Source organism: Dryobates pubescens, chromosome Z (assembly GCF_014839835.1).
Source record: "Dryobates pubescens isolate bDryPub1 chromosome Z, bDryPub1.pri, whole genome shotgun sequence".
Taxonomy (NCBI): Eukaryota; Metazoa; Chordata; class Aves; order Piciformes; family Picidae; genus Dryobates; species Dryobates pubescens.
This window is the reverse complement of record NC_071657.1, coordinates 29,351,340-29,418,573: the sequence shown is the minus strand read 5'-3', so window position 1 is coordinate 29,418,573 and position 67,234 is coordinate 29,351,340. Positions and strand designations below refer to the sequence as shown.

Sequence of the window (67,234 nt, the reverse complement as noted above, 5' to 3'; positions counted from 1 at the left end):
CCTACTCCACTGTTTCAGTAGTGTGTTACTACAGCATCCCGTGGTCTGTGTTCAGGCAATGTTCTGCTTTTTCTTAAAAAAAAAAAAAAAAAAAAAAAAAAAAATTAAAAAAAAAAAAAGTCATATTTTGTTGAGTTAGAAAACGTTTTGCATACATCATATGTGCTTTCTGCTGGTGTTTCTGGAAGCTGGTTGTTGTCATGTACAGCATGACATGCGACTTTACAGCTCACCCTTCTCTAAGGAAATTTGGGTATTTTTTTGGCGCTGATATTTTGGGAGGATTTCTTCTGCTGTGGCCTCATAGAATAGAATAGAATAGAATTAACCAGGTTGGAAGAGACCTTCGAGATCATCATGTCCAACCTATCATCCAACACCACCTAATCAACTAAACCATACAACCAAGCATCCTGTCAAGCCTCGCCCTGAACACCCCCAGCGTCGGCGACCCCACCACCTCCTCAGGCAGCCCATTCCAGTGGGCAGTCACTCTCTCTGTGTAAAACTTCCTCCTAACCTCCAGCCTAAACCTCCCCTGACGCAGCCTGAGACTGTGTCCTCTTGTTTTGGTACTGGTTGCCTGGGAGAAGAGACCAACCTCTGCCTGTCTACAACCCCCCTTCAGGTAGTTGTAGAGAGCAATAAGGTCACCCCTGAGTCTCCTCTTCTCCAGACTAAGCAACCCCAGCTCCCTCAATCTCTCCTCATAGGGCTTGTGCTCCAAGCCCCTCACCAACCTTGTTGCCCTTTTCTGGACACGCTCCAGCAAGTCAACATCCTTCCTAAACTGAGGAGCCCAGAACTGGACACAGTACTCAAGGTGCGGCCTAACCAGTGCAGTGTACAGGGGCAGAATGACCTCCCTGCTCCTGCTGGCCACACTGTTCCTGATGCAGGCCAGGATGCCACTGGCCCTCCTGGCTGCCTGGGCGCACTGCAGGCTCATGTTCAGTCTACCATCAACCAGCACCCCCAGGTCTCTCTCAGCCTGACTGCTCTCCAGCCACTCTGACCCCAGCTTGTAACTCTGCATGGGGTTGCTGCGGCCAATGTGCAGAACCCGGCACTTGGATGTGTTCAATCTCATGCCCTTGGACTCTGCCCATCTGCCCAGCCTCTCGAGGTCCCTCTGCAGAGCCTCTCTACCCTCCAGCAGATCAACTCCTGCCCCCAGCTTGGTGTCATCAGCAAATTTACTGATGATGGACTCGATGCCCTCATCCAGATCATCAATAAAGATGTTAAAGAGCATGGGGCCCAGCACTGATCCTTGAGGCACACCACTGGTGACTGGCTGCCAGCTGGATGTGGCACCATTCACCACCACTCTCTGGGCTCGGCCCTCCAGCCAGTTCCTAACCCATCGCAGTGTGCTCCCATCCAAGCCATGGGCTGACAGCTTGGCCAGGAGTTTGCTGTGGGGGACGGTGTCAAAGGCCTTGCTGAGGTCCAGGTAGACTACATCCACAGCCTGCCCTGCATCCACCAGACGGGTCACCTGATCATAGAAGGAGATCAGGTTGGTCAGGCAGGACCTGCCCTTCCTAAACCCATGCTGGCTGGGCCTGATCCCTTGGCCATCCTGTAAGTGCTGTGTGACTGCACTCAAGATGACCTGTTCCATAATCTTGCCTGGCACTGAGGTCAGGCTGACAGGTCTATAATTCCCTGGCTCATCCAACCGGCCCTTCTTGTGGATGGGCACCACGTTGGCCAGCTTCCAGTCGTCTGGGATGTCTCCAGTGAGCCAGGACTGCTGAAAAATGATGGAGAGCGGCTTGACCAGCACATCTGCCAGCTCTCTCAGCACCCTGGGATGGATCCCATCTGGTCCCATGGACTTGTGGGGATCCAAATGGCTAAGCAGATCACCAACTACCCCATTCTGGAACAGAGGAAGACTATGCTGCTCCCTAACTCCTTCTGCCAGCTCTGCAGGCCAGCTGTCTGGAAGACATTCTGTCCTGCTAGAAAAAATTGAGGCAAAGAAGTTATTAAGTAACTCTGCCTTCTCCTCATCCTTTGTTACAACATTCCCCTCCGTGTCCACCAAGGAGTGGAGGTTGTCCCTGCCCTTCTTCTTGCTATTAATGTATTTATAGAAGGACTTTTTGTTGTCCTTCACAGCAGAGGCCAGTCTAAGCTCCAATTGTGCTTTTGCCTCCCTAATTTTCTTCCTACAAGACCTAGCAACATCCTTAAACTTTTCATGGGTTGCCTCCCCTTTCTTCCAAAGATGATACACCCTCTTTTTTTCCCTTAGTTTTTTTAGAAGCTCATCACCCATCCAGGCTGGCCATCTGCCCCAGCGGCTCCTCTTCCGGCGCATTGGCACAGCCTGATCCTGTGCCTTCAAGAGTTCCTCCTTGAAGTAGTCCCAACTCTCCTGGACCCCTTTGTTTCTAAGGGCTGTCTCCCAAGGAACCTTCTGAGTTAGTTCCTTGAGCAACCTGAATTCCGCCCCCCGGAAGTCCAGAGTGGAGGTCTTCTTGCTGCCCCTTTTAACTTGACCAAATACTGAAAATTCAATTATCTCGTGGTCGCTGGCCCCTAAACAGCCTCCGACCACCACATCACCCACCAGCCCTTCCCTGTTGGTGAAGAGGAGGTCTAGCATAGCCTTACCCCTGGTAGGCTCACTCAGCACCTGGGATAAGAAGCTGTCCTCCATGCATTCCAAGAACCTCCTGGACTGTCTCCTCTCTGCTCTGTTGAGTTCCCAGCAGATGTCAGGCAGGTTGAAGTTGCCCATGAGAACAAGGTCAGGCGATCTTGAGACAGCCTTAAGTTGCCTAAAAAATGCTTCATCAACTTTTTCTTCCTGGTTGGGTGGTCTATAACAGACTCCAACCAGGATGTCAGCCCTATTAGCCTTCCCTCTAATTCTCACCCATAGGCACTCAACCTGATGATCCCTAATCTCCATCTCAATGGCATCTAGTGCCTACATCAACAATTAAACCTGTCTATCAAACTTCTTATAAAGTGAGGCTGCTAGTCTAATTTTGTTAAATCAGAATCCCATACACTAAATAGTTTCTTATCTTTCCTTTAACAAGTATGCAGAAGCATTCTAATAAATCTCTGATAGCACTGTTACTGCTCCTAAGCTGGCAGTTGTCAGGCCTGAAGAGGGCTCTTGATGTTTATTTTTAACACCATACCAGGCAGTGGTGTAAAGAGGACCATATCTGTTTTCCTTGAGGTGCTGTTAGCCTTGAAAGTCTGGAATTGTGGTCTGATTTAGACATGTCTGTTTGTTCATTCAGCAAATGTTTTGTTCATGGAGATTTCGATAAATCTTTATTCTGGGGTAGCTGTGTGAATTTTTTACTGAGATGTAAAAATGACTGACAAGCAAATGATATTAAAATTCTACCATGCTCACAGCTGGCTCTGAACTGAACCCTTTAACCAGTTCCTTGTCTCTCTACCCCTTAGTAAATGCAACAGTCTTAAGAGGATGGTGGTGTGACTGGTTTGGGTTTGAAGTGCAGTTATATATGGTGACTATTTTTGTAAGTCCCATTTGGAGGTAGAACATCTTCCTTTGTTTTGAGAAGGTAAAATTAAATTCTGTGGGAAGTAAGGACTTACCTATTATATGTTGAAAATAACAGAATTGTCAGGGTTGGAAGGGACCTCAAAGATTACACCATTCCAATCCCCCTGCCATGGGCAGGGGCACCTCACACTACATCAGGTTGCTCAGAGCTCCATCCAGCCTGGCCGTAAAGCTTCCAGGGATGGGGCTTCCACCACCTGCCTGGGCAACAAAATACTAATATTTAAGTGTTTGTGCAAGATGGTACCATAATAGTTCATAACATTTTAGTTCATATTATGGAAGTGACAGGTTTCAGCCATGTATACTGATCTGTTTTCTGCACTTCTAGTGTCTGGAAACAATGGACACCTATAAGGGAAAGATTATAACTGTTGAATCATGTTTCAATAACTTCCGCTTTCTTTTGTGTGAACATTATATGCATTTTATATACAGAGACACACTATATATAAAATTAACGTTCTATATTTCCATCTTCCCAAGCACTAGTAAACCAGCCTGTGCCATGATTTGATCATGCTTATATTTCAGTGACTGAATGTTACGGGGTTAAGCCAGGTTTTTACCTTTCTGTTCAGTCCTGGGAAGTTCCTAGTGGCACAGGTAACGAGTACAATGCAAGTCTTTTCACTACTGATACCACTTTTAAAGCTTAGTTGAACATGCAGTAGCACAAATTTGTTCACGCTGTTGATACCTGTGGCACTGAGAAGAATTCTTAGTACTAGAACTTGTTAGAACAGGATTACAGGTACAATAGGGATTGTGAAGTGAACTGCCAGGTTTTTAACCTTTTCACCTTGGACATGCAAGAAAAACAGACTGAAAACATTGTGTTGTCTATAGGAGCATAATATAATGTTAAATGTATCTGGGTTTTGTTTTCAGCCTCTCACATTGCCAATTCTTCCAACTTTGAGTGTGTTGTGTTTACAGTTGAATTTGCTTTGCATTTTACGCTACTTGCCATTGCAATCTTGTATCTTATATTAGGGAAAGAGAAGACTGATTTGGTCTTTTGCAAATCAAGTGACAAGTTTAAAATACTGAGATAGTTGTTCAAGTAGAAATGTAAAACACTTGAACTTTGTGGGTTTGTAGCCACCTACTTTCTAAACAGTCTAGAAGTATGTGACAAATAAGGTTACTTCTCAGTTTTACTTCTGTTAAGTATTTATTTTGGTTGAAATTCTGATCTACAGATATCAGCCATTATTAAGCAATCAGACTGCACTTTATACAGCTTAATGGTAGTTTTGATTTCCAGTCTAATATAATATGCTGACACACATGGACTCAGTGAAGCCACTGAAAGGGAAGCCTAATAAGAACATGGGGAAAAAAGCAGTAATAGCTAAGTTACTTTCAGCTCTGCATCTTCAAAATGATGCAGTTTTATAGTTGGAACTTTGCACAGACGGAATGACTAGGGAATAGACATATAAAATAATGTCCTAAATAGACACATGTGGACTGCACTGACCAGTTATTGTATCACAATTTCACTATAAGCATTTGGTAACAGAGAAGACATGATTTCCCTATGAACCAGTTGGCTGGTGGCCAAAACCAGTTGTTTGCAATTCACAATATGGGCTGCTTTTCTCATTGATGTAAGCAACACTAGCATTTCTCTGCCTGTTTAAGAAATAGTTAATATGTTGCTCTAGAGTGTTGCAAAGAAGCAGCTGAGCATAACCAGCGTGTAAAGCTGTTCTGAGTATGGTGTAGTAATTCTCCGTAAGAACAAAATGCCAGCATATGCAATGATTTTCTTAGTCCATGTATTTGAAGGGAATGTATCTTTGTTAATTCTGGGAGATTTAGACTTTTGATTTCCACAAGTTGAATTACTTGGGATTTTTTTCTGAATTGTTTTCTGGGTCAGTCTGGAAAACAATGTTTGTTGAGTACTGCGGATTTTACCTTTTTGTTTGTTACGGTTACTCAAAATACAATTACTTAGCTTTTTGTCTTCCAAAAACCTAACTTGTTAATTACCTTGTCATCTGAGAGGGCTAACTGGGTGCTGGTCCCTCTAAAGGTATTTTGCTATGACTATACAATTTCAGAAACTTAGAACGCACTACCTTTTAGTTAATCTTGTTAGGTGTCCTGTAATTTTTCCTGGGCCATTTGGCAAAACCTTACTAATGTTCTTTTTTTTACTCTCTTTAAAGCTTGTTTTAATTTCATGAGGGTTGTGCAGTTTGCCTTACCTCATAGTGCTCAAATTGACTGACCTGTTCCAGATCAAGTGGATTACATGGTAGAGGAGAACATTTGTTATTACAGTATTTAGACCATGCATGCCATAACCAACATCTGTCTTTGTTAAGAGCTTGTTGCCATCTCTTAACTTCCAACATTCCTTATTCTTTAGCTTTCTTGTCTGCTGTGTTCCAGTGAAAACATCTTGCAGGTTTTTCACATTAATCTCATTTGTTGATGCCTTAGGTCATTTTAGTCAATTCTTATTGTAGATAAATCACATTTGTGACCCATCCCAGTGCAATATAATCTGCAGATCTGGGTAATTCATTTGCAGTTTCATCCTTCAGGCTGTTGGGACACTATCATAGAATGCCTCCAGAATGAATTCTCAGCCAAAACAGCCATTTACATATAAAGCTCTGTTCTAGCTTCACTGCATTTTCTTTGCAGAACATCTTTAGCTGCCATCTACAAAAAAACAATACTGATGGACACAAAATGTTATATCTTGTGGTTAAAGTAACACTGTTGTTGAAATGCAAGAAATTGCATTATGAAAGCATTTTTATTCACAGCCTTTTCCTGCAGATGCCCTTGTTTCTTCAGCTTTCTTGTAAATTTGTCTGTTACTGAGAAGTTCATATTTGTACTAAATTACAGCTGAAAGTCCTTTTCTGTGTTTCCAAACATAGCAAAATTAGGATTATGGGTATAGTAAATAGTTCACAGTATCACAGTATAACTAAGGTTGGAAGAGATCCCAAGGATCATCAAGTCCAACCTGTCTCAACGGACCTCACGACTAGACCATGGCACCAAGTGCCACGTCCAATCTCCCCTTGAACACCTCCAGGGACAGCGACTCTACCACCTCCCTGGGCAGCCCATTCCAATGACAAATGACTTGCTCAGTGAAGAACTTTTTCCTCACCTCGAGTCTAAACCTCCCCTGGCACAGCTTGAGACTGTGTCCCCTTGTTCTGGTGCTGGTTGCCTGGGAGAAGAGACCAACCCCTTCCTGTCTACAACCACCTTTCAGGTAGTTGTAGAGGGCAATGAGGTCACCCCTGATCCTTCTCTTCTCCAGGCTAAACAATCCCAGCTCCTTCAGCCTCTCCTCATAGGGCTTGTGCTCAAGGCCTCTCACCAGCCTCATTGCCCTTCTCTGGACACGTTCAAGTGTTTCAATGTCCTTCTTAAACTGAGGGGCCCAGAACTGATGAGACACAAAATCTTGAGCGGTGAAGGAATTATGGTTGGTAGCATCATAGAATTGTTTTGGTTGGAAAAGAGCTTTAAGATTATCAAATGCAGCCATTATCCATTAGCACCACATCTATGTGGCTTTTGGAAAAAAAAAAAACACCTCCAGGGATGGGGATTCAAACATTCACCTGGGGAGCCTGTTCCAGTGTTCGGTAACTCTTTCAAGGAAGAAACTTCTTCTGATATCCAATCTGAACCTCCCTGCTGCAACTTGAGGCTGTTTCCTGTTATCCTATCACTTGTTAATAGGGAAGAGAGACCAGCTGTAGAGAGCAGTGTTGCTCCCTGCATCCTACAAAGGACATACTCCCCTTAGTCCTCCTTTTGTTGGTAATATATTTAGAGAAGGATTTCCTCTTCTCTTTCACAGATGAAGCCAGATTAGCTTCCAGTTGGGCTTTGGCCTTTCTAGTTTTCTCCCTGCATAGCCTCACAACAATCTCTTCGTCTTCCCAGTGTCCTTCCCCTCCTTTTCTCCTTAAGAAGCAACCAAATCTCTTTATGCAGCCAGGCCAGCCTTATTGTCCACCAATACATCTTTCAGCTCATGGGGATGGCCTGTGCCTGTGCCTTTAAATAATTCCCTCATCCACAAGTCCTGTCCTTCTCTGTTCACAAACAGCAGGTCCAGCAGAGTACCATTCCTAGTTAGTTCCATCACCAGCTGCATCAGGAAGTTGTCCTTCACACACTCTAGGAACCTCCAGTAGTTGCTCCATCTCTGCTTTGTTATAGTTCAAGCAGACATCAGGGAAATTGATGTCCCCAACAAGAACAAGGACAAGCAATCATGAAACTTTTCCCAGATGCCTGAAAAACACTTTACCTGCCTCTTCTTCCTGATTGGTGGTCTGTGGCAGACTCTGACCGGTATGTCTGCCTTATTGACCTTCCTCCTTATCCTTATCCATAAACACTCAACCTTATTGTCATCATCATTAACCTCAACACAATCAAAACCCACCCTCACATACAGGGCCACCACACCACCTCTCCCAACGTCCTGCTGGTGACACCAGGCTTAGAGCCAGATGTTGATCTGCCAGCCCCTTCCTATTTATTCCCTCATCACTCCCCACAACTCAGGGGATAGAGAATAAGAATCACTGTGCTCCCAGTCCCTTAACCAGTCATCCCAAAGCTCTGCAGTCTCTCTTCAGTGGTCTTGGACTTGTTATTTCATACTGCCTACCTGACAGATCAGCAGTGGGTAGTAGTCTGAGGGCTACTTCCTCCTTTCATCACTAAGGAAGCTTTCTCCTTTCATCATTAGCCCAGGCCCCACCCAGGCAGCACACTTCTCTAAGAAACAGGTCCAGTCTGCATATCAATCCTTCCACTCCCTTCAGAAGTGAGTCACCTGTGACAGTGACCCATCTTCAGTTTCTCGCTGAAGAGGTTTTGATGTACAAGTAGGCCAACTAAACCTCAGCATCACCTCCATTCTTGTAATTGTTCACTTACCCTTTCAGAGCACTGTACCTGTTCTACAAGGGCACCTGGGAAGCTGGGGTAGTTGCCAGGGAGACAAACCTAAGTTGTGTTTTGTGGTGGGCAGGGACTTGTTGCCATCTTCTATCTTCTAAGTCACCACATTTAGTCAGACAGGGAATTGTCTGTATCATGGGTGCTGTCTGCCTGTTTGGTTTGTTTCAGGGAGGGCAGGATATGACTCCCAAGAGTTTCTCTCACATTCCCTGGTGGTTCTCAACCTCTTGGACCTTCATCACTAAGCAGAGGAGCACCTCTGCTTGAGCACAGCTTTGACAGGCTTGCTCCCTGCTGCCATCTGATATTTGCATTAAGAATGGGGCACATTCTGTGGCTAACACCTGGGTGCTTAAGGGAATGCAGGTCAAGCTACTACCAAAAAATCATTGGTAGTCTGATGGAAAATACATGAAAAGTGTATTGCATGGATTGCTTCTTGATCAGAGAGGAACATCACAAAGAGGAATGCGCTATAAGAATCTCATACCCTCTTGCTTTGTTACGAACTGTAAGGAAGCCTTCTGCACCAGTGTTCAAACACTGAAAACCAGCTGCAGCAATGAAGAGCTTGTCTGTATGTAATCTAAATCTGCTTTTTAAAAAATGATTATTTCTTTACTACTCCTTCTATTTTTCCTACAGTATGGTACCTCAGAGGGAGAGAAAGCAAAGGAGTGCTTTACAGCAAAAGCGCTTAATGAATTTGTGGTACTTTGAGTCCTCTGTTGCTTTTGTGTATGGAATGGAACCTTTCTTCATATTGTCTGTGATCAGATCAGGCCATGCTTTCTTTACAACCAATATTGAATTGTTTTTAGATGCAGTGATTTTTATCTTCTGTTTCTTTCTTTGAATGTTGTTTGCTCACTTTACCTTGCCGAAAATGTTTGCTTGAAATACATGTTGAGTACATATGTAACTTTTTTCTTCAAATATGTTTTATTTCAGCAGCCAATCCATCCCAAGGACTAGAACAGTATTGCGTTAAATTTCAAACAAGCAACCAGTGTTGAAGAGGATATTCAGGAATGAAGGGGATATGACCAGAGGAGACTTGATGCAATTCAAGGAAGATTACTTTGGTTCCATTTTTCATCAAAAGAGAAATTCTTGTAGAATAAAACAAACTATCACCATGCTTGGTAGACATTTTCCTAATGTGCTAACACTTGCTCAGACAAAACCAACAAAATCTGTGTACATTCAGACTCAGGTGTACATGCTTAAACTCTCTATTATACAGAGGGCTTGATAGTATGTGTCATGCATGTGTACAAACGGTGATGGCAATCAACGTAGATGCTGACAACAAGAACTGAAAAGGCACTGAGAGGTTTTAAATGTATAAATCTCCGTTGTCTATTTGGACTAGGCTTAAGTCTCCACTTAAGACTGTGAATGAACCACAAAAGGTTTTCTTACAATATTGGTATTCTCCTGTGTTAATGGGCTATTCTTTCTTATTTTGTATGAGGTTTTATATGAAGCTACAGCATCGAGTACCCAAATCAACTATTGTCCACCGAAGAGCAATGTATTTTCAAATGTTTTGTGGTTTGTTTATTTTGAAAAAAAAAAAAAATATATAAGCAATTAACTTCATAGACTAGAATCATAGAATGGTTTGGGCTGGAAAGAACTTTAAAGGTCATCTAGTTCCAATCCGCCTGACATGGGCAGGGACACATTCTTCTAGACCAGGTTGCTCAAAGCTTCAAAGTCTTGAACACTTCCAGGGATGGGGAATCCACAGCTTCTCTAAGCAGCCTGTTTCAGGGTCTCAGCTCCCTCACAGTGAAGACTTTTTTACTGACATCTACCTTTTTTTTCAGTTTGAAACCATAACTCCTCTTCCTATCACTACACTCCCTCCCCATCTTTCTTGTAGTCCCCATTTAAGTACTGAAAGGCTGCTATAAGGCCTCCCCAGAGGCTATGCTTCTCCCTTTCCCTCTTCCTTTCCCTCTGTTCCAGGCATTATGCCCCCAGCTCTCTCAGCCTGTCCTCACAGAGGAGATGCTCCAGTCTTTTGACCATCTCTTTGGGCCCCCTCTTGACCTGTTGGAGCAGGTCCATGTCTTTCTTACACTGAAGACCCCAGAGCTGAACACAATACTCCACAGGAGTTCTCATGAGAGTGGAGCAGAGGCAGAATCACAGGTACTACTTCTGAGTCAACACTCACAAATGTCTATTTGTTTTTAATAGTAATAGATTTTTAGTTGATCACAACCAATGACTCTTTATGGTGGTTTGGTGGTTGCTGGGGCCAAATGCCCACCAAAGCTGCTCTATCACTCCCCTTCTTAGATGGACAGGGGAGAGGAGAAAATACAACAAAAGGCTGGTAATAAGGTAGAAGCAAATTAATAATGCAAAGCACAAGCAAAGGCACGGAAGCAAAAGCAAACAGATGTTTTCTCCGCTTCCCATCAACAAACGGTGGTCAGTCTTGGGAAGCAGGGCTCAAAGTGTAGCAATTCCTCTGGAGGACAGACGCCATGGAAGAATGTCCCCCACTTCCTTCTTCCACTTTGTTCTTGTATCTGAGCTGATGTCATGTGGCATGGAATATCCATTTGGCCAGTTTGGGTCAGCTGTCCCTGATGTGTCCCTTCCCAAGCTCTTGCCCACCCTTCAGCATACTCTTGGGGCCGGGAGGCAGGACGATGTTGGAAAAGCACAGCCTGGGTGCTTGTTCAGCAGTAGCCAAAACACTGATGTGTTATCAACACCCAGCTACAGCACTGCGAAACAGCACTGGAAAGATGCTCTGAGGAGGATTAATTTCAGCTCAGCCAAACCAAATACAATCTCCACCCATTATTCCATACCATTTGCATCATGCTTAAGTTTCACATGGTTCAGTACGTTTTACTATCTTGTTTGATTCTCATACTTAAATCCCTTCTTGCTTAAAGTCATTATTTAAACTGCATATTTAAACCATCTCAATAACCAGCGCACAGATTTATACATTTTGATTAGTATCCCAGTCTTTTTATAGAAAGATGTTCTTCATTCCTCCAGATGTTACTTGGGACTGTTCAGGACAGGAGAAGCAGGATATTCCACTATTGGGTACCAACACCATCTTGATTTCAGCCACTGTGTTTCTGTTTTTTCTTGGGAAACTCCATCTGTCTGGGTCCTTATCGCATCACTTCCTGCAACACATAACTCACATTCAAAGGTATTTTTCCCCCAGTGTTAAATCTTGAGGCACACACCCAAAACTCCCCATCCCTTCTCATTATCCACCAAGTACATGCAGGCCCCTGAGCAAAGACAATCCCATGAATGGGTTTGCCTTTCCCCATGGGAAGAGCAACCCACACTGCCTTTCCCAGCCACTTTCTGATGTGCACTACAGGGAGCTTATCTCTTTCCACAGTGTGTAAAGGTTCTATTTGGGCAGAATCAGGACAGTTAGCAGGTCTTCTGGAATTAACCAACCAAGTGTCTTCTGCTAAACTTGCATCCCAGTGCTTCCATGTCCCATTACTCAGTGCTCTCAACATAGTCTTTAACAGTCCGTTGTATCCTTCAGTCTCCCCAGAGGCTTGCAGGTGATAGGGAATGTGATACACCCATTTGATGCCATGTTTCTTGGCCCAGGAACTGATGGCATTATTTCTGAAATGAGTCCCATCATCAGATTTAGTTCTTTCAGGGGTGCCATGTTGCCACAGGATTTGCCTTTCAAGGCCTAAGATGGTTTTCCAGGCAGTGGCAAGGCTTACAGGGTATGTTTTCAACCAACCTGTAGCTGCCTCTACCATGGTGAGGATGTAGTGCTTGTCCTGGCATGTTCATGGCAGTAGTCCAATATAGTCAATCTGCCAGGCCTCACCATAGCGAAAACCCAGCCACTGCCCTTTGTTCCAGGAAGACTTAACTCTGGTGGTTCTCTTGATTGCAGCACAGGTTTCACAATCATGCACAACCTGTGTGGTAGCTTCAATGGCCAAGCCTACCCCTCTTACCCCTCTGTATATTGCATCTCTTCCTAGATGTCCTCATGTTTCATGGGCCCATGGAGCTACAAACAGTTCACTTTTATGGTCCCAGTCCAGATCCACCTGAGCGACATCAATTCTGGCAGCCTTGTCTACTTCCTCATTGTTTAGGTGTTCTTCATGAGCATGGTTCTTAGGTACATGAGCATCACCATCCAAGCACCAATGTCCTGCCACAATGAAGCAGTCCAGATGGGCTTATCCCTGCATTGCCAATTGATCTTGTCCACTGCTTCTTTTTTGCTACTGGGGCAATCACTGGTTGCTGTTTGGGTTTCCATCTCAACCATGGTATCCTCAGATGATGTTTGGGTGCCTGCCTCAGCCATAGTCCTCTTAAGAGTACTGAAGAGGCACTCCATAAACATGGGCCAGGACCCAATACAATGCTAGAAGTTGCTGGTTTTCATTGGGGTTGGCGAGGCACCCTTCTATCATGTGGGGTGACAGTTTACCAGGTTTACTCACCTATTCTGGGATAAAGTCCCAGGTTATGGGAGGTGATAAACATCCTAGGAATCTGCCAAAATCCTTCCACACACCCTGCTGCTGCTAGCAAGCTCTGTGACCTGCCCAGGGGCTTGCATCCTAACCTAAGGCAGGCTTAAAGCAAAACTGCAGTTATGTCATATTTCCCAGCCAACACACCAAAAAGGACTGTGGTGGTTTGGCCCTGGCTGGGGGCCAAATGCCCACCAAAGCCACTCCATCACTCCCCTTCTTAGATGGACAAGAGAGTGAGGGAAAAGTGTAACAAAAGGCCAGAGATAAGATATAAGCAGATTAATAAGGCAAAGCACAAGCAAAGGCCCTGCATGGGAGCAAAAGCAAACAGATGTTTTCTCTACTTCCCAGCAGCAGACACTGGTCTTACTTGTGGGAAGCAGGGTTCTACATACAGCAGTTGCTGTGGAGGACCGACACCAGGGATGAATATCCCCTCACTTCCTTCTTTTACTTAGCCTATATATCTGAGCTGATGTTGTATGACTTGGAATACCCCTTGGGTCAGCTAGCTCAGCTGTGTCCCCTCCCAAGATCTTGCAGAGAAATGTTGGAAAAGCACAGCCTGGGTGCTCATTCAGCAGTAGCCAAAGCACTAGTGTGTTATCAATACCCAGCTACAGCACTGCAAAACACAGCACTGGAAGGATATTCTGAGGAGAACTAACTCCAGCTCAGCCAAACTAATGCAGTCTTTTAATTAGTTGTAATTGCTGTAAGTCTGGTATTATTTTAAGGGAGAGGTAAACCAGCTTACCATTTAAAGCAGTGCACTCGTATTGAAATGTCATTACAGTTTCTTTTGCTGTCTTCAAGTCTTTTAGGTGAAATGGTAGATTACACTATCTCAGATACAAGAATTTTTCCTAGGTTTTACTGGTACACTTGACAAAGTGTGGCTTTCAGCTTTTGAGATGCTTAATGAGTGTAGCATACCAAAAAAAAGGGGGAAATAAGCTTGCTGGTAATGGAACTCAGGGGCAGGTATAGATTTTAACATTAACACTTCAAAAATGAGATCTTACCTCTGTTAACAGCAGTATCGTTTTCAGGGGAATCTATCTGAGACTGAAATTTTCATCCACTACAAGAGTGTCTTCAAACACAGATGGCATTTTTTCCCTACCAATTTTTGTATTACGAAATCTCAAAGCTGGCTTTGCAGTGATTTACTCTTGTCTGTCAGCTGAAGTTTATAGCTGCATATCCCTCAGATAAGGACTGTTACCACATAGCCTTAAATATGCTACAGCTGATTTAGTGACTCTTATAACCGAAAGTAAAAGAAACTGAGAGATCCAAAATGTTAGCAATGAATTAACTGAAATTTTTAAAGATACAGGGATAATTTTCTGAATGTAAATGAGCAGGTTCAGTGACTAGTGTCAAAATATATTCATTTAATTAAATTAAAATTAAGCTTCCTGTTAGGCTGGTTGAATGCAAAGATGAATAATCAGATTTTGGCTTGAGAACATTTTGTGGCAAGAGCATTATGAACTGGAGAAGAAGCAAGATGTGAAAGGTTACATCCCTGTTTACGTCCCTGAATTTGGAAATATAAATGCAAATAAAACATAAGAGGTCAGTATGGTGTAAGAACATTGAGGCTCAGAACCTGGATTTTTTTTTTTTTTCCTCTGAATCTTCACCCTTCCACAATTTTCTTGGTGAAAAGCACCTAAAAGAGAGGGATGGAATTCACCCTGATACAATTAAAATTTCTTGTAGGTGGTTGGTTTGGGTTTCTTTTAACATAGGCCACTTGCCCAAGAGCTGAAATACAGGTAACCACACACAATAGTAGGTATATTGTGAAAATATTAATCCCTCTTTATTTATTAACACAATTTTTGTCCTAGAGAAGGCACAACAGATGAAACCAGTGAGGTGAGAGGGTATGACTCAAAACAGGAAAGATTTAGTAATATTTATTGTGTTTGGCTCTCAGCTGATCTTCCTCTTCACCCTCTTTGTTTATAACCTAAAATAATAAAGCCTATTTCATACCCTTCCTAAATTCCAAATTGGAATTTGCCTTTTGAAATGCTACTTTTTAACGTAGCCATCAGAGCCATTCCAGGTTCATCAGAAGTAAATCCCCGTAAAACAAGTGCCCCACACAGAGAACAGCTTTAGCTAAACCAAAACTGCATGTTTGGCATGAATGTGTTTTAGGATACCCCATTCATCCCCCAGTATCTTGGTGAGGAACACAGACATGTGAAAGGGATTGTACATCTGAAGTCCAAGCAGCCTTTTATGGAATATTAACTCCTTACCTCATTGTGTCCCATTTGACTGTATTGTTTAGTTTGTTCTTCTTAACTTCTTAGTACTTTTTCTAGCATTTTTATTATATCATACCAAAGCTGTCCTAAGGACAAGAATGAGGAGTGGGCATGGGTGAAGGAGTCCTTGGTTTCTAAATCTTCTTTGAATTGTGAAGTATTATGTGCCAAAACGGAATGTGTGGTGGCAGCTGCAACACCATTGTACTGCAGAGCAGCTGAAGGAAGTTATTTCTGCTGTTACCAGTTACAGTTTTTTCCTTAGAAATCTTTTCAAGTACATGACAGATGGGTTCTCCCTTGATCTCTATTGAAAAGTATTCAACATAAGTCAAAAGCTGTAATATCTTGGGTCAAATTGCTACCTTCCTTTACAGCATCAATAACTTGTCAGATGTTAACCCATTCCTTTTCTTTGCACCTGTGTGACCACACAAAAGTGCTGATGATTAAAACAGGCAAAAACCTGCCAAGATTTGGTGAGGCTCATGCATTAAAATGGGGGAGAAAAACCCAAGGCAAACAAACAAAAAACCCCAAAACAAACAAACAAAAAAGTGATGCTGACCAGTTTGTTGCACTGCAGTTTTTATATTAATGGTTTGCAGATTGTCTTGCCTAAACTCATGTAAAGGCTATCAAGATCTAGAATTCCTTGACTAATCAGTACTGTTCATCCTGATTATTTTAAAACTGTATATTTCTATTCATATTTTTTTAACTTGGATTGACAGAATGGGAATTTATTTTGCTGAAGGTATTTTTAAGATAAAGCTTCGTATTATATTATAATACTGAGTAGTTCAAAACGTGTTTGTGTCTCATTTGAAAATACTGCCTATTGTATTTAATTTTATACAAAATATTGACTAGTGACAATTGTAAACATGAATTGTGTAAAATTAAAAATGATAACCCAAATCTCTTTCCTCGCTTTTATGTCCAGCATTCTTTAAAAAAAAAAAAATCAGCACAAACCCATCACATCTGTGCCACAGTGGCTCATACTCTCTGAAAGACAGTGCAAGAATCTCAGCTGCCCCAAAAGCTTTAGTTAAAGTACAATCCTTAAAACATACACGTTTCTCATTTCAAAAAGAGAGAACTTGTGAACTCCGCATTTCAGGGGACTTGCACTGGAAAATTATGGCAATTGCATTTTAATTGTTGGAATACTGAAACCCAGTGAAAATTATGGATAGGACAGAACAACGGGGTTCTAGGTTTGTTTCCTTCCTCTATGATAGACTAGAATAGAATAGAATTAACCAGGTTGGAAGACACCTTCAAGATCATTATGTCCAACCTATCATCCAACACTACCCAATCAACTAAACCATACAACCAAGCATCCTGTCAAGCCTCGCCCTGAACACCCCCAGCGATGGCGACCCCACCAGCTCCTCAGGCAGCCCATTCCAGTGGGCAATCACTCTCTCTGTGTAAAACTTCCTCCTAACCTCCAGCCTAAACCTCCCCTGACGCAGCCTGAGACTGTGTCCTCTTGTTCTGGTACTGGTTGCCTGGGAGAAGAGACCAACCTCTGCCTCACTACAACCCCCCTTCAGGTAGTTGTAGAGAGCAATAAGGTCACCCCTGAGTCTCCTCCAGGCTAAGCAACCCCAGCTCCCTCAGTCTCTCCTCATAGGGCTTGTGCTCCAAGCCCCTCACCAACCTTGTTGCCCTTCTCTGGACACGCTCCAGCAAGTCAACATCCTTCCTAAACTGAGGGGCCCAGAACTGGACACAGGACTCATGATCATGCAGTACTCATTTTTTTTAAAAAAAAACAGACAATACCATATAATTTGATTCTTACTATGAAAGTGAAGGTTTCTCAAAAGTGAAAAAACCCAGATTTTCAGAAATACTTCTTTTTCCAAAGAGTTGATGATGAAGAGTTCAGTCTTTATTTAAAAAAAAAACCAAAACACAAAAAATCCAAATACAATGGTACCTACTGAACAAGTCAATTAGTTCTAATCATTCTTACCTCACCTACATCAAAAAGCAGAATTTGCACACACTAAACAGCCTGTTTGACAGGCAAGTAAAGTTTCACTTGCTCCAAAGATACTTCCTTGTGGTTGGAAAAATCAGCAAGAAAGGAGATACTTTCAAAACCTACATGTATGTTTAAGCAGTCTTTTCCTGACAAACTAGTTGAATACAGAAGAGTAAATGGATCTTGCCTGAGAAAACACAGGCTTATGCATGTGATGTCCAGAGGAAAACACAGTTAAGTTCTATTGTATCATCAGTTTAAGGAGTACTGGCACTGGGTAGGGGAGGGCAGAGGACTAAACAATCCAGCAGAGAATAACTGAACACAAATCCTGTCAATTCTATTCGACAAGTGCAATGCAAGAATAATCTGCGCACAGTATTTCTGAATAAGTTTTTTGTGGCTCAATGTAGCTTCCTTGGCATTACAATTTCGATATAACCTATGTAAGAGTAGATTAAAATACAACATAGCAGAACTGTGCTGTGTAGAAATACTCAGGGCTGGTGTTAAAACTATGCTTTAACTCACTATGAATTTGTTGAGGAGGAGATACTTGCTTTCCCTTGCATTAGTTTTTTGGGGGTTAGTTTTACACAGGTGTGACTAACAGGAAGCCCCTAAAAATGACTAAGGCTGAGAGGGTAAGAGTGATGTTTGTGAAGCTCAGGGAATGATGCAGGGCGTGATGGACCACAGTTGCTGCACAGAGTTGACTTCACCTTAACACAAAAGGGACTGGAGGGTGGCTTTTGTTTTAGATAAACAGCTATCAGCAGTTGAGTGGATCAGCTGGTGGTGTAATTGGTTTTTTAGAGTGACTGTCCCTCTGAGCTGACCAGATCAGCAGTGGGAGAGTGAATACATAGAATGTAAGTCCCAGACAACTGCCAAAGGAAACTTGAAGAGAGCTTTTTTTAATGAATTTGAGATGACAACAACTCTCCTATTCTTTCCAGGGGACTGCAGACACCCTGCACAGTGATAGCGAGGATATCTGTAGGGCCCAGTAATGGGAGTCAGACTGGTACTGTGATTCAGCTGTGTGGTCTAATTGTTCTTGTTTTGCTGAGCAGCGAGGTCATTCTACCCCTGTACACTGCACTGGTTAGGCCGCACCTCGAGTACTGTGTCCAGTTCTGGGCCCCTCAGTTTAGGAAGGATGTTGACTTGCTGGAATGAGTCCAGAGAAGAGCAACAAAGTTGGTGAGGGGTTTGGAACACAAGCCCTACAAGGAGAGGCTGAGGGAGCTGGGGTTGCTTAGCCTGGAGGAGACTCAGGGGTGACCTTATTGCTCTCTACAGCTACCTGAAGGGAGGTTGTAGACAGACGGATGTTGGTCTCTTCTCCCAGGCAGCCAGTACCAGAACAAGAGGACACAGTCTCAGGCTCCGCCAGGGCAGATTTAGGTTGGATGTTAGGAAAAAGTTCTATACAGAGAGAGTGATTGCCCATTGGAATGGGCTGCTGGGGGAGGTGGTGGAGTCGCTGTCATTGGAGGTTTTCAGGAGAAGACTTGACGGGGTGCTTGGTGCCATGGGTTAGTTGTTTGGGTGGTGTTGGATTGGTTGATGGGTTGGACACGATGATCTTGAAGGTCTCTTCCAACCTGGTTTATTCTATGTATTCTATGTATTCTACATCTCTGTTGTTTCCAGCATGCTTCATATCACTTTAAATCAGAAACATGACACCAACCAACTTCACATAAGTTAATTTGGAATTGCACATGACACCTTCCATCCAAGAACTTGGTCTCAGTGTTGGACTGTGACAAGTGGGACTTAGGGAGAGCATCTATTAAACTTGTTCTAAAGGACAGTTCCTCTCCTGGTATGTGTCCTTCCTACCAAACTCTGTCACAGTCCACAAGGCTGCTAAAGAATCTCCACAACCCATGAAGCAGCTCTTGTTTGTCATCCATCAGCCTGGTACACAGTGGCCCTGCTGTACAGCAGCAAATAAAAAGCATTTCTGTGTCAGCAGTACCTCTGACTTCCAGCTCTTCCAATTACACCTGTTGCCGACACAAACAAGATAAAGCAGAAAATCCCACACTCCTTGTGCCCTGACAGGACAAAGGGAGCAGACAGGAAAGCTTTATAACGATTCTTTTCCTTAATAACTTGCCTTTTTTTCTTTCTAACCCCTTTTTGGGGAAAAAGGGAGGTAGGGGGGGAGAAAGGGGGTTACAGGGAGGGGATCCCTCCTCGGGGAGGGATTTTTGTTATTTCTCTTTGCTGTATATTTCTGTGTATATATTGTAAATACCTGTATATATTGTGTTATATATATAACCTGCTTTCCATATATGCTTGTAAATAGAGTCTGCTTTCTCTCCGACTGAGTTTAGCTGTGGTTTCTCACTCTGTGGCAGAGAGAGAGCTAGGCCCTCTCTCAACCTACCACATACAGCAATTCCACTGTTTTCTACTCATCCTTCTCATGATCCCTCCTTCAGCTGATTTGCTCTTCAGACTCACTTGTGTGTCTTCCCAAGCTGAGATTCATCTTTTCATTGTTCTTCCCAAAATGTCACACTTCTAGGACTGAATCACTACTCAGCGAAAAAGCAGGCATCGTTCCTGGTGCCATGCTTCTAGATGCTCTTTGTCCACCTCTTCCACATCAACATTATCTCCGTTTTTAAGTGAGCTATTATTTAGTACTGGTTTATTAGGGTTCCTTCCTCTGACTAATGAAACCTTTTCAAGTCTATAGCCTTAATTCACTTCACTGGAAGCTTTGACTGAAAAGGTTACTATGGTTTACTTCTCCTGTAACAGTTGCCAAGGTCCAGAGACTCCTCTGAAAACAGCATTCAGCTGTACTTCAGGCTGAGTACTAAATACCTTCTTTGCCTCAGTATTTAGTAGTAAGACCAGTTGTTCAATGGATACCCAGCCTCCTGAGCTGCAAGATGGGGAAGGTGAGCATAACCCAAGAGGAGGTGGTTAGTCACCTGCTGCACCTCTTAGACATACACATGGTTGGATGGAATACAACCAAGGATACTAAAAGAGTTGGCAGAAGTGCTCATAGAGTCACTTACCATCATTTAACAGCAGTCCTGGCTAGCTGAGGAGGTCCCAGCTGACTGGAGATTGGCAAACATGACGTGCATCCGCAGGAAGGGCTAGAAGAAGGACTTGGGAACTACAGACCTGTCAGTCTGACCTTGGTGCCAGTGAAGGACACGGAGCAGATAGATCATCCTGAGTGCCATTACGCAGCATGTGCAGGGCAAGCAGGTTATCAGGCCTAGTCACCACAGGTTCATAAGAGGCAGGTCCTGTTTGACAAACCTGATCTCTTTCTATGACAAGGTAACCTACCTAGTGCATGAGGGAAAGGCTGCGGATGTTTATCTTGACTTTCGTAACACATCTGGATGTGCCACGAAGAGTGGTGGTGAATGGACTTAAAGCCTCCAGTTGGTGTCCAGTCACTAGTGGTGTTCCCCAGAGCTTGATTTTATGGCAGTTTTATCTTAGTATCTTGATCTATGACCTGGGTGGTAGGATTACCCTCAGTAAGTTTGTGGATGACACCTTTGTGAACCCTCCCTGTTACTGTTATATATAGGGTATCTTGAAAATTTACCTCTTCTACTTCCAAACCAATTCCAGACTACTTCTTTCATGAATTTATCTCTCCTTTCCCCTACTCTTTTATTTTATTTCCCTTTCCTAGGGAAAAAGGGGGGGGAGAAACAATCTCAATCTGTCATTAGCTGAGCTTTTAAAATCCAGTCAAAGCTCAAACCAGCACAACACTCTATATGTCTGTGTATATAAAAACTTTCATGTTGCTGTTTTGTGCACGTGCACATATGCCTGGCACATCTCTGAAGGGGAAAAAATAGCCTGGCTATTATGCAAGATAAATTAATGGCATAGGTGCACTAGGGCTCGATTTAGGATTTGACCCCAAAGGCTACACATAGCCCCAGCCCTACTTTCACAAGGACTAGAGCAACCTGAGCTGAAAGCTCATCTGCCCTGGGAACAGTTGTTTAATATTCTGTCCTGGGTTTGGCTATGATAGGGTTATGGTTTTGGTTTGCTTTTGTTTTCCTTACAAGAAAATGGGAGGGGCCACAACCAAGACAGCCAGCTGAGGCAGTATACGGATGTTCCATACCACTGTGATGTCACGCCCACTACATAAGGGAAGGGCTGTCAGGGGCAAGTGCTGGCTCAAAGTGTTGACATGAGAAATTTGACAAAAGCCTGTTAAAATAACTTTGTCATATGCATTTTATTAGCAAAATTGTGCTTGCTTACAGTGTTACTCCATTTGCTTACATGTAAATCCATGCTCCCCTTCACCTCAAAGAAACAGACCAGGGCTATAGTGTTGCAGTACTGGCTGGGTACTGTCAAATTACTGTACGATTATACCCATAGCTGACAGATTGAACACCAGTGCTGTCCTTTGTTAGCAATCTCACCCAATCTGTGGCGGGAGGGGTAACAATGAACTAGGATCATCAAGAGAACAAGAAGAGCTAGAGGTAATCACCTGGTCTTTATCCCTGAGCTGTGAGACACATGAAAGGATGTTGGCTACCATCCAGGCTCACTCATTATTACTTGGTTGCTCCTGTGCTGGGATAATGGTGCCAGTGGTTTCAAATTAGAAGGCAAGCAAGACAAGAAGCTTGGATGCCTATCCAGGGAAGAGTGCATTGACGAGGTGATTGGAAAACAGATGCAAGCCCTCAGCCTGTGGATGTGTCTTCTATCAGGCATCAAGGACTGGCAACATGAGGGAAGCCTCTCTTTCTCTGTATGGGCCTGCATTTTGGCAGTAAAGGAAGTGTCCAGGGAGTTCCAGCGTTCAAATAGATGTCCTACTCTCCAGCTGCATGGTCTTGTATCTCAGCTATTAAGAAGAGGCCCTCCCCTCCTGAAAAGGGAGAATCTGCCAGGTACACACCACAACATACCCTGTGATTTTACCTACATGACCATGAGGAGGACATACGTCAGACAGAAACCACTTTAGACCTAGCTGCATGACTATGTGACTTAAAACAATCACAAAAAGTAATTCTTCCAAGAACACTGCTTCACTTTCCAGTGGCAAATTACCCAGACAGAGCAAATAAGCTGATCTTGCTTCTGATCATCTTGAGGAGACTTCCAAGTCAAGACGGAAGCAATTCTCATCAGGATTAGAGGGACCCTACCTCCAGCAAGGTAGAAGAAAGGCACAACTGGGTGTACTGGATCATGTGGATCCAATGGCCTGGCAAGTCAGACCCACAGGAGTATAAGTTTCTAGGCGATACTGGTTCACAGCATAGTTAGGCCATCAAGCTACAAGGGGGTTGAGCCAATCTGTATTTCAGGAGTGACAGGGAGATCCCAGCAGCTGAGTGTATTGGAAGCTGAAGTGAGTCTAACCGGGAATGAGTAGCACAAACACTCCACTGTGACTGGCTGTGTGCACAATTAGCACAATACTAAAGAATACTAAAGAAAGAGTGATTGCACATTGGAATGGGCTGCCTGAGGAGGTGGTGGAGTCGCCATCACTGGAGGTTTTTAGGAGAAGACTTGACGGGGTGCTTGGTGCCGTGGGTTAGTTGTTTGGGCGGTGTTGGATTGGACGCGATGATCTTGAAGGTCTCTTCCAACCTGGTTTATTCTATGTATTCTATGTATTCTATGTACTACCTCAAGGTAGAGGTGGGCCTTCAGTATAGCTGCTTTGGAGATGAAGGGAAATAAGTGGTTGGCCATTTTTTTTCAGTCTCTCAAAGGAAGTTTCTGAAGTGGAGTTGTTAAGGGTTAAAGAATAGCAGGTATCAATTCCTACCAGAGCAGTGAACCTGTGGCAACATTGCACCAAAATACCTTGATTCCATCTATAACTCAAGTTGGTGGTTGGAGAGTCAAGTGGTGGTGAGCAAAACTCGAAGTTCAACAGCCCTATATGGCTATTGCAGAAGTCCACAGGAGAATGGAGACGGACAGTGGACTACTATGGCCTGAATGAAGTTACACCACTGGCGAGTACTGCCATGCCAGATATGCTAGTGCTTCAAAACCAGCTGAAGTCAAAGGCCACCAAGTGGTACACCCAAAGTGACATTGCTCTATTCCTATAGCACCTGAGTGTAGGCCAGAGTTTGCTTTCACTTGGAGGGGCACCCAGTACCTCTGAAATAACTGCCCCAGCGGGGCAAGACAGCCTCACCCTTTGCAATGGACTGTTCCCAACTGCACTGGAACAGGGTGGAGCTCCAAAACACCTGCAGTATGTTGGTGACACACCAGAGTAAGTTTTTGAGAAATGGAAGAAAATAGTGCAGATCCTTCCAAAGGTCACTTTTGCCATAAAACAAAGCCAAGGGATGTGCACAGGACATCCAGTCCTGTGATAAAGCAGCAGGATGGGCATCACTAGATGGATATGATAAATGCGATAGCAGCTCAGTCTCCAACCACCAATAAAAAGAAAACCCAGGCTTGCCTAACTATTGTGGGTTTCTGGAGGATGCCTATCCCAGAGAGCCTTGTCTACCAATTGACCCAGAACAATTTTCAATGCGGCCAAGAAGTGGCAGGCCTCTGAGCAAGTTAAAACAGCAGACTGCGCATGCAGAAACCAGGCCAGTCTGGGCAGGACAAAATGCTGAAAATGTGTTCCACAGCCAGAAAGAATGCTCCTACCTGGAGCCTTTGGCAGAGAGCACTAAGGGAGACCCAAAGCTGACCTCCATGAGTTTGGAGTCAGGGATACAAAGAATCCAAGGCCAACTACACTGCAACTGAAAAACAGATACTAAGCAGCATACGAAGGAGTCTGAGCAACAACCTCTGTGTGTTTGGTATTGAAGCACACCTCCTGGAACACCAGCCGCGGGTGCTGGGCTAGATGTTCAAACAAAGGGCCTCCTCCACTGACCATGCAACTGAGGCCACATAGGTTGCACTGGTAACAGAGTCAGCTTAGGATAATGCTAGCAGCCCAGGAGCCCTGGCGGTGATCACAAACTGGCCAGTGCAAACATTTTGGGATGTCACCAGAAGTGGAGGCAACACATATTACAGAAGCCCTGCCATACAATGAACTGCCAGAAAATGAGAAGCAACATGCCCTGTTCACTGATGGGTCCTGTCCTGTTGCACTGCAGGAAAACATTGAAGGCAGAAGGCTACTGTGTGAGCTGCTGAGGGAAATGGTGAACCAAGTCAGTTTGTGAAGGTGAAAGCCATTCAACTGCTTTAGATATTGGTAAGCAGGAAAGGCAGACAGCACTTCCTCTGTGTAGACTCCTGGACAGCGGCAAACACTCTGTAGGAGTGGCTACAGCAATGGCAACTGGCAGCACAGAGGAAAACCCACCTGGGCTGCTGAATTATGGCAAGATATTTCTGTGGGGGTAGGAAATGTGGTGATGAAAGTACATGACATGGATACCTATGTACTCAAGAGTTGGGCCACTTCAGAACACCAAATTAACAAGCAGGTGAAGCAGGCTGCTAAGAGTAAAGTGGCTCAGGTGGATTTGGACATAAGATACTATCACCTAGAGCTGAAGAGTTTATCTAGTTCAGTCACACTTAAAAACCCAGAAGTTGCACCTAGTTGCTATAAGACACTTTTGGTTTAATAAGCAGTAACCAGCTCTGAACTTCATTCTCAAAGTTCTGTGGTCTTAGGAGGGGACTACAGCGTGCATGGGTATTATCAGTGAGGTCTGGGTTTGGGGGATTTTTTTTCCAAACAGTCTTAAAACTAGCCCACTTTATTTTTAATAGGAGTTATTAAACAACCTGCTGATGAAATGCTTCTTACATAGATACACTCTGACAGGTCCTTTAAAGCATCCCCAAATAAACTATTTGTCATTCTTGTTTTGAAAAACAGCAAAAAGGTTAGAGGAGGAAACAGTAACTTTGCAGTAGCAGGAACCAGACTGTAAAATAAAACAATTATTTGAGCCTTCCCAGAGAGTTCAGAACTGAAATGATGGCATTATACCAAATTCAGTCTGGCAGCAGCATTACAAGGCTTCTAATTTTTATTAGAAAAGGAAGTGGTTGTTTTTAAGTATTTCACTGCTTTACTTAGCAAAAAGAAGTGTTAGTAAAAGAGGCTACACTTTCAAAACATGTAAGAAAATACAGGTGAACCTAGCAAAGCAGTTCTCCACATGTACATACACACTCATCCCTGCAAGCAAGACCATAGAAAATTCAGACATGTTCTTCCACCTCCAGTGGGAAAAAGGAAATGGTAAGAGAAGCAAAAGAAAAGCCAAGATCCCCACACAGACGTGAAATCACCAGTTTTGGCAGAAACACAAATGATTATTAAAAAGAGCAGCAACAGTTACATCTTAAGCTGCAGAGATGTCAAGTAGTAGCTTGTTCCAAAGTGGAAGAGTTAGTCATACTATTTCATCCACTCCAAAAGAAGCAGCATAAATTCCTCTAACACCAACACTTCATTTACTTTTGCACATTTGTTTCTACTGGAAGTTGTCAGACTATCTCTGTGCCATTAAAACAAGCTCTTCATACTATCTGAAATCTCCTGTTACAGCAAATTGTCATACAAGGAATTTAACCACATCTGAAAAGTCCTTTGGGCAGCACTACTTTGCAGAGTATCTGTAAGGAGCACGCAGAACAGTCACTAGTCTTTCTGGGGTGATTATATCCTATTTGTGTAAAGTCTCACCACTGAGGTAAGAGTTTAATGTTTCTGAATACTCTTAGAGCTTACTCCAAAGAACACCATCTTTTTCTCAAGTCTCATTCACTATTTGCTCTCAAGAAAACCTGCTTAGCATTGATACAACTTCAAGTGAGGCAAAGACCAGTAAGTAAAAAAAACACCAAAAAATCCAACAGTTTATATTCATCCACTTTCCCAGCAAATTGAAAGAATGAGTTCAAGTTGACCATGCATTTGAAGATTCCTTTGAGGCTGACAGCTACTTCCAAAATGTCCACTGTGGTTGGTTCTCTCATTTCTCACTCTCATATATTCTGGCACCATTTCCTTGTTTCTCTCAGATCCTTGAAAATAGCTTTGAGTGTCCTCTTTCACAGGGAACAAGTTAGGGTATCTGGCTCAAGTAGGGAAGTGTGGCAAAAATGCAAGGAAAGTACATGCAATCTAATCCCCAATGCCACGCACTTGTATCAGTAAGGCATAAAACATTTTAGTTGGCAGTTGCTCCTATTAAAATTAAACACTTCCTTAACAGTTTAGCTCTGTCTGTAGCTCAAAATCCTTACTTGTCTTCACCTTCAAAAGTAGTTGCAGGTTGTACCTTGTTATTGAATCAAGGCTTACAGTTAGCTATCAATTAAAAGCATGCATGTTGCCTTAATTGTGAAAATCACTTCTGTTCACAGAGATGTTCACTGTTCTGGGTGAGTAAAGCCTGCTTTTTAGTGTTTTGGGGTCTTTGGGTTTGGTGTTTTAGGGTTCTGGGGAGGGGGGAGGGGGAATTGGTTGGTTTTGGTTTCTTTTTGGGTTGGGTTTCTTTGTAACTTCCAGATAGAAAAAACTTCACACACCATTACTTCGACTTATGAAAATACCTCAAACCCAACAAGCACTTTCCTTTATTCATGAAACTCTGAAGGACTACAGCTGCTGAGTGTGTGAAAGACACTGCATTTGAAAGCTATTTTCCCTTTGAACAGTGAAAATAAAGTTCTAATTGCAGTCCATGTCGTACAGATTACATTTCACCATGGTGTCATGGAGAACTTCATAGAACCTTTATATATAATTTTTTTTTTAAAACACTGACCTTAAATTTTAAGCCTTGTAGTAAAGTACGGTAATACTTCACAGGAGTTTTCACAAGTGGAGGCAGACAATGGAACCTATGACAGGATCCCCATCCACTGGTACCTCCAGAACACAACTCTGTTAGAGGGCTGCAGTCTTTCCATAAACACCCAAACAGCTTCTCCAGGAGAAATACTTTCATTATCCACACCAGCATAAAACCCAACACCCAAACATCTTCCCCAGTAGAAGTAAGACTTTCTTTATCCACAACAGCATCAAAACTGGTCTATGCACAGCTACACCAAAGCAACTTCGAGATACCACCATTAATGATGGTTCTTCAAGATAAAGCAGGAAAATCCTCAGGATCATCAGGATTTGGAGCAACAGGCTGCATCTATAAAGTAATAAAGGAAGCTTTATAAAAATGAATGCATGTCAAAAGCATCTGACATATATTTATTTATATATATACACATATGTGGTTTTACTCTGAAAAGGGTTCATCCAAGTGCTTTTTATCTACCACTGTCACAGAAATGCTAAGCATTTCTCAGAAGTCACAACTACTAGAATTTCTTCAGTGTCAGTGTATTCATAATGCTGATCTACTGCCCGATAACCAGAAGATCACAAGTTCTGCAGCACTGAAGCGAATTAAAAAGCAAAGCAATCTCATCCAGAAATGCTGTTTTCAGAAGCATCATTATATTTTTTACCTTCTAATTCTACTGCACATGCTGCTTTGTACTTTTAAACTCTATGCTGTGTTTTTCTGAAAAGCCTTTAAAAATTCGTATTTAAGTAACTAAATAAATGCATCACTTCACTTCCATGATGCCAACATATTAAGAGGCAAGTATTAGAAACAAGCCTGTCACTATGAAAATCCACACAAAATGGGGCAGGACACACACAGACCAGCCACCAAAAAAAATACTCAAGTGAAAAAAGCAACAAAACACATGAAAAAAAATAGTTACTTTTGGTTGAGGTCCTGCCTCCTCAGTTCCTCTGCCATGACCACGGCCACCTCGTCCTCTTGATCCTTGACCAGGGCGAGGAAGATTCCCAAAATTAATATCCAGCTGAAATGTTATGTCATTCACTGATCTTCGAAAGACATGAGAATCATCTTCAAAGTCCTCTTTCTGCAACTAAAGAGATGACGTGGTTAAAGCCTATAGCTTCCACATACAACTTTCTCCCCTCCCTGATACATATACACATGCTCATTTGTATTATAGAGCAAGAAGCAGATAAATCAAGATGGTATCTGAAACGTAAGATATAAGACATAGCACTTCATTTGCAGTTTTAACAGATGTGAGGCAATTGCAGTGTCCCATATGCCTGGGACATGTTCTCTGTTCACTCAGAGAACCCTAGCAACAATGTTTTGTGCTAGGTCTAACATGGAAGAAATTTTTCAGAAATACCATCTACAAGGTTTTCTAAGGGACTAGATAATCAGACTTCAGCTACTAACTCCCACAGTTATCTTCAAGCAATGGTTAAAAGGCCATAGGAAAGCACAGTACTTGGCTACTAGCTGATCTATTAGTTGATTTCTTTGTCTGCATCTATGAGATGACTGTTGTTTTAACCCCATGTATTCCTAGTAGTTAGCAGACATAAGACTATTTCCCATCATAATTTTAGTGTGCACCATATTAATAACATATATAAACTCATCCCAAACAGTAGCAGATCACTTACTTCGTTCAGTGTCTAATACAGGGATTTGACATGCTCATGTCACAGTTACCTGAACATGCTATTTTATGTTGACTTTGATAAGGTCCCTTGATACTGCCAGTCAAGAAACTTTAAGGGCAGAAAGAACAGAAACTTGCATGCACTCTTCACACACTTGCACACTCTTCAGAGCTTATGAAAGATAGTCCCCATCTACTATGGTGTCTCCCCGCAAAGGAAGAGAGGATAACAGCAACTGTGGCCACCAAAAGCGATGCGAAAAAGGATGCAGGCCACTTCAGTATTAATTAGCGTCTGCCCCGGAAGTGCTCAATGACCTAAAGTGAATAAGGCTTAAAACGCGGCAAGTTGATTTTAACATTATAGCTAAAGTGTATGTATTCATATGTGCATGCAGACTTTAAGGATCAAAATTCCATTAAGCTAGAATATGAGTATATGCACATACTCCTGTGACTGCCAAAATCTGAAATGTAAGAAAGCAAGGTTCCATAACAGAAGTCCCCCCTTTTTCCCCAGTCATACCAACAAAATAGAAGTCCTCCTTGAAATATCAATCCCAGTAATATAGTGGAATGTAAGTTAGGGAAAGAGCAGGAAAATTCCCCATTACTACAGAACAAATTCTCCAGATTTACTTCTAAGAAGAATCCTAAAACTCAGGAAATAAAGTAAAATAAAATTCCGAGTGCACAGTTCCAGCACAGATGAGAAAGAGGACACTTAGGTTTTGGCATATGCTAGTCTGGATGCTGACTTTAATATATACTTGCAAGTGCATACTGAAAAGTAAGCTAAACAGGATTAAAAGTTAGAATAAGAAATGTTTTAATATACCAAGTTTTTCTAGCAGCATTACCAGATATAGGTGGCAGCAGCAAGGGCACAGGTTTTATATTGCTAAAAATGAGACACAAGGTAGAACTTGATGTGCTATGCATTCGCGTACAAAACAGGGGTGGTGATCTGAGAGAAGAAAATGAACAGACTCAGTTTAAAGCAAGTTTTGGGGCACATATGTCATTACAGTAACAGAATTTAGATACTGATTATCCATCTCCTCAGATGATACTAAAACTAGTAGAAAAAGAAAAGAGATTTTCCTGACCCTGGGCATAAAGAAGAGTTTACAGAATTCCTGAGGCAATGCTTACATCAGGTCTATATTTTGACTTGTGAATCACCACTGCTTTGGAAGGAACAGTGGATTCTGGCTTCCGGATGTTGAATTCAGCCTTTGGTCGATTCTGTTGCTGAAGATTTTTCCACTCATCTAAGGTCATTTCTTGAACTACTTCTTCCACTGGCTCTCCTTCAGCAACTCTAAAGGTTTATAGTTGTAAAGTAAAAACCATTAGCTTATAACATGCCAGGATGAACAACACTAATCTCTAATGTAAGGATACTAAACAAAATGTTTGGAATATTCCTCACCAAATTACTAGCCTCAGTTTCACTTATATTAATGTAAAATTCACTAGTCTAGTTACTATGAGGAGTCAGTTGGAAAATATACTTATGACCTATTTGAGATTAGTCATATGAACAAATGATGTCTCCAGCCTCCTGTGGCAAGTTTAATGTTTAACCAGTTCAAGCACTTCAGACGCTAGACAAATCAGTTTGTCTTTCGATCTGGCATATTCTTAATCCTAGTGTTTAATAAGGGATCTGCTCCTAGCAAATACAGCCATGGGGAAAAAAATAAATAAAAATCTAAGCACATTTAAAACACCCCCAACTGCATGGTTTTATTGCCTCATACTGCAAGCTGACAACATGACAGAGTCACATTTCAGTGCCACTTTCAGTCAGCAAAAAGACATGATGATCGCACTATGGGATCTTATAGGTAATTAACATTTCCTTTGTTAATTTCACAAGATACTGCTTTGATTTTTGTCAGACATACATAAAGAGGCACTATTTATTGCCTGACAAAACCAGATTAATCCTAGTCCAGTTTTACTTTGTCACAAAGTACAATAATGACAATATTTTCAAGGAAAAAATATAAAGTATGTTGGATTGTGTCTTACAAATTTTTCAATGCTAAAGAACAAAGTCCAAGGCTTTGTCTGTATTTGTAAGACCAGATATAAAAGACAAAACTAAAGATTCTTCTCCACTCATCACTGCATGACTACCCATAGAACAGAACAGACCAGACCAGGCTGGAAGAGACCTTCAAGATCATTGCATCCAACCTATCATCCAATGCCACCTAATCAACTAAACCATACAACCAAGCACCCTATCAAGTCTCATCCTGAACACCTCCAGTGATGGTGACTCCACCACCTCCTTGGGTAGCCCATTCCAATGGGCAATCACTCCCCCTTCTGCCACTTTTCTGATGCTGACCAAGACTGACTTGCCTAGGACCAATAGCTATTAGAATACAATACAGCTGTACAATCATATTTGCAGAAAGCTACTCCCTACTAAGCTGTATCACATGGAGTGAGCACTGCTCACTCAATCACCATGACTGTTTGCTACAGAAAAAAAATCAAATACCATAGACTGCATAAAAAGCTGCACTGACTACTTCCAGATGCTTTAGAAACCTTCTCCCACACTAAAATGTCATTTGTTGCAACAGCAAAGTTGGTTAAGTATTTCTCTAGGTGTTTTTTCTAGAAAACCCTTGCCTAAGGTCCATTCTGGTAGGAGAACTATGTATAAGCTTTCCCTTACTCATTGGCACATCCAAGTTGTCTTCTACGAAATGCTGATGATTTTTCCAATGTAAATACACATTTTATTAGATTCAAGTAGGAAATTTGCTTTACAATACAAAAAAGCAGTCATATGGCAGTCAGTGAACTGTGCATTTTGTACAAGGACTCCATCAGAACACACACATTTCTTGGCAGTATTCTATACATTAGAAATAGTCAAGCCTGCTCCCTCTTCATGCTTGACCTTGCAGAGAACCATTCTATTTCTTGCCAGTCAAAACTATACAGTATTTTCCTGAAGCACCCCTCCTTCTAGTCCTAGGATGAACACAGTCCTAAGTGCACTTTGCATACAAAAAAAAAAGAGGCAAGCCCTATACTATATGCCTCTTAACATCTAACGTGCCTTCATGACCTGTTATTTCAAAAATGCCAGCTCTTATCAACCAGAAAAAGTGAGGCCAGTAAGCAGCTTGTAGTTCTGTATTGATTAAGATGACCTGAAACTATATTGGAAGGACTATAAAGAAAAGAATTAACAGCTGAGATCAGTAAAAAGGATACTGGTGGGGGGGGGGGCACAGTGCCATCAGGTAGTTTTTAATATAAGATACAGCACAGTACCATGCTCAGAGCATGGGAGATTTGATTTCTGTATGACTAGTATGAAGTTCAATGTTAATGAAAATAATTGCATAAAATAATTTCTCCATTCAAACTCACACAGCATCTCCTCCCAAACTCCAAACAGGTAAAAAGGACAAAGTAAATAATCTGTAGAAGAGTTGGGGTTTTTTAGCTCCTTGAGCTGCAGCATGAGAATTCATGCTGCTCTGTCGTAATATAGCATTGTTGTGGATCAGCATTTGTTGTCCTACAGGTGTGTGTTCGACCACCCTGAGCACAGCTTCTAGGACAAGATGCAAGCAGGTGAAGACGTTCATTACATTGCACAGCAAAGCTATACAGTCTATCAGAAGGCACATGTGTTACATCTTAATAGGTTATTTTCTGCTGGCATGCGTGTAATTAAGGCATACAATAGGCTAAAATAACAACAGTATTTTAACACATCCAGTCAAATTCTGCCCAATTTCTCTCCTCAGTCACAAAATGTTTACATTCTTTTCTGAGTCAAAAACTAAACACAGCCTTCCAAAGTGATCCAAAACCAGCCCTTCTCCTACACTGCTCCAGTCCTTTTTTGTGTGTGAATAAATAATATTACTATTCTTCCACAAAAAACAAAGTTTGCAACACTGAGTTAAGTAATGGTTGCACTCAATCTTAAAGCTCTCTTCCAACCAAAATAATTCTATGATCCTCTGAAAGATGCAGCTACTTCTGGAAAAACACCAGATACTGTTCCAATGTGTAAGAGTATTAAGAACCAGCTGCATCTCAAACATTCCAATTTGTCACTCTCAAGAGTAAGAAGCCAGATAGGTTTTGATCACAGTATCACTAAGGTTGGAAGAGACCTCGAGGATCATTGAGTCCAACCTTGATGAATTACCTGAAGCTTCACTTTTAGAAATATATGTTTGAAAAACAAAGACTATTTGCAAGAACATAAAGGAACTAAAAAGAGAAGATAAACTAATAAAAAAGTTTATTAAATTGTTTTAATTTCTTCCTAAGCAACTACCTCAGAACAGTATTAGTAACCAGCATAATTCAGGTTTAGGAAGTCTCCTCTCCCATTAGATTTTCAACACACTACGGAGAGCAATGTTTAAGTCCCTGGCAAGCTCTAACAAGATACAAAACTGGTGAGAAGTATTTGTAAAGTAGCTGCCAGCCTTTCAATTTGAAAAGAGAAACAAGCATTTGGAGTTTTAAGGCCAGCTCTGTGCTCTTACCTACAGTGCAATACATAATACACCTACCACATTTTCTATGGCACAAAGCTTGCAAAAGAAGTGGAAGGACACAAAAGCAGCATGAGATGCTGAAAACAAACAAAACCATCACTATCAGGAAGTCCCAGTGACAAGCAGATATACATTCTCTCAGGCAAAAGTTTCAGCAAACCAAACACAGAAAGAACCACTAGCAAGGCAGAAGCTCTGAAGGAGCAACGCCAACCCTCCAAACCATGCAAGTGTATGGCACGCAAGCCAAGCAAGCTGAACATTAAACAAACAGCATTTGCCCCTTCTGCAACAGCCTACTATAAGGAGACACATCAACACTTGCTTCAACAGATGCTACTGCTGGTGCAGTGAAACAAAGCTCAACTCCGTAATGCCTTCTATATGGGAACAGGTAGAAAGTCCAGAATATGACATCTAAAATAGGTACTCTGAATGAGAAGTCTTTAAAGAAAGACAACATACACAATGCTAAAAAGGGCAAGAAAATTTTGCATAGAATAGAATAGACCAGACCAGGTTGGAAAAGTTCTTCGAGATCATCAAGTCCAACCTATCACCCAACATCATCTAATCAACCAAGTGCCTCATCCACTCTCCTCCTAAATGCCTCCAGTGATGGTGACTCTACCACCTCCCTGGGCAGCCCATTCCAACAGCCAATCACTCTTTCTATGAAGACCTTCTTCCTAACATCCAGCCTAAACCTCCCCTGGTGTAGCTTGAGACTGCGTCCTCTTGGCTCTGGTGCTGGTTGCCTGGGAGAAGAGACCAACCCCCACCTGGCTACAACCTCCCTTCAGGTAGTTGTAGACAGCAAGAAGGTCTCCTCTGAGATACCTCTGCTCCAGGCTAAGCAACACCAGTTCCCTCAGCCTCTCCTCATAGGGCTTGTGCTCCAAACCCTTCACTGCTTTGTTGCCCTTCTCTGGACTCATTCCAGCAAGTCAACATCTTCCTAAACTGAGGGGCCCAGAACTGGACACAGGACTCAAGGTGTGGCCTAACCAGTGCAGAGTACAGGGGCACAATGACTTCCCTGCTCCTGCTGGCCACACTATTCCTGATCCAGGCCAGGATGTCATTGGCCTTTTTGGCCACCTGGGCATGCTGCTGGCTCATGTTCAGCCTCCTATTAACTGGTATCCTCAGGTCCCTTTCTGCCTGGCCACTCTCTAGCCACTCTGACTCCAGCCTATAGCACTGCATGGGGTTGTTGTGGCCAGTGTGTAGAACCCAGCATTTGGATGTGTTAAATCTCATGCCATTAGACTCTGTCCAACTGTCCAGCCTGTCAAGGTCCTTCTGCAGAGCTCTCCTACCCTCTAACAGATAATACTGGCCCTCAGATTGGTGTCATCTGATATCATATCCTTATGTTAAGGCAAAACACTCTGAAGGGAAAAAACCAAAACAAACAGTAGATGCTATTTTCAAATTATTGTAGCTGCTATTTTCAAATTTTTGAAGTATAGAAAGATCATCAGTAGACACTAAAATCTCTGGGTGGAGGATATTAAAATCAGCTACAAGGGTATGAGAAGCAGCACAGGTATGCTTGGTCATGCCTCAGACTCAGTGTGATCAGATATGAATTTCTGTGATATGACAACACATGGGCATTTCACTACACAGCAACTTGATCTCTCAAAAAAAGCAATCACAGGTATTGCTTTGAAAGGTACACATCTATCAAAAGCAACCATTTGCCTGTTCTAATGGAAATACTAGTCAATTTATACTGCAAACATTTGGTTTTCTCAACTGCAAAATACAGTTTGATCTTTACTCCCAAGAAGTTTCAACTGCTAGGTTATTAGCAGCACAAATTTGGATTAGGATGCTGAGACTCCCAAGGGGAAACACCTCCCATTAGTGGAACACAGCAACAGGAACCTATATATCACTTTCTCGACAAACTCAATTATAGCAGGTTATTTTGTGCACAAAGTTTGTATGGAAGTGTACTTTGTGCATTACTTTCTGCCATCCAACCTTACACATTTTTAGTAAGTGCTTGGTGTGCGTTTTCATTCATCAAGTTAATAAGCTACTTGGCACACCAGCAATCATGCTTAACAAAATATTGCCAGACACCTAGGCACAGCTCTGGACATGAACAAACTGAATTCACTGAAATGCCAAATGGGAGCCTTCAGCAGTGGTTCCTATTGTTCCACTGTTTTGAATGAATGACCACTACCCTCTAGCTACTCCTCAATTACTGTGCACACCTTTCTTGCAGAGAACCACTCTATGTGAGCACATTAATATACTAAAAAAAAAAAACTGTTAACAGAAAAGAAAGCCACCCCGCTCTGCTGCTTGGCTGATTCCTTTCATATAATTAAAAATAATGATAGTGGGTCTTCTTCAGATCAATGTTTGTATTATGCAGTTGCACAAATGAAATTTTTATTCAGCTTTTATCAAGAAATCGGTAATTTGGCCTAGCCTATAGATAGCTTCATGTCACTGTCAAAAAATAACAAAACCAAACCCAAAACAACCAACAAACAAACAAAACTGAACAAACGGAAGAGAGAAGGTTTGCTGAGCAAGACAGCTCAGCAAACCTGAAGACAAATTTTGAAGCTTCCTGTTAAATGACCAGAATACACAGCTCCACCAAAAAGGAATAAAGTCCTGTGTGAAGAAATGGAAGCCCCACAGTAAATACTAACTGCAAATACCTTTGACAGGAATTGATAAGGCGATGTGTCGTATTGAGGAAAGAAAAATTCATTCTTCTGAATTACCAAGTTCAACAGCAAGTAGCTGTTGAGAAAGCCAATGCTGCCATATAAATGGATATTTTGTTCTTAACTACTTGCAACAAAAAACCCAACTACTAGCATGCAGCATGGGATGCTACAGAGGCAGATATTGATACAGTTGTGGAAACTGGAATATATGTAAAGAAATAACTTGACTTACTCCTGTGGTTACACAGAAGCCCCAGAAGCTACACTAGCTCATGAAAGTCTTTCCAGAGTTGTACTGAAATTAGCCAGTACCACACTGGAAAGCTCTACAGTACTTCTGCAGGTTATTCCTCATTTCCAGGAATACATTTTTTCATTTTAAAGAGTTGTAACAAAAGAGAGAATAAAGTAAGAAATAAACCTTAATTTTCCATCTCTTCTTCACTACAAGCACACAATTGCAATAAAGCAGAAACAAACCGACTCCTTGGAGTCCCTGCTTTTAAGAGTCAGTAAGAACAAACCAAGCAGTACCTTAAGCAAACATATCTCAGCACCCTCAATATTGAGGCTGTAGTGAAAGTATCAAGTAGAATCATAGAATCAACCAGGTTGGAAGAGACCTCCAGATCATCCAGTCCAACCTAGAAGAGACCTCAAAGATCATCCAACCTAGCTAGAATAATTTACTGGCATGTGTTACCTGCCAGAAAACAGCAGCTCTGAAGAGCAGAGGCGGTCTAATTACACAAGATCTTAAAACAGCCTCACTAGCTTTTCCTTTTAAATATTAGGAAAAAAAACCAACCTTGCACCTTGTTAAGATGTACGCCATACAACCATGCCCAATTACCTAGGCAATATTCACACACTGTGTCCTACTTAAAACTGAGCCACCAAGATGACACTACCCCCAAAGGTAAGTGTAATGGTGTATGTATACGTACTTCATTACTTGTATAATTTGTGAGTCTTCATAACAATATTTACAGCACTGAAAAGAGTACACAATGCAGAATTTTGTACTAGTATGTTACCTGCATTTTTAAATCTTATAGACATCAGTCAAGTATTCCTCACCAAAACCTTTTTGAAAAACATGAAGAGGTGTAAAATCTCCAAAGAGGCTCACAGTCTGACCAAATACCTTGTAATCTCTGAGAAAGGGTAATGCTTTAAAGACAGCTGGCAGACTGTCAGATGCCTTTTCCACTACACATACTTCTCATGTCTTACACTCTACAAGGAACTGATGTGAGGACACATCTACAAAGAGCTTGAACTGCAATAGATGCAAATAAAAAAAGCCTGAAACAAAGGTACAAGTAGTTGCTGAAAAGAGCTAAACAACTCTTCTGACATTTAGCAAATAAAGTGAAATTTTGACAGTTTATCTATTCTACCCATCTGATTTAAGTTAGTCTATAAAGTTTTCCAGAAATCCATTCATAGTAATTCAATTTCAAAAACAGATTTTCCCATTAATGTACAACCCCAGCTATACTTTTACATTAGCTTTTCACAAAAAAGAATCAAAGCTGTATGAACTCCTTATACAACCTGAACATTAAAAGACAAGTTTAGTAGTCTTTACACCTAAGAAATGAACTAAGTCCACTATAACTGGAGCTGTATCAAGTAAAAATAGGTTTCATAGAACAGATGAGAAAGCTGACATATTGCACTGACCCTGTTCAGGCCCTAACATATGGTGAGTATCTCCTATTTGATTATTCTTTAAAGTCTCTTACTTGACAACATTGTCCAGCTACTTAAGGCAGTGCTTACTCACTGTGAAGTAAATTCTCACTGGATGTTGAACAGAATGAAAACCAGAAGACAAGAGGCAGATTCCTCTCTCTACTTCCCTACTTCTACAGGTCACTGAAAGACAATTTCCAGAAAGCTTTTAAAATTCTACAGAGGCCCTCAAGGATAAGTGACAACTGCATGGTGTAGGTGACGGACAAACACAGACAATTTATATTCATCTATTTTAACTACTTGTACAATTGCATAGGCAGCCTGAAAATCTTTCACAGAAAATTTTTAAAAGCAGGGTAGTTTTGACAAGTTATCCAAATTAAAAAGCTTAACAGCTCCTCCTTCAATTACCACCAGATCTTATGAATGTAAGCATCACTGTGTAAAACTAAGCTTTAGTCAGAATTAAGCATGCATTTTCTCAACTCAATTATAGACAAAGCTTTTCTATTTTTCCAATGTGTGCACAAGCAGAACTTCACAGTTCACATTTCAAGTGTGCTTCACAACACAGGAATATCAGTAATTGTCAATTGTTTTCTTTGTATTTAGAAAGAAAATATTTTAGTCAGACTGTACTTGTTCAGAGGCTCTCCTTCAGATGCCCCTGGCTGCTCAGCTGTTTCTGCAGGCTCTTCCACAGGAGCAGTCTGTTCCATCCCACTAAAACAGTAAAACAAACAAACAAAAAGTCTTCATGAGTCACATTGAGTGGGGAGGGAAGGGGGAAACCTGACAGGTCAGTATTTTACATTTCTACAGAATTCCCTAGCAGGGGAAACTACAGAGAACAAAAACTTTAGGATCATAAGGAGAAAGTACATCTACAAAGTGACTAGCAAAATTAGAAGTATTAGGAAAAATCTGACTTCTATGTACTTTTAATCAAAAATGTGAAAAAGCATGCAGGAAAATGAAATATTTCGTCGTGAGTGCTAACACCAGTACATCAGTGATTTTTAGGGTTGCCTTGTTTCTCTTCAACTATAAAAAAAAAGGTAAGATTCATATTCCAAGTTCATAGTTTCAGTAACAGTGACTAGTTCACTGTCAAATGACAGAAGTAACATGCTTCCTTTCATTCCACTGGTAGGCATAGGCATACTTATTTTAAACTAATACATTCTAGTTTTAGTGCATTACTGAATACAATTAAGGCACAGACATGCTTTTAGAATTACTGAAACAACTCCAGTTTAATGTAACTTTTACCACACATTCCACAGCACAAGAAAGTATTGACATCCAGTGTTTGCATCATAAGTTCTGATGCTGCTGAACTAAAACCTAAGTATATAACTAGCAAGAATAAAGGATCTTAAGTTTCTTGTACTTTATGAAGTTCAGTGTTCCCTGACATCCTATGAAAGCCAGTTTTGTGCTACATGCTCAGAATTATGGTAACCTAGCTGTACTTTTGTTCTAAAAAGCCAGAGTACCTAACCAATCTTTTACTTCTAGAATGGAATACTTTAGAAAAGACAGAAGTTAGTACAACATTTCAGAAGAAAGTGTATTATCAAGCAACAAAATTACTACCCATCAAGGCAGCGTTGGTAATATTTATTTCAACCTTTTATCCAGATTGTCTGGATCCACAATCTAAGTTTTACAATAAAGACTTTGAACTATTCTGCAAATAAATATGTATGGCCAAAGGTGTTTTCTGTTGGTTCAAAGTAGTGCCTTTTCCCTGTCCTTAGTAAGCCTTCAGTTAAAGAGTTCTAGATGTACATAACAAACGCTACTAGAAAGAGTAGCATGTTACAAGGTGCAAGGAATGGACAAAAGCCAACATTTCCAGTGAGCTTTTTACAAATCTGAACAGAAACCAGTAAGAGAAATACAGAATTAAACTGTAAAAATCTCAGTTTTAGCTATTGATTCTGCTACTGATTCTCCTGTGCACTTTAAAATACATTTTGGTGTTAGAGTCAGCTAAATTACCTTCAGAGTCACAATGAACTCTTCCTAAACTGTTAAGCTGAAATACAATCTATACAAACTGAGAAAGATTTTTCAGTCTTTTAATCAGAATTTCGTAGCAATGCCATTAAATACCAGAGTCTCACATGTTTGATTATTGAGAAAAGTCACAAGGTACTTCAATTAAAAGATAACTTTGACTCACCCAAATTATTCTGGCAACCTTAAAGAAACATCACCATATCTTTGCTACAACTCAATCTCACCAGCATTAAAGAAATTAGTTCAGAAAACCATATACTTTCATCATAGAAATTAATAGAAAGTAACACATGTAAAGTTCAAAATGGACATGAAAGATGAACTTCTGTTGATCTATGATTATCTAAGGTGGGCCACAGAAAGTTATGATCTATGGCACGCACAAGTACATGCTGTACTTCACATGATCTTTAACTGTTCCCCAGTTGTGAGTTCCACCCCCACCCTTTTTGGCACCTGCTTTCATTCCTCTAGAGAGAAACTGGGGGGTTCTGAGTTTAAGAGCTTTTCTCTCATTACGATCACAAACTAGACTTTTTTGCCAGTCAGTTTGGATATAGAAAGCAACAGAACACTTAAGAGACACTACTGCAGTGCTGATTTGTTTGTTTAGACACCAAAAAGTAGCACTGGTAACACTTACGTTGTATCATTCCCACTTTGTCTTTTAAATTTCTGGTTTTCTCTTTGGTTAAAGCCATTGAAACTTCTGTTTATTCCACCACCTCTTCCTCTGCCACGACCTCTTATGAGCCTTCTGTGGTCTGATCTTTCAGTTGGTCTAAAAAGAATATTTCCTCATCAGATTTTTATTCCCACAATTAACAAGGAGGGAAAAAAAAGTATATAGTATAATTTGTACAGCTGTGAGAGTTCCTGTAGAATTTTTAGCTTGCACCTTTACACAGCACACAGTACAGCTGTCATTAAAAATGGACATAAATTGGACTCAGTGAATTATTACAGATAACACAAAGTTCAGCTGCTAATTAATAAAACCAAAGTAAAATAGTATAGAACTGCCAAAATTTCATCAATCTGTGTCAGGCTATCACAGCTCCACTCTCTATCCTAGATGTATCTGCATCTGCTAAAAATGGCAGGGAACTTGTAAAATATTGACTGTTGTGATGTAATGTAAGAACAGCCATGCTCTATTGTGATGCAAAGTAAGAACAGTCACATTCTTATATCTTAAAGGTTTAGATGAAATTTTCCAGTACTTAAAGAAAGCAAAACTGATATGAATTCACTGTCCAAGTAGTATGACAAGCATTTATTTTCAGTTTAAGCAGTTAAATTTATTCAACTTGGAACCTGTACCACATGTTCAGTAAAGCTTGGTACACAAGATCAGAAGCAAATATGTTGCAGACAAGGTTACATTTTCAGATATCCACACTTTTCAGTCTTGCCTTATATTTCTAACATGTAACCAAAATCACTGCAAATTGGTCTGTGAGGCATGAATTGGTCTCTGGTGGGCATGAACACGTAATACATCTACACACTAGTAATGCAACCATGCCTTCAAGTCATGTCTGGCTAGTAGATCTGTTTTAAGACATTAAGTACTTATGTTTTCATGCCTGTGCAGACCCTCCATGAGACACCCTTTCTTCTCCCATATGATACATACCTTTCCATTGTGAATACCTCTTGGTTTTCAGTTTCATAGTCATAGTATTTCCTGAAAGCAGGTTTCCATTCAGGTACTTGTTTTACCTCTGCTCCTGTGTTAGTGAATCTCTGCTGTCCTCCCCACTTAGGTACTTGCCTCTGGCCTACAGAAAACACACACACAAGTATAGATTACTAGCAGTGTAATCAAAACTGAATTTCAGTTACCAGACTGCTAACTGAAATGAGTTGATTACATCTTGTGGTCTTTTGCTTTACCCTCTCCAATCCCAAGTGCACCAAATTATTAAAAGCACTTAAAGTTAATGTTACCAGATACTGTCTCATTTGAAGACATCTGCTTACCTTCCCTTCTGTACTGAAGAACTTCCTTGGGTACAATATACTGCAGATGCTGACACAGCTCAGATATTTCCAGAAAAGACAGGCTAAAGAAAAACCTCAGTTTTGCTAACATTTATTCACAGAAATGGACAATAAAAACTGTTTCTCTCATTCTTGGTAGTGCACTACTGGACAAGGCAGGGACTCTTCATAGAAGATAAATCACAAGATGGCTGCAGAAACTAGGAAGGTGGGGGAAAGAGGACCATGAGAGATAGAGATTTCTGACCATGAGAACATTCAGAGGAGTTGAATTTAGAATCTTGAGCCTGCACCTCTACTTTAACCTCATGGTACCAAACATCAGGAGAGGGACACCTGTTCCTATCATTACTCTATGGAGGAGAGGACCACTGACAAACACTTCAAGTCACTAAGTTTGCTAGAAACACAATCAGTAAGTATAGACCTCCAACACAGGGAAAATTATGGAGCAGATTATCTTGGCGGCAATAACTGCGCACCTGAAGGATGGCCAAGGGCTCAGGCCCAGCCAGCATGGATTTAGGAAGGGCAGGTCCCGCCTCACCAACCTGATCTCCTTCTATGATCAGGTGATCCACCTGGTGGATGTGGGGAAGGCTGTGGATGTAGTCTACCTGCACTTCAGCAAGACTGAGGGTGAACCTTCTGGGAGAGTCACTTCTGTAGAGGCAGAACAAAGTGCTGGCGATTGGAGAAAGGGACTCCTGAGCATTCCTGGGCATTGTCAGTGGCACTGGGGAAATGTCCATGGTGACAATCCCAGCTGGCTCATGGTTGCTGCTGGAAGAGGTTGGAACTGGGCCCTGTTCCTTTGGTGTCCTTTGCTCTGTGATCCACCTAGCAACCCCCCTGACTACATTCCATGCTCCCTTCCATAGCTTTCACCTTGCTGCAGCTTCTCTTGCTTTCCTCTGTGCCTAACTCTGCCTTTCTCATGCTGTCCTACCCAACGAGATTGCTGTTCAAAAAAGGCTTGGATGTGGCACTTGGAGCCATGGTTTAGCTAATCAGGAGGTGCTGGGTGACAGGTTGGACTTGATGACCTCTGAGGTCTTTTCCAGCCTTATTGATTCTATGATTCTAAGACCTTTGACACCATCCCCCACAGCAAACTCCTGGCCAAGCTGTCAGCTCGTGGCTTGGACAGCAGCACTCTGTGCTGGGTTAGGAACTGGCTGGAGGACTGAGCCCCAGAGAGTGGTGGTGAATGGTGCCACATCCAGCTGGCAGCCAGTCACTAATGGTGTCCCCCAGGGATCAGTGCTGGATCCCATCCTCTTTAATATCTTCATTGATGATCTGGATGAGGGGGTTGAGTCAGTCATCAGCAAATTTGCAGATGACACCAAGTTGGGAGCAGATGTTGATCTGTTAGAGGGTAGAAGGGCTCTGCAGAGGGACCTCGACCAACTGGACAGATGGGCAGAGTCCAGTGGGATGGCATTCAACAAGTCCAAGTGCCAGGTGCTGCACTTTGGCCACAGCAACCCCATGCAGAGCTACAGGTTGGGGTCAGAGTGGCTGGAGAGCTCCCAAACAGAAAGGGACCTGGGGGTGCTGACTGACAGCCACCTAAACATGAGCCAGCAGTGTGCCCAGGTGGCCAAGAAGGCCAATGGCATCCTGGCCTGCATCAAGAATAGTGTGGCCAGCAGGAGCAGGGAAGTCATTGTGCCCCTGTACTCTGCACTGGTTAGGCCACACCTTGAGTCCTGAGTCCAGTTCTGGGCCCCTCAGTTTAGGAAGGACATTTTGACACTTGAACGTGTCCCGAGAAGGGCAACAAGGCTGGTGAGAGGCCTTGAGCACAAGCCCTATGAGGAGAGGCTGAGGGAGCTGGGGTTGTTTAGCCTGGAGAAGAGGAGGCTCAGGGGAGACCTTCTTGCTGTCTACAACTACCTGAAGGTAGCCAGGAGGGGGTTGGTCTCTTCTCCCAGGCAACCAGCACCAGAACAAGGGGCCACAGTCTCAAGCTGTGCCAGGGGAAGTTTAGGCTCGAGGTGAGCAGAAAAGTTCTTCACAGAGAGAGTCGTTCGCCATTGGAATGTGCTGCCCAGGGTGGTGATGGAGTCACCATCCCTGGAGGTGTTCAAGAGGGGATTTGACATGGCAGTTGTGCCGTGGTTTAGTCACGAGGGCTGTGGTGACAGGCTGGACTTGATGATCTTTGAGGTCTCTTCCAGCCTTGGTGATTCTATGGCTTGGATGGCTGCACACAAAGAGGAGTCGTAAATGGACATAAATCCAGTTGGTGGCCAGTAACAAATCATGTTTCCCAAGGCCTGGGTTTAGGTCACTTCTCTTTAATATCTTTAGTGATACCTGTGACAGGAGGGATTGAGTGCACCCTCATTAAACTTGCAGGTGACACCAAACTGATCAGGAGTGTTGATCTACTTGAGGGTAGGAGGGCTCTACAGAGGGATCCAGACAGGCTGGATCAATAGGTCATGGCCAGTTGTATGCATTCAAGACACAACAAATCCATGCAATGTTACAGGCTTGGGGTAGAGGGGGTGGAAAGCTGCCCAACAGGAAATGACACAGAGGTGCCAGCTGACAGTCAGCTGAACATGAGCCAGCAGCATGTTCATGTGGCCAAGATGACCATCAGCATTATGTCCAGTATCAGAAATTGTGTGACCAGCAGGACCAGAAGTGATCATGCCCCTGTACCCAGCACTGGTGAGGCCACATCCCAAATAGTGCATTCAGTTTAGGATCCCTCACTACAAGGACATTTAAGTTTACAAGTTTATCCAAAGGGCAAAGCTGGTAAAGGGTCTAGAGAACAAGTCTTATGAGGAGCAACTGAGGGAATTTGAATTGTTTCGTCTGGAGAAGAGGAAGCTGAGGGGAGACCTCACTAATCTCTACAATTACCTGAAAAGAGGCTGTAAGTGAGGTGGAGGTCAGTCTCTTCTCCCTGGTATCAAGTGATAGGACAAGAGGAAATGGCCTCAAATTGCACCAGGAAAGGTTTAGATAGGATATTAGTAAACAGTTATTTACTGCAAGAGTGATCAGCCATTGGAATAGGCTGGCCAGAGAGATGAAGTCACCATCCCTATGAGAATTTGAAAAATGGTGTAGATACAGCACTCTGGGACTTGCACTAATAGCCATTATGGTGTTGGGTCTTTTCCAAGTGAAATAATTCTGATTCTACCATTCTGTGTCATTCTAAACAGCATAACTTGGAATAACTACAGCAGTCAGAGACCACCTCCCCTATGTACTAGTAGTAACCTTAATTTCATCTTGAGTCAAAGAGCTCTTTAGAATTAGTAAAGCATTGCAAAATATGAAGCTGTAGAAGTAATTTCAACAATAGTCTCTCATTCTGTTACCCAGTACCTCTTAAAAATACATCAAAACAAGTCTTATTGCCAGATATGTCAGTGTATTACATGTCACTATCACTATGCTAGACAAAGCAGTCAGCTCTGATTTTGGTGCAAAGGTATTTCACTGATTCTAATAGGTGGATGTCATTATTGCAGATGGGTTTTAAATACTTGAACGATTACTTGTGACACTTACTATCTGTATGAAAACATTAACTGGTTTGACACATGCAGCACTAAAACAGCATTAAAACAGTATGCAGAAACTACACCTCCATAAACCAAGTCATCCTCAGGGTAGAAGCTTGTGACTTGCTTATGAGTCAGTACAAACACCAGCACAACTTTCAAGTCTGCATAGAAGGGTAAATTGAAGTGGATCATGGCAGTAACAATAGCACAAGCTATTTGATTTTAATCCTCTAACATACATCTCTCCCAATGCAGATTTTTTGATTGTTTTCTTTTTTTTTTAAATAGGAGCTGAAGGGCCACCTACCTTTTAGGAAAAACAACAAACACCCAACAACAAAACAAGCCAAACAAAACACACAAACATCCATGAAAACAAACCATGATCAATCTTGTGTAGCACTGTCATAACAGCATTCACTCAAAGATTTGGGATGTGTTTTGAATGCTTATTAGCCACCTCTCCAAGTACATCCCATTTTGTTTGTTTGTGTGAATATTCAGATTAGTATGCAGCTTTTATTCAAAATTACAAAGAAACTCTGGAGTTCTGTCAATCACCCACTTAAAGTCTTACAAACATCATGCTGAAAACTAAAAATTTCTCTTTCCTAGTCACCAAGTTCAATCCTTCTTTAAGGTGGTTTTCCTGAGTCTTACAGTTATAGTTGCAAACTGTATTCAGCTGAATACAAGCACCAGTACAGAACAGGGGTTCTCCTGCTAGAAGGCAGCCCCACAGAGAAAGACCTTGGAGTCCTGGGAGACAGCAAGGTATCTTTGGGACAGCAATGTGCCCTTGTGGCCAAGAGGGCCAGTGGCATCCTGGGGTGCATTAAGAAAGCTGCCTCCAGCACGTCCAGGTAGGTACTTCTGTCCCTCTACTCTGCCCAGCAGAGACCACACCTGGAATAGTGTGTCAAATTTTGGACTCCCAAGTTCAAGGCAAACGAGTATCTACCGGAGAGAGTCCAAAGGAGAGCTACAAGGATGACTGGGGGACCTGAACACCTGTCCTATGAAGAGAGCAGAAAGATGGGGCTCTTTAGTCTTGAAAAGAAGGATCAGAAGAGATCTTATCCGTATTTATAAATACCTGAGGAGGTGATGACAGGCAGAAGGCGATGGTCTCTATTCAGTGGTGCTCAGTGATAGGAAAAGGAGCAATGGGTACAAGCTGGAACACAGGAGGTTCCACCTCAAGATGAGGAGAAACTTCCTTACACTAAGGGTGACAGAGCACTGGAACAGGCTGCCCAGAGAGGTTGGGGAGTCTCCTTCTCTGTTCCTACGTGGCCTGTCCTAGGTGATCCTGCTTTGGCGGGGGGACTGGACTCAATCTCTAGAGGTCACTTACAACCCCTAACAGCCTGTGATTGTATGAAAACATTGCCCACTATTCCCTGTCTCATCACTGCTTCCCTGGGAAGTAACTGTAACAGCCCAGACTGTTGGCTGAGTTGTCTTTACTTTCCAAACTGAGGAATCAGAAAAGAAATCTCATGTTTAAACTGCTTCAATGACAGCTTTTTTCCCTTTCTACTCAGAAGCAGCAGCTGAGCTATTACTAGAAAGAGTATATATAAAGACAAAAGTTACCAAGTACTAGACTAGACACTGCTAAAGAGAAAAGCCCAGTTCTGTAAGCTTTTGTAAAAACTCTAAATCATACTGAGCTAATGTAGTCAGGTAGTTTCTACTTTCTCCACAATAATACTTCATTATCATCAGTACTAGTTTTGCTTACACTGCAGTCTTTACATAGGAAGAGTTTCTAAAAAAACTAAAAAGTTTAACAAGCTTGTATGACAGAATTCATAACTGGGAATGCAGAAATTTTGTTTTTAATACCTGTATTGCCTGGTTTCCCAAACACTGAATACCTGTTTTAACAGATGATTTAAAACAACACAACAAAATCTATCTGCCTTTGAAATGCTCTTAGCTAGCTCTAACCAAGTTTCTCCATCCCTGTCTGTACTCAAAGAACCAGGACTTTTGCTTGGGAAGATAGCTTTCTAGGTTTTGTGGGCTCGCTACTGGCCCTGAGATGTGTTCCAACCTTTTTCTAGAATTTTTAGTTTTCAGAAAAACACAAGTTTCTCAGGCAGCAAACAAACCTTAACTTCATAGAAACACCACAGAGCAGCCCAATTTGCAGCTGCCATCAGTGACTACAAGCCAGAGCAGAAATCTTTCTGTTTCTCCCATTCCCTTACGTAAGGCGCTCAGTAAGTGGGGGGAGGCAGCTGGTGTGTAATTCACAGGCTGAGGGAGGTTACTGCTGCAAAGTGCACTGAAACCTTTTGCTCTGACCTAAAAAAAAAAGAAATCTGACAACACCACAGTGTTTTGAGTTCTCACAAGCTGAAACCAATTCATACCACCAAAATAGGTAACATTCAAACCCAGACAATTTTATTAATACACCATTTCCACAAATGTAGCCTGGGATGACGCCATGTTTTGCCCTACTAGAAGACACAAGATGACAGCAAACTGAAAGTAGTTTTAATTCAGTTAGGAATCAGCCATAATAGCCAGATGAAAGACTTGTATGTCTTAGAGTATGCATGTAAAGAATTAGAAAGGCAAGGAAAAAAATACTTTCTACATGGAAACCTCCCGTTAAAGGTTTTCTCAATCAAAGACTATAAACACTGATTTACAAAGGAAGGATCCACAGATGCGCTGCCATGTCTTTACCCAGAGTGCTGTCTGAATAGATACATTGATATACCAAGTTCACCCTGCACTAAGGGCCACAGATAAATTAATCTCTGTAGAACAAGCTTTCTCTCCTTATCCCACAAAATCTGCCTGAAGTGCTTTTTAGTGTGCTTTTTTCCAGTTTTAACATCTCCGAGGTGACCAGAGGAGTAAACACTTCAATATGTGGGAAGGTGTGAGTCCTTCAAAAGCATAACAATTAATTCTCTATTTTCATTGTTACTGCTACCTCAGTAATTCCCAACACTGCTTCTCTCCTAGGTGGAGATTGGAAAAAAACTGCTGTTGTACTCTTAACAGACCCAATGACTCCAAGTTCCCCTTCCTAAACTACAACAGTTTGAATTAGAAACTGTACCTTGAGCACAGCTTGTAACTTCACCCACCACTTCACTGTATGTTGTCTCACATGTATTATTCTACATCTACTGGCAGTGAATCTCCTGTCATTTTATAGCTCAGTTACAATGTAATTTGTGTCACTGCTCTGGACCTGTTCTTCTACAGGGCTAAATAACCTTGTACCAATACATATCAGTCCCTTATCCCTCTCACAGCTATTTCAATATAAACTTCCCCCACACCTACAAAATCAAGACTTTAAGCTGAGCTTAACATTTTTCTTTTCAGATAAGTTTCAGCTGCCTTATAGACGACGTTAAAACAAAGCTAACAGCAGCACAATCACTGGTTCTAAATTCAAATCTCTTTCCACTTATTCCAAGAGCCCCTTCTTTCCTCTGCTTCCATCAGTTCATTTTTAAATGAAAACATCTGAGCCTCAAGAAATAATTTAATGGGAGAAGATGAAGTACAAAACAAACAGAAATACTGCTCTGGTTGGTCTGGAGTGAGGAAAAGTGAATAAACTGCTATATTTCTGCAGCCTCTGCCGTTAATTATGGTTGCATGCAAAGACACTACTTCATTACCATTTCAGTAACACCAATACATGGACAAACTGATCTTCCTTTGCTATAAAGCTGCTTAACTGAAAACACTAGGACAGTTCACATTCTCAAGGACTTTACACTGCTGTATTTCAGAGTACAGCTAATTTAAAACTACACAATCTTACTTCTGCCCCTTTGCATGTGTTCATGTGATTTTAATTTCAAACTTAACAAAATTACTTAACTGAGGCATGTCTAATTATATGACTTGCAACATAATACCACAGTATTCCAAAACACAAAACAAAACACCAACCAATCAAAAAGCTTCAGCTACTGCATTTCAATACACAAAAGGCAGGCACATGGAGCTAGAGTAGTATTTTATCTTCACTTGTGCCAGTACTTGATTACAGAATGGCCTGGTGCAGCTTTTTCTCAGGACAGTCCTGGTAACTGCACAGCTGAAAGAAGTATACTGGAATAAAGTATTAAAAAAAGACAGTACAAAATTGCCCAGAAACACTCTCTGCTGTATTAACTTTAAAACATAGCTAAAACCACCAACATCATATTCAGGAACTGCATCAACATGTTACATGAGCCATCAAATGTACATAAAAGAACAAAACCCTTTAGAAGTATTAGCAACAAAGGTTTAGAGATTTCAACAGAACAGAGCTTATTACTGCATGCTCAACAAATTTAATTTGCCTGGACCAGTAAAGAATGCAAGCTCTGCAACTGGGCCTTTTGCATAAAGAGCTGGCATATGCAGTTTGGCCACAGTGCTAAGAACGAACTGAGTTAACATTAAGTGGTGCAATTATAAGAGCTCTAATACCTACAAATAACCTTTACACAAATCTTCAGCACACAGTCTAAAAATCTTAACACTGTCAGTAAAACAGCGAAATACATCATTAAGGTCAAAAGCATAGGGTTTGGCAAGCTATGAAATAGGAGACCATATTATCCCTAGAGATTAAATAAGTAGTCTCCTTACAGTTTTGTCAATTCATAATAAATAGTTTGGTTTCTAAAGTTGAAAGCATTGAATTATCTGTCAAAGTGCACTTAGGAGGTTTGTTTCAAATTAAACTTCTACAGAAATGAAGCAAAAGCTCCTCTGGAGAAGGCAGTGAAGAAAAAGAAATGTGGGCTTACAGAACTTTGGATAAACCTTCCACTCTAACATCAAAACACCACCAAAAAAAGTCTCTTAAACTGTGGTAAAACTCTATATAGCAGGATCAAAGACTAGTCTTCCTTCAAGTCTTTCTACAGGTAAGGGCTATTTTGGTCAGACTTAATACACTCAAGAAATGTAAATACAAGCATCAAACAAAAATCATGAAGCTTTTAACAAAACTTTGTAACTCAAACAGGCAAAACACCCCAGTAATTAGATAAAATAGTCTGGATCTAGTTCAAAGTAAGGCCATGAAGACAAAGGGCTGGAGAGCCTGCACTAAGAGGAAGGACTGAAAGATCTATAACCCTTCTCCCTGAAGAAAAGAAGGATAAGTGGAGGCGACATCACCATATTCCAATACCTGAAAGGCAGTTTAAAGGGGATGGAAGCTCTGTTCACAAACAAGCTACATGGAGAAGACAAAGGACAATAGGTACAAGCTGCACAAGGACGGGTTTCAACATCAGTACCACAAAGAAACTGACAACAATCATTCACTGGTATGACCACCTTATGGTAGAGTCCCCATCAGTGTAGGTTTTCAGGATGCAAATGGATTGTGTGCTAGACAGTATCTTCCATGCTACCTTTTCCAGGAAAGGCTGATATGGATAATCCTCCAAGGTCCCTTCCAACCTGGGCTGTTCTGTGATGATTCTATGAACACTAGTACAACACAGACTGAATTTAGTCATTTCAACTGTAATACCAGAATCTGATTCAGCTGGGTCTAGATAGTTCTTTATGATATTTAAAGCCTGTTCAGTAAAACAAAATTAGAGGGAGTTAAGCTTAATAAAGCAAGCCACACAAACACTGAAAACAAAATTCTTTTTAGGATGGGGTGTGGATTTTGTTGGAGGGTTTTTTGATTGTGTGGTGGTGGGCTTTGGGTATTTTGTTATTGGGGGCAATGTGTCCATCATTAGAAGCTATATGCCAAATTGAGCTTCCTGAGGGCTTGCCCATTCTTAACATTAAGCTGATAGTCCCCTCAATCTTCTACTTTGGATCTGTAAGTTTGCTCCTTGAATCTTGTATAACCAAACCAAATTTGCATGGCCTAAATAAGCCACCCCTTGGTCCTCCAAAAGCTTCCCTCAAGCTGCCACGTGCTTTCTATTTATCAGCTACACCATCAATGCGTTTGCCCGAAGTGAGGGTGTGATCTCTGTCCTTCAGAACAGGCTTGCCAAAACGTATCCAAAGGACGAACAGGGAGACATCACTAACTCTTAACCCTGCCTTGGTTTAGCACACTGAGCACTTACATTTACAGCACTTTAAATCTCTTACAAACAAGCCCAAGACTAACAGTATACACAAATTTCAGCCAGTTTCTTTAAAGCATGAAGTGTGTAATTTTTCAGAGGAAATAACTCTCAAGACAGGGATTCTTTTTACAAAGGGAACATAAGCCAGTAGTCTTTTCTCCATTTTAAGTTAGCAGGAAATTAAAACAAGATGCATGTGCCTGATGAGAAACTGAGTTTCTTAATATCAAGGTGTCTGAAAATGGTCAAAGACAGTCCACAGGGTTACTGTGTGCTACCACAGAATTACACTCAGAACCTGTATATTGAAGATACGGGTAGGAGCTAAAAGATGCTTTATTACACACTTCTACAGTTCTGATAGGTTACTGGTAACAACCAGTTCTTGTTTAAGAACTTCCATCAAACTTGAGACCGTTGTTCACTGAACAGGCTCTTTTGCCGTCTGTTGATAACCACAGCAAAGCATCTTTAAAAAAAATGCACCAGTACTAGTGTGAGAATTGCTCATACAGAGAAATATCTCGAGAGTCACATAACTGCAGAGGAATCTGAAGGGATGAGTTTCACACAACTGTCCAGACAGAAACAATGTAGATCATCCTCTACTAAGATGCTCGTTACCTTGTACATTTGGCATTGAAAGACTCTGTTCTCCACATGAACAGAAAATTGCTGTTAGAATAGTGTAAGACTGTAAGTCTAAGTGATAAAATTGGTAGCACTGGCAATGAATACATGGAGCAAACTCCCTCATTTGAAAGCCACACCTTTTTCTAAGGCATAGTAACATACGGATCAGTTACTGTGAATTTAACAGAAGCCTTTACTACAGGAAGAAATAGCTTAATAGACAGTGTGTTATCTTCGTTGCCCATTGCGGGAGAACGGGAATTTACAACTCAAGAGGTTAAAACCATTTTTCTGTGGAGAGATGATTAGTATTTGGAAACCATCAAACTGCTCCTAGATACTGTAGATAAATCCAGCAACCTGAAGCTCAGTAACAGGTAAGGAATAACATCACATTCAGAAAAACACCTCTGAATTAAAGAAGCTATAACCCAGCAAAGCCTCAGGCTGCAAAGAAGAGTGCCAGACACGCTGACACAAAACCCAACTGAGTCCCTAGCCTCCCAAACATTTCTCATCAAAACCTACCAGCTGACAAAAAAAAAAAAAAAAAAAAAAAAATAGACTATTCTTGAACACCATGCTTAAAAGTTCACCCAAAGAGCAAGTCAGTTCAAAGATTTTGGCATCAAATAATTATGCAAATTAAGGCAGAGTAAGCACAGATTCTTGGACACGTTATAAAACCTGAAGTGCTATAAAACTCAGTGAAATGCAACAGGGATGCTAAAGCATCACAGAAACTACCGATGCTACAGCAGAAGCATTAAGGCTCTTGCATTTTCCTCTTAGGATTATTTCCGAAGTTTTCATTTACAAATCCAAAGGCCTGGTTCCCTCCCGAAGATTCCCGCGTAGGCTGGAAGCCCTCTGGAGTGCGCCCAAATACAGCCACACAGAATAACCCTTCAATTGCCGCTTTTTTCTCCAAGTGACTTTCAGGCACACATCCACATCGACAGAAACACAATAAACTGGGGTTTCTTAGCCCTGCTTTGACTGCTACTGGTAAGTGGCCTTACGGCGACACCACGACTGCCAAGCGGCCGGGCAATCGCGGAGCCACGCCGAGCTGCAGAGCCCACGCTGTCTGCACCTGTACCACGCCTCCGGGACCTTCGCCCCTCTTCGGAAAACCAGCAGCTCGCCCAGCAGGCCCGACAACCCGCCCCGTGCCGCTCCCGGCTCCTGCAGTTACCCCCGGCCTCACCTCGCTGAGGAAGCGCTGCCGGCGCACCCGTCTGCGACGTGGTACCGGGCGCGGCGGACCTCCCGGGCTGCTTGCGCTCCTTCTGGGGCTCTCTCCTGCCGCTGCCCGCCCTGCCACCGGGACCGGCTCTCCTGGTGGCAGCAGCTGCACCCGTCGAGGCCTCGTTGTGTTTCTGTCGTTGCTGCTGCTGGCGCTCGGCCTCGCAAAGGACGTCGAAGGGATCCGACTCGTCGTCCAGGAGATGAGAGAAGCGGTTGGCAACGGGGCAGCCGAAGCTCTCCTGCATGACGGCAGCCACTGGCCTGCCCTCCCTTCCCTTCAACATCCCCGCGAATTTCTCGCGCCCCGGCGCTGTGACTGAGGGGACGACCCACGTAGCTGCTGGACCTGGTAAAGCGGCTGAACCCGGTGAAGCTGCTAACGCAGCTGCTGCTGCGCAGGGCTGACCCAAAACACACAGCTGAGGGAAACCACACCGGAATGCCCACTACTCAAGTCCAAGCCCCAACTCAGCACCCGCTAAAGTACTGCATCTTTGATGTCGCCCCGCCCCTCATCAAGTCGCGACAGCCAACCAAACTTCGGAGTTTCAAGCGGCTCCGCAGCCAAGCCCACCTCCCCAACGATACGTACGACCAATGCTAAATAACGGCGAGAGTAAGCAACCAATCCTGACTTTAGCGTCTGCCCAGCCCCTATTGTGAGGCTACGGCCAATTAGAGTGCAGCGCCAGCAGAGCCAATGCCGGACCGCTGACCAATGCGGTGTGCGGCTCGGGACACCCGAGCTCAGGTTAGTCACGAGCCGGGTATTATTCCAGCCTGATACCCGCCCACTGCCCGCTCGTGGCCGCGGTGCTGCAGCGGCAGGTGCAGCTCGCGCCGGCAGTCGCCCCGCCCTGCTGCGGGCACGTCGGCCCCAGCGTGTGCGTGCGCGTGCCTGGGCAGGCTAGCTGGTCCGGTCTTCTAATCCCGGTTTAGCGCAGAACTGTGTCATCACGGTGTTTGGACATAATCTACGTCCGCTAGCCGGTGACTTTAACAAAAGATGGACCACACTGGACTGTGACCTCAAAAGGCAACTGTTGCAGGTGGCCAGTACACTTGCACAAACTGGCTTGGTGTTCCCCAAGTTTCTGAATTTTCCCTTACTGCTTTAATGCTGCTGTGATGTTTGTTACATCAGTAGACCTCTGCAAGCACATAGAGTAACACAACAACTTACAAATGCAGCACTGCAGTGGACATGAAGGTTTTGTAGTTTATCTTGAAGAGCTGGTCTGTCCAGCAAAACCGGCAAGTGGAGCTCACCAGCCATCACTAAGCTTCCATGACATGAGACTGCCCATGGGCGCATCTTTGTGACACTAGGAGCCATGTCAGTCACAGCCAGTAAAGTCAGTGAAGAGCAGAGCAAGCTTCAAGACCCTTTACTTATTGATGCTGGCAGAAAGTTAAAAACTTTCAGGCTAACTAAGCTTATTGTGAACTAATCTGAAGCTAGGATAATGGCAATGAAAGGCCTTAAAGGCTAAAAGACAGGATGACCTCAATGGTTAAAATAATCAGAAACATGGTTAAATGGTTAAAACATGGCTAAATGGTTAAAATAATCAGAAACATTCAGAACCTTAGGGCAACTGCTAAAGGGATCAGGAGCTCAAGTTGTGTTCTCCACTATCCCTCTAACATCAGTGATGGATGAGGGAACATTGAGCCAATAGGTCAGTTCATCGCGCCGGGACCGGTGCCATCAACAGGGCTTTGGGTTCTACAATCATGGCTTGGATTACAAGGCACCAGAGCTGAAAACAGCTTATGGGATGCACTTATCCCAGAGGGGTACAGGATCCTGAGGCAGGAACTGGCAGGGCTCATTGATAGGGCTTTAAACTAGATTTGAAGGGGGAAGGGGTTAATAGTCTCCTGCTGGCCAGTGACAAACAGAGGGGCAGCTCACCAGAGGCAGAGGGACTGAGAGCTGTAAGGGCTCTCAACTTGCTGCCCTGAGGTAAGCCATGAATGATGCACCGGGACACTGTGGAAATCAAGGGGAATTGGCACAAGAGGACGACAGGGCCAGCCCAGCTGAAGTGCCTATATATATATATATATATATATATATATATATATATATATGCACACAGCTTGGGCAACAAACAGGATGAATTGAGGGCCACTGTGGTGCTGGGATGCCGTGACATAGTGGCTATTACTGAAACTTGGTGGGATGATTCCCATGACTGGAATGTAGGGATAGATGGGTACAAGCTCTTAAGGAAAGATAAGCAGGGAAGGAGAGGATGATATTGTGGTGGGTTAATGGCCTTTCCTGAAAACAAACGAGGGGAGGGCTTGCGAGTGCTTTGCCTTCCCTGAAGGGCGTTTTCCCCCTGGGAAACTGAGTCTGTTCCACTCCCCCCTTCCGGTGCAGTTGTGGGGGACCATGTGGCTCAGTTGGTAGAGCATAAGACTCTTTAATGGGAAACTCATGAGTTCAAGCCTGCAGTGGGCAGCAGTGTTCTCTCTGGGAAGCAATGTCCTCCCTTTTCTACCCTAGCTGGGCAGGGAGCAGGGAGTGGAACAGACTCCGTTTCCCAGGAGGAAAACGCCCTGCAGGGAAGGCAAAGCACTGGCAAGCCCTCCCCTCCTTCGTTTTCGGAAAAGGCCATTAACCCACCACAGAAGTGTTGCCCTCTCTGTCAATGACCAGCTGGAATCTGTGGAGCTCCACCTGCGGAAGAATGATGAGCTGGTTGAGAGTGTATGAGTTAAAATTAAAGGCAAGACAGGGGAAGGAGATATTACTGTGGGGGTCTCCTACAGGCCACCTGACCAGCAGAACCAAGTAGACGAGGCCCTCCACAGGCAACTAGAAGCAGCTTCCAGGTCACAAGCCCTGGTCCTCATGGGTGATTTCAACTACCCTGACATCTGCTGGAGGGACAACACAGCAAGGCACCAGCAATCCAGGATGTTCCTGGGCTGCATAGATGACAACTTGCTCCTCCAAATGGTAGAGGAACCAATAAGAAAAGATGCTATGCTGGACCTTGTTCTCACCAACAGGGAAGGGCTGGTAACCAATGTGAGGCTCAGAGACAGTCTTGGCTGCAGTGACCATGAAGCAGTTGAATTTAATATCCTCAGGGCAATCAGGAGGAAGTATTCTAAGCTTACAGCCCTAGACTTTAGGCGTGCAGACTGTGATCACTTCAGGGCTCTGCTAGCCAGTGTCATGGGACAAAGCCCTAGAGGGAAGAGGGACCCAGGACAGCTGGTCAGTATTCAAGGACCACCTCCTCTGTGTCCAGGAGCAATGTATACCAACAAAGAGAAAAGCAGGAAAGAATCCTAGGAGGCCTGCCTGGATGAGCAAGGAGCTACTGGACACACTATCACTTAAAAGGAAATTCTACAGGAAGTGGAAGGAAGGATGCTAGAACAGGAGGTATATAAGGAAGCTGCACAGGCAGCAAGAGACCTGGTAAAGAAAGCCAAAGCAGAGTTTGAATTGAATCTAGCCAGGGAGGTAAAAGGGAACACTAAGAATTTTTACAGGTATATTAATGGCAAGAAGAAGACTAGGGAAGGTGTGAGCCCCCTCAGAAAGGAAAATGGTGAAATGGTCACAAGTGATGTGGAAAAGGCTGCGGTTCTCAATGACTTCTTTACCTCAGTCTTCACTGCAAGGGCCTCCAGCCACACTCCTGGAGTCATGGAAGATAATGCCAGGGATGGAGAGGAAGAACTGCCCATCATAAGTGAAGATCAGGTTCGTGATCACCTGAAGAACCTGAAAGTGTTCAAGTCCATGGGACTCGACGGGATACAGCCACGTGTACTGAGAGAACTGGCAGATGAGGTTGCTAAACCCCTCTCTATTATATTCCAAAAGTCATGGCAGTCTGGGGAAGTCCCCACAGACTGGAAAAGGGGAAACATTACCCCCATTTTCAAAAAGGGTAAGAAGGAAGAACCAGGGAACTACAGGCCAGTCAGTCTCGCCTCTGTGCCTGGAAAGATCATGGAGCAGATCCTCCTGGAGGCTCTACTGACTCAGAAGACTAGTGAAGAGGTGATTGGGAACAGTCAGCATGGCTTCACCAGGAGCAAATCCTGTCTGACTAACCTGGTGGCCTTCTATGAACAGGTGACAACATTAATAGATGAGGGGCAAGCAACTGATGTTGTTTACCTGGACCTGAGCAAAGCCTTCGACACTGTCCCGCATCACATCCTGGTCTCCGAACTGGTGAAGCATGGGTTTGATGGGTGGACCACTAGAGGGATAAAGAACTGGCTTAACGGCTGCATCCAAAGAGTGGCTGTCACTGGGTCCTTGTCCCAGTGGAGGCCAGTGGCAAGTGGAGTCCCTCAGGGATGAGTCCTGGGACCAGTCTTGTTCAACATCTTTGTGGGTGCCATGGACAGTGGCATTGAGTGCACCTCAGCAAGATGTGTGGTGCAGCAGACACGCTGGAGGGAAGGCATGCCATCCAGAGGGATCTTGACAGGCTGGAGAGGTGGGCACAAGCCAACCTCATGAGGTTCAACAACACCAAGTGCAGGGTCCTGCATCTGGGTCGAGGCAATCCCAGGCACAAATACAGGCTGGGCAATGACTGGCTGGAAAGCAGCCCGGAGGAGAGAGACTTGGGGGCGCTGGTGGACAAGAAGCTCCACATGAGCTCTCAATGTGCACTTGCAGCCCGGAAAGCCAATCAGATCCTGGGCTGCATCAAGAGAAGTGTGGCCAGCAGGTCAAGGGAGGTGATTCTCCCCCTCTACTCAGCTGTAGCGAGACCCCACCTGCGTCCAGTTCTGGAGCCCCTATCACAAGAGGGATATGGACATGCTGGAACGTGTCCAGAGAAGGGCCACGAGGATGATCAGAGGGCTGGAGCACCTCTCCTATGGGGATAGACTGAAGGAGATCGGGCTGTTCAGTCTGGAGAAAAGAAGGCTCCGAGGTGACCTAATTGTGGCCTTCCAGTATCTGAAGGGGGCCTACAAGAAGGCTGGGGAGGGACTTCTCAGGATATCAGGTAGTGATAGGACTAGGGGTAAATGGAATGAAGCTGGAGATGGGGAGATTCAGGCTGGACATGAGGAAGAAGTTCTTCACCATGGGAGTGGTGAAACCCTGGAATGGGTTGTCCAGGGAGGTGGTTGAGGTCCCATCCCTGGAGGTGTTTAAGACCAGGCTGGATGAAGCTCTGGCCAGCCTGATCTAGTGTGAGGTGTCCCTGCCCAAGGCAGGGGGGTTGGAATTAGATGATCCTTGTGGTCCCGTCCAACCCTGACTGATTCTATGATTCTATGAAACATAGCACAATGCCACATTACAGCTTCTGGACATAAACCAGAGAGATACAGAGAGAGATCAAACCATTGAGTTGTCCCTTATGTAACCTATAGTGATTTTAATAATAAAACCCTGCATCTTTAGGAGGAGAATTTATATGTAAATGTAAGACCACCTTAGTATAATGAATGAATTGATGAAGCATGTGTATGAAGATTTATGTGATATAAAATCATACAATGGATCATATATATAATTTTTATTTGTACTGTATATAAATTACTGTTGTTTGAGCTAACAGAGGGCCTAGACTTGTGGAACTACTACTTAGCATGTTTTTCTGTGCAGAGTGTGTATTGCCTTTTCCATGCTCAGTAAACAACCTTGCTTTTGGATAACACTGTCTCTCATGTTTATGAATATCACCAACAGTACAAACACTCTTGGAGACTCAACAAGGTTCGTTTACAGTGAACTGGCACTGTGCAGACAATATACCCCTGCCCACTCTATCAACTACCATAACCAGTCAAACGCTGGAAAATATCAGCCCTTCAGACACAATCTGCTACAAAAAGCCAGTTTCAGTTATGTTTTCTTTTATAAGGCTTGTTTGAGCTAAGAGAGGGTCTAGATTTGTGGAACTACTGATTAGCACACTTTTTTATGCAGAGCATGCATTGACTTTTCCATACTGGGTAAACAACCTTGCTTTTGGGATAACACTGTCTCTGACATTTATAATATCACCAACAGTACAAAGACTCTTGGAGACTCAACAAGGTTAGTTTACAGTGAACAGGCACTGTGCAGACAAAACACCCCCGGCCACTCTACCAGCTCCCATAACCAGTCAATCACATGCTGGAAAAAATCTCAGAAGATTGCAGTTATGAATTCTTTAATAAGGCTATGGTTTTATCCTTATCTTTCATGGAAAACTGATACTTCGTCTGCTACATAATCTTCACTGTACAACCCACCTTGTTTTTTAATTAATATTCTCCTTAGTACAAGACCTTGAAGCTAAATCAGATTCCCTTTGTTGCTTTAAAATGCACTGGCAGAATAACACTTTCTTCCACTGTCTCAGAGTGCAGATAGACCCGGGCACGCTGTTGTAAAACAAAGCATAGTGCATCATGTTAATCCAAGCCCTGAACATAATCACTGCATCTCTCCTGGGCAGTCAAGTCAGATCTCCTAGGCTTTAATATGCTTCAAATTGAAGCAGAGAATTTTAAATCAGCAAAGATAATATATTATCATTATTTCTGTGCAGTTCATAAATTGTGAAAAATAGCTAGCCATAGTTAACAACAAACCAAAAATGCCTGAACATGTTTCTATGCAGATGATAGAGCCACAAAATACTATAGAAGAAATGCTTACATGATAGAGCAACAAAATACTGTAGAAGACATGCTTAAATTGACAACTGTGCCTCTGAATTGTTGCTTTATTAGAAGCTACTCTGTCCTGGTTCTAGTCTGGAGAAACACATTAACACCCCCACATTACTACAGTACCCCAACAATAAAACCACCTAGTCTTTTGCAGGCCTTTATCACAGAATCGTAGAATTATTTTGCTTGGAAAAGACCTTTAAGATCATCAAGTCCAAACACTGTGTAACTATCAAATCTGTTGCAAAACCAGGTCACTTAGCACCACATTTATTTGTCTTTTAAATACCTTCAGGAACAGGGTTCTTGTCACTCCATACAATTACCTCGGAGGTTGGAGTGAAGAGAGGCTAGTCTCTTCTCCTTGGTGTCTAGCAACAGGACTAGAGGAAATGGTTCCAAGCTGTGCCAGGGGAGGTTCAGGCTGGGTGTTAGGATTCTGTTTAGGCACCAGTGTATTGAGGATAAAATTTGTAAAAGAGATAAAATGTTCTTTAATTGTAGCTTGTCCCTTCATATGCATTTATATTTCCCCTTTTATATTACTAAGATTTGCATGGTATGCTTTTCCATATATGATTTCCCTTTGACCTTTGCACTAAACTGAAGCCTCCAGGTGTTGTGCAATTTCTATCTAATTTGTAAAATCCAAAAAATTCCCTGCACTACTTCTGTGACAAAATGAGGTCCATTGTCAGAAAAGATACCTTCTGGGATACAAAACCTAAGCAATACTTCTCTTTTAACAAGGCCCAAATTACTCCTTAACTTTGGTGATAAGAGGGGAGGCAAGGAGGTTTTACTTTGTGTCTTTTGAGAGGAACCTGCGTCTATTCCCCTCTGCTTTTTGGATAACCAGCCTCTGCTAGGGGAGCCTGCAGAGCCTGCTTACTCTGGGTACTAGAAGGCAAAGAGGCACAAGACAGTTGGTTAACATTCAAGGACCTCTTCTTCCAAGCTCAAGATCAGAGTATCCCAAAGAGTAGAAAATCAAGAAAGGGAGCCAGGAGGCCTTCGTGGCTACATAGGGAACTGCTAAGCAAACTCAGGTGGAAGAAGAGAGTTCACAGATCAGAGTCCACAGATCATGGAAGGAGGAACTGGCCATTTGGGAGGAATATAGGACAGTTGTCAGAGGTTGTAGGGAAGCTACTGGGAGGCTAAGGCCTCCTTGGAATTCTGCCTTGCAAGGGAGGTCAGTGATAACAGAAAGGGCTTCAAATACATTGCAAGAAAAGCTAAGACCAGAGGCAATGTAGGCCCACTGCTGAATAAGGTGGGTGCATTGGTGACAGAGGGCACAGAGAAGGCAGAAGTGCTAAATGCCTTCTTTGTCTCTGTCTATACTGCTGGAGGCTGTCGTCAGGAGCCTGAGGCCCCTTGTGGCTCCAGAGAAAGACAGTACAAGTGTCCAGTTCTGGGCCACTCAATTCAAGAAGGACAGGGAAGAGCTTGAGACAGTCCAGTGCAGAGCCACAACAATGATGAAAGGCGTGGAACATCTTCCTTTGGAGAGAATGAGGGAGCTGGGGCTCTTCAGCTTGGAGGAGACTCAGGGGTGACCTCATTAATGTTTATAAATATGTAAAGGGTCAGTGCCAAGAGGATGAAGCCAGGCTCTTCTCAGTGATGCCCAATGAGAGGGCAAAGGGCAATGGGTGGAAGTTGAGGCATAGGAAGTCCTGTGGAAACAGAAGGAAGGATTATTTTACTGTGAGGGTGACAGAACACTGGAACAGGCTGCCCACGGGTGTTGTGGAGTCTCCCTCTCTGGAGATATTCAGGACCTGCCTGATTGAGTTCCTGTGTGGCCTGGTATAGGTGATCCTGTTCACATTTTGTGATTCTGTGATAATAATCTTCTAGGAATCAATAATTGTTTTAGTGGTGTATTCCACCAATCTGCATCATTTTTGGAGCAATCTAATTTTTCCACTAACTAGTTTTCCTTTTCAATGTATTATGGTGGTTACAGTTTTCTCTGTGACCCTGGAATCAAAGCCCCTTCTGAAATGTATTATTACAACTCCTTTGGGTTGAAGGACTGCTTGTACTCTTCTTCTTTGACTCAGATCTAAAGCTCAAGTAAGGGCTATCAGTTCAGCCTTTTGAGCAAAACTATTGCTAAGCAGAAAGTAAGGGTATTTGTTGCCACTGTGTATCCAGCTGCAGGTCCTCTTTCTAACACAATTGCTGCCAGTGATGAAGAGTTCCATGTCCATCAGGGGTTCCTCCTGTAGGCTTAGTCTGCTAGAACATACCTGTTCAATGGTGGCTGGACAATCATGTTGCAATTCTGGAAACTGGGAACAAGGTAATGGGTTTTAACACGGAAAACTGCCTCACTGGCCTCTTTCAGCTTCCCTGTGTTTATGTCAACACTTCCACTGCCACTTGTCTCTCCTGTCTCAAATTCAGGAGTCCCAGGGCAGAAGCTTCCATTAACTTTCTTTACAGCACTATGAGGTCCACTCTAAGATTCCTTCATTTTCTTTCATAGTGGTGTACAATGGTTTGGCAATCAGTCTGAAATTAGGGATCCACAGTCAGTGCCACCCAGACATTCCTAAGAATCCCTTAATTATTTTTTTGAATCAGGCAAGAAGTCATCTACATATCGTAAACCATGTTATGGTATTTTACTCATTATATCATTGTTTTAGTTCTTTTGCCAGTGCATTCACAAACAATGTGGGGCTATTTTTAAATCCCCAAGGGAAGAACAATTCAGCAAAGTTGCATCTTCCATCCTGTAGTTGGGTTTTCCGTTCTAAAGCAAAGATTATCTGGCTTTGTGTATCCACAGGTACACAGAAGGCGGCATCCTTGGGGTCAGAGTGGCTGGAGAGCTGCCAAACAGAGAGGGACCTGGGGGTGCTGATTGACACCCGCCTAAACATGAGCCAGCAGTGTGCCCAGGTGGCCAAGAGGGCCAATGGCATCCTGGCCTGTATTAGGAATAGTGTGGCCAGCAAGAGCAGGGAGGTCATTGTGCCCCTGTACTCTGCACTGGTTAGGCCACACCTTGAGTACTGTGTCCAGTTCTGGGCCCCTCAGTTTAGGAAGGACATCGAGACACTTGAACGTGTCCAGAGAAGGGCAACAAGGCTGGGGAGAGGCCTTGAGTACAAGCCCTATGAGGAGAGGCTGAGGGAGCTGGGATTGTTTAGCCTGGAGAAGAGAAGGACCAGAGGTGACCTCATTGCCCTCTACAACTACCTGAAAGGTGGTTGTAGACAGGAGGGGGTTGGTCTCTTCTCCCAGGCAACCAGCACCAGAACAAGGGGACACAGTCTCAAGCTGTGCCAGGGGAGGTTTAGACTCGAGGTGAGGAAAAAGTTCTTCACTGAGCGAGTCGTTCGTCATTGGAATGGGCTGCCCAGGGAGGTGGTGGAGTCGCCGTCCCTGGAGGTGTTCAAGGGGAGACTGGACATGGCACTTGGTGCCATGGTCTAGTTGTGAGGTCTGTTGGAACAGGTTGGACTTGATGATCCTTGAGGTCTCTTCCAACCTTAGTTACTGTGATACTGTGATACTGTGATCCTTCAAGATCAGTACTGTAAAGTAAGTGTTATTACAAGGTATTGAGGCAAGGAGTGAGTATGGATTTGGAACCACAGGGTATATGTTCATTGTCCTGGCATTCACCTTTTGCAGATCCTGCACCAACCTGTATTCTGTAAAATGAGGTTTCTTTACAAGCAAAATTGGAGTGTTAAAGTCCTGCTGACACCACCACCTCTAGCGCTGTGCTGTATGGTCTGCAATCTGGGGTTTTAAGGTGGTGGAGCACCAGCTTGGCCTGACTACCTTTGCACATTTTATAGAGTCCAGTTCCTTGGGGTCCTCCCCTCAGGTAGAGTTTGCTGAGCATGTGTACCTTGGAAGGTTCCCAAAATGGGTCTGGGGGTGCAGGGGGTCTCAGCAATCAACTTAGTCCCCCTGCTGCTGTGACCTTGGCATGGCCTTTTTGGTGTGTGCATGCAGGCTTTGACCTGAGCCAGAGCAGGGAGGTGGCTGCAGGAAGGGCACCACTCTGCATTCACAGTACTTGCCACCTCTCCCTCCTCACTGGTCTTTCAAAAACAGTGTTCAAGGCATACCCTTTAGGCCACAGCTATGACACCAGCTTAGCAGGAACCAGAGGATCAGCTGGGGAGACTGTAATGGATTCCTCTCATCCCCTTCAGTGTAATCCAGTTCCTGACACTACTTCAACTTCTTCCTCTGTTCCTTTTCCTTGTCCACACGAAAGACATGGGCATTCCCTTTTCCAACGTCCCTCCTTCTTACAGTAAGCACTTTGATTCCTAAAGGGAAGTCACAACCTCCATTGTCTCCACAACCTCTATCTCTGCCTCTCAATCTTCCTCAACACTTCCTCTACCTCTTCCTGCACCTTCACTTGTCATCACTAACTTTTCCACCACTTCTCTATTATTATATATCTTATGTGAAATTGGCACTAATTGTGAAGTCATGTGTTATTATATATTGGCATTCCTTCTGCTCCACCTACCTTTTGCAGCTTCTTTCTACTGTCTGATGCTGATTGACCAATAAACAACATATTGAACAGTTTCATAATACTATTGAGCTGGTTTGGCAGGGACAGAACCACTGATTGCGGGCCATTACCAGTTCTGAGTTGGCTAATTGAACTGGCTCACACGTGTGTCCTGCACCATGAGCATCACATCCGCTATAAAGGAGGAAGTTTGCAAAGGCAAGAGTAATCTTCTGATAGGGCTTTTTCTTACCCTGTTTCTATTCTTTCTCCTGTTCTTGAGCACTTCCTTCTTGGATATTGTGAGCACTGCACTTTTGCTGCTTAAAGTATAACTTTATATACCTTGTATTAATGTTGATACCAGTTTGGGTAGTTCATTAAATTAGTTTTCATTTCAGTCTGTAGGTCGTCTTTCCTTTTCCTGATCTCCTTTCTCTGCTGAGAAGAGGTTATGAATAGAGTAACTGCTATTGTACAGCCCCAGTGTAATAGTTTAGTGCAAGGGTTAACCTGCTTGCTTCCCCAGCACAAAAGTGAGAGGAAAAGTAACTGAGATACAAAAAAGCAATAAGAATAGCGTTTACAGAGCTAAATGAGATGAACATATGCATAATTACTTTAGCCTGTTTGCAGAAAAATCATGGCACAAAGCAATAGCAAGCAGAAGCAAGTGGCCAAAAGCCCAAGCCAGAAAACTATTCCCCCATCCCTCTCTGTCTCACCCCCATCCCTCCCTGTCTCACCCCTATCCCAGTGGAAGAGACAACACCCCAAAATCCTAGAACCCAGAAGCAGCAACCATATCAGGAAGCCTCCTATGGCACAACCTGAACTTCAAGCCCTACGATACTTTGTTCCAGCTAGTACTTTCATTTTTGACACTGGCATGACTACAGCATGGTATGAATAACAGCAGCAGATTCAGCTCAAGCTATGACACCCAGACACAGTGTAAAGTTAGAATCCTCCAGATTCAAATCTGTTTAATTCTGAGCTACCTCCCATGATACCACCACCTGATTTCATACAACTTTTTATCTATTTGTTTTCCATTCCATTTTGAATTCCATAGATTAATGTCATGACTTGAGTTTGTAGTCTCCCCAGTTCATCAGCTTTATTAGGATGCCATTTTGTATCCTCCCTGGGGAGATATATTTAAGAGCCAGAGGGAGATATATAAGAGCCACTTTCTGTGCTGCCTTATCCCAAACTGTCTTTTCTCAGGAATAAAAAAATTCCAGCAGAGCCTGTATGATTGCCCACTCCTCTACATTGTGCAATTAGAATTGTGAGTTGTCATTACAGTTTTAACACTACTATATGCACAAATATGTTAGTTTTCCCTCAGATCCCACAGGCTGTCAAAGAAGGTCCTCAATCATATGTCATTGCTTCCAAGTTCTTCTAGACACCAGATTGGCAGCTTCAGTTTCCTCCTCACTAGGGCATTCTAATTCTGCCTCTCTCAAGGAAGCTGATAGCAGTCGCACATCCTCATTTTCTTCTGATTTCTGCCTTGTCATTTTACAGTCAGTACAATGCAAACTCTCTTTTTCCTTCTTTCCTTTTTTTTTCTCAGATAATGAGTAGATTACATGTAGATGTTTAGAGTCCAGATGTCTACATTTATTGCAAGCATCTGTGAGACAATTGCCCAGCTTGCTGTGGGTCAGGAATGCAGGTTAATTTAGTGCCATGAAGCTGGCTGATGAGTGGAGTCTTGTGAAGATAAAGTGGGCCTGTTTAGACTAAAACTTCTGAAGCAAGGCTAAACCAACAAAACCACACAGCTTCAAAACAGATTTTGAAGGTTGTAGTGCTTGAGTGAAGACCTTCGCATAATTAACTCCAAAATGAATTTTAGACCAGTATTATGCTGAGCCTTAGTGTGGATGAGCTACTTCTGCAGTTTGCAACCAGAAAAGAACAGGTGAATAGTAGGGCTCTGTAAGCAAAGCACTAGGATTGTGATGGGTGACAATTTTAATAATCTGTCCTGGGTTTATTGCTGTAATTATTAAAAGTTTTCTTCAAATTTGCACCTTTCCCTCAAGAGTACTGTCTGTGACTTCCCACAATAGCTTTGTTGTACTTGCATATCTCTTTTTACTTGGTTTGGTAAGATGATGAGGGATTTCAAGGTTACAAAATTCCTTCAGCTTTCTGGAAGGTAAAAAACAAGAGAAACATTTTCGTCCAAAGGGAAGACTGCATATGGAGCTCAGTCTCTACTGGGCTCTGAGGACTTCCTAGAGAGAGATCATAGAATCACCAAAGGTCAGCTAGTACAATCCCCTCTGCAGAAAGCAGGGGCATCCTCAACTAGAGCAGGTTGCCCCGAGATCTGTTCAGCCACACTTTGAATATCCAGCCAATCACTACTGGTGTCCCCCAGGGATCATCCTCTTCAATATCCTTATTGATGATCTGGATGAGGGGATTAAGTCCATCATCAGCAAATTTGCAGATGACACCAAGTTGGGGGCAAGTGTTGATCTGTTAGACGGTAGGAGAGCTCTGCAAAGGGACATTGACATGACATGAGATTTAACATATCTAAATGCTGGGTTCTACACATTGGGCACAACAGCTCCATGCAGTGCTACAGGCTGGGATCAGAGTGGCTGGAGAGCAGCCAGGCAGAAAGGAACCTGGGGATACTGGTTGATAGTAGGCT

The 67,234-nt window shown here is 42.9% G+C and overlaps 1 protein-coding gene across 1 annotated transcript; it reads right to left on the bottom strand.

Moving 5' to 3' along the window:
* Positions 1-27,288: 27,288 nt before the first annotated feature.
* On the bottom strand, positions 27,289-53,656 carry HABP4 (hyaluronan binding protein 4). Its single transcript, XM_054178586.1, has 9 exons — positions 53,320-53,656; positions 51,291-51,299; positions 41,487-41,580; positions 40,491-40,628; positions 40,246-40,317; positions 38,459-38,542; positions 30,007-30,175; positions 28,099-28,290; positions 27,289-27,530 (listed from the first exon to the last, which is right to left on the bottom strand). Exons 1-9 carry the CDS (start codon positions 53,654-53,656, stop codon positions 27,474-27,476), a joined length of 1,152 nt encoding a protein of 383 aa, XP_054034561.1. The 3' UTR covers positions 27,289-27,473.
* Between the last annotated feature and the right edge of the window lie 13,578 nt (positions 53,657-67,234).

Coding starts and splice junctions, on each gene's coding strand:
- HABP4 (XM_054178586.1), bottom strand. CDS start 53,656: ATGTTGAAGGGAAGGGAGGGCAGGCCAGTGGCTGCCGTCATGCAGGAG. Junction 40,629..41,486: donor GAGGTATTCACAATGGAAAG/GTATGTATCATA, acceptor TATTCTTTTTAG/ACCAACTGAAAGATCAGACC. Junction 30,176..38,458: donor GAAGGAGAGCCTCTGAACAA/GTACAGTCTGAC, acceptor ATAAACCTTTAG/AGTTGCTGAAGGAGAGCCAG.